This window comes from Apodemus sylvaticus, chromosome 12, assembly GCF_947179515.1.
Source record: "Apodemus sylvaticus chromosome 12, mApoSyl1.1, whole genome shotgun sequence".
Lineage (NCBI taxonomy): Eukaryota > Metazoa > Chordata > Mammalia > Rodentia > Muridae > Apodemus > Apodemus sylvaticus.
In genome coordinates this window covers 79490345-79562022 of record NC_067483.1, presented here as the reverse complement: position 1 = coordinate 79562022, position 71678 = coordinate 79490345, and the positions used below count along the sequence as shown (strand labels likewise).

The window sequence follows — 71678 nt, the reverse complement described above, 5'->3', positions numbered from 1 at the left end:
GCTAGAATTAAAGACATGAACCACCAGGCCCACAACATGCCTCTTTTATTAATTGTTTTTGAATACAAGGTAAGGTTTAGCATACAAGGTAATGGGTTTAATGTAACATTTTCAAACATACTTTATATTTTGTTCCTTTTGTCTTGAGAGTAAACTTGTTGAGACTAGGACTTGCAAATTTTCTTATTCTTTAGGATATAGACTGAACTTCCAGCCTGTGGTGCCTTTCGCTGACGCTGTGGGGCGGAGTAGCTTGTGGGTGCAGTGGGGTCCGCTGTCACCGCCCTTCCTGTTTACAGCAGGCGCCTCCTACTTCCTATGTGTTATGAAAATAGTTTGGAAAACGTTGAGTTTTGGTTTTGTTGTTGTTGTTTGCTTTTTTAGTTGTTTAAGAGAAGTTCAACCAAGCCATTTGCTAGCCCTGTTAAGGCAGAATCATCCAAAGCAGAAAGCAGCCTGCAGCTGTCAGGAAAGGGAACTTGCAGCCGCCTAGCCGCTGCTCCCGGTGCCCTGGAAGTCTTGTCTGACCACAGCTCGCCTTTGTCTGTGAATGTATGAAGATGCATTGGCTGATTTGAACGAGACATCTTTTCTCTTTGCTTCTCTTCCCTTCTTTTCTTTTTTCTTTTCCTCCCCACCTCCCACCTTACTCTCTTTCCTGGTCCCCTTCTCCTCATCTTCTCCCAACCCCCTTTGGACAGAATTCTGGGCCATGTCCCAAACTGGCTGCGCGCTCCCCATCTTCCCAGCTGACTAAGAGCATACACCTCTATGCTCACCTTTCAGTGGGATTTTTAGAAAAAATGGCGCATGCGCGCCACAACCATTGTGCGGCTCCTTCCTCCCTGTCTGGGACAGGAGTGCTTTGTTGTTTGCTGCCCTGTGGGACTGACTGGCTTGCTAGCTCGTGCACTTTTGGGGGTTCTCTTGCCTCCTCCCTCTGTCTTGCTGCAGAAGAACTGGGACTTCATGTCCTGTTATATTTGATATCATCTCTACTGAGTGCAGCGCTTTTGTTGTGTGAGAGGTATATGATGGTATCTCCGTAGTTTTGATTTGCATTTCTAGACTGTTAGAGAAGTTGAACATTTTTCATTTCTTCATTGATTGTCTGGATTTCCCCTTTGTGCTTTTGGGAAAGGCCTGTTCACCTCTGTTTTATCTTTTCTCTCTCAATTCTTTATACGTTTCTGGACATTGGTCCCTCGTTGGTCATCTATGCTGCCAACATTGCCTCCCAGTTTGTAGCTTGGCTTTTCAGTTTATGTTTTTGTTAGGTGAACAGGTTTGGAAAAATTGAACGAACAAACGAATGAATAAATGATTAGTGTTTCTTCTTAAAACATCTTTTAAAGAAATCTCCTCTTAAGCTAAAGTCATGAAGACATTCTGTGGCTCCTTTAAGATCATACAGTGTCTTTCCAGACCCTCCTTCTGTCAGCATTCCTAGAATTCAGGGTTATGTGTGGTGGCGAGAAGCATAGAGGGAGAGCCTATTCTTTTTTTTTTTTTTTTTTTTTTGCCTATTCTTTTAATGTAATTTATTAAACAAAACAAAGCAGAAATACAGTCCCTTCCCTGCCGCTGCCACCTCTGCTCTTTACCAGTTTCCTGTTGATTTTTTCCAGTCTGACTCATCAGGGGTCCCCCCTGCAAAAGTGACAGTAAAGGAATGATTAAGTTGGAGTGTCTGTTCCTGCTCCTTCCCCCTTCATTGCTTCAACGTGGTCATTTTACAGTTCTGGCTTGGTAAAGACACTCCAACACACTCCTCGCTGAGCGATCCTCAACTCCCTTTAGGTAGTTGTGGGTAAATTATCATGATCATGAGGTCTCAAGTTCCCCTTCAAACTGCCACCAAGTCAAGCAAATGAGGGTCACCTGCTTTGTGGTATTGTAAAGATTATAAAGGATGATGTAAGTCACCAAACGGAGACTTGTGACAGCAAACCAATGTGAGTAGTACCTGTATAAGTTGAGCATTGGTCATAGAGGCATGAGAAGCTGGGTCTGGTGTTTTTCAACTGGTGTGTGTGTGTGTGTGTGTGTGTGACTCAGTTTTGTTTAAGTGTTGGACTATACGAACTCCAATGTCTCTCTGACTTCTAACATACAACAGGGCTCTACTGCCATCTTTCTGTGTGCATGTAGGCGTCTGAGCATCCTTTGGTTTCTTTCCCCATTGCTCCGGATTCTCTTGTAGCACCTGTTCAGACTGAGTGCTCAGAACACATTGCATTCCTTTCTGCTTTGGAGAGAGTTGCCTAGATGTACCTACGGAGACAGAGGAAAGGACCCCTCCTGCCTTGTTTGGGTGAATGGAGGGTTGAGAAGCAAGGATGAAGGTCTGAGTGACCTGCTCTGGGAGTCCCTGTAGCGTGAGGCTAAGACCAGGACTTCTGCAAACATGTTCCTTTCACTTGCAAATACAGACAGCAAAACAGCAATTTTGCTTATTGTATGAGCTTGTTGGGAAGGGCAAATGAGGTAGTAGATATCTAAATGGTAAAGTAGCTGTGCTGGAGTAGCTCAGTGGTAGAGTAGCTGTGACTGGAGTAGCTCAGTGGAAGAGTAGCTGTAATGGAGTAGCTCAGTGGTAGAGTAGCTGTGAATGGAATAGCTCAGTGGTAGAGTAGCTGTACTGGAGTAGCTCAGTGGTAGAGTAGCTGTGACTGGAGTAGCTCAGTGGTAGAGTAGCTGTGACTGGAGTAGCTCAGTGGTAGAGTAGCTGTGAATGGAGTAGCTCAGTGGTAGAGTAGCTGTACTGGAGTAGCTCAGTGGTAGAGTAGCTGTTACTGGAGTAGCTCAGTGGTAGAGTAGCTGTACTGGAGAAGCTCAGTGGTAGAGTAGCTGTGACTGGAGTAGCTTAGTGGTAGAGTAGCTGTGGCTGGAGTAGCTCAGTGGTAGAGTAGCTGTGACTGGAGTAGCTCAGTGGTAGAGTAGCTGTGACTGGAGTAGCTCAGTGGTAGAGTGCTTGCCCAGCAGTAGGAGGCCCTGGGTTTAATATCCATCACTGTTACTCCCCACTTCCCAGCCCCCCCCCCAAGAGTATTTAAAAAGTAGAAGCAATTTTATGAGGACTCATTTAGTACCTATTCTGGTCATGCGATACCATACAGCATGTGACATCAGCCTCAGGCAGTTCATGGTTGGTTAACTTCCCTAGAGACAGCCTGTGGTGGCCATTGAAACACTGGAGTAGAAGCAAGAAAGCCTGTTTCCCTTGGTTTCTTCAAACAGGAGCTTTTGTGTTAAAATGAAGCACGGTGAGTTGGTTCGCCTTTGTCAACTTGACACAATCTAGAGTCACCTGGAAATGGAGGGAGCTGAATTCTTCAACTGAGGAATTACCTCCATCAGGCTGGCTTGTGGGGGAATTTTCTTGGTTGATAATTGATTTGGGAGGTCCCAGCCGACTGTGGGCAGTGCTGTCCGTCCCTGGCTCTTGAGTTGATTAAAAAGCAAGCTGAGCCAGCCATTGGAGAGCGAGGCAGCAAGCAGCATCCCTCCATGGCCTCTACATCAGCTCTTGCCTCGAGTTTTCGCCTTGGCTTCCCTTGATGTAACCTATAGCCTGTAAGTCGAATAAGCCCCTCCCTTCCCCAAGTTACCTTTGGTTGCTTGTTTTTGTCATGGCAACTGAGAAACAAACTCGGAAACATGGGAAAGATAAACCAGTTCCTAATGTCCTCTTCTTCCCTTTACTATGTGGATTGTAAGGGTCAAACGAGAAGTGCGTGAAAGGACTTTCAAACCCAATGAAGCGGCTCAAGAATGGCATGTGGCCGCTGCTACCGCCCTCCCTGGCCCCAGTCTGAATGGGTCTGCCCATTTACTGCCAAGATGAAAACACCCCTTGCTAAAACACTGTTAAGAGCGGCAGACTTGGGTCAGTAGGTAAATAAAAGGCTGAGGCGCAGGATTGTGCGAGCGCAGGGATTTAGGGCTGGCCTGAACCGTGGCACTAAGACTGCCTAAATGAAAAGAGTAAGCAGTACACAGACGACTGACGTCAGACCCCCGTGGGATGCGTCACAAACCTCCCGACATTCCTTGAATCTGCTCTCCTTGAAGCCTTTGGTGGCTGATGGGATTGATGAACTTACCCTGGTCTTTCACACAAGCAAGGCAGCACCCAAGAGCCAGCCATGCAAGTTATTAGCCACTCAGTACAAAGGGTGGCATCCATCCAACAGGATTATGTAAGCAATCCCAGTTTTTAGATTCCTCTTTAATTACACAGCAGTGGCTTTGGTTTATTGAGGTCTGGTCTGTTGCTATGTATTGTAATGCTAAAGCTATGTAACCTTGCTTCTTAATTTAAAACTATTGGCTGAATAAAGATGCCTATAGCCTACTGCTGGGTAGAAGAGGGGTGGGTGAGGCTTCGGTTCCCAGGGCTTGGAGTCTAGGGGCAGGGGCCACAAGGAGGAGGAGAGGAGAGAGAAGAGAGAGGAAGATGCCATGGGTAAGGGAGCCATGAGGGGCAGCCAGTCAGAGCAAGAGCGGCCCAGGCAGAACATGGCAAGTGATATCTTGGGGCTAGTGACAGGGAAGCAGAGGAAACAGCGCAGCTCAGCTCTAGTACTATTAAGGCTTATTATAAATATAAAAGTTTTGTGTCTTTTATCTGGGAACTGAATGATCAAAGTGGGGTAGACAAACCCAATTAATATTAAGTATTTACTGCAACGTTGGCTCGCTTCATTGATTTCAGTTGATATAAAAAGTTCTGCCTCAAGTGGCTCTAAACAGTCTCCCGGACATTTCCATAAGACTCCTCTAACTTCTTATTCTGTTGTCCTTTGTTTTCTAGCCAGACATGCTCCTGGCCATACTCCAGCCCCTCCCCCCACCCATCCCCTCACCCGCCCACCGCCTTTTCCCCTCCCCCATATCTTGAAGGCAACACCCAGTTCCTTGGCCTCTCTGCTCCCTCTGCTACTTTAATGCTGTGGCTTTCTCGAACATTCTGTTTTCTTAGCTTGCAAATGTAATCTTCAATCCTAGAAATCGCCATCTGCACCCTGCACTTCCCCAGAACAGAACTACTTTTGAGTTTTACAAACTCTTAAGAATGCTGGAGTTGGGACTTTTTGAACTTTGGGCATAGGGGGGCCCATGAAACCATCAACGTTTCAAAGTGAAGAATAATTAGCTGTGTGGTGTATAGACCTGGACAAGGACGAAATGAGCTGTTAAGTGACATAGTCGTTCGGTCATCATCGGCTGCTGGTTAGCTGCGTTTGGTAATGACTCGTCAGATTCGGTGCAGAAGCAGGAGCCTGGCTGTCTAGGGTCTTGGGGCTAGACCTGGGCCTTTCTCTGATGGCAAGCTGGCCGTGGGGCTGCCTGCTTGCCTTTCCTTTTTTTTTTTTTGAAAATCTGTTAAACTGAAAACGGGTGTGAGGATCTTATGGGGTGATGAAGGGCTCGAAAATTAAACCAAAACGATGGTAATACAACTCTAACTTTTCCAATAAACCATCCAACTCTGGTGAATTACATGGTATGTAAATTATACCTCAACAGGTTTTTTGTTTGTTTTGTTTTGTTTTGTTTTTGAGACAGGGTTTCTCTGTGTAGCCCTGGCTGTCCTGGAACTTACTCTGCAGACCAGGCTGGCCTCGAACTCAGAAGTCTGCCTGCCTCTGCCTCCCAAGTGATGGGATTAAAGGCGTGCGCCACCACTGCCTGGCCCATCAACAGGTGTTTTTAATGATAATTTTAAAGGCATTTATTTTATTTTCTGTGTACAAATGTTTGCCTGCACATATGTCTATGAACATCATGTGTGCCTGGTGCCTGCAGAGACCAGAAGAGGGCATTGAATCCCGCGGAACTGGATTTACAGGTGGTTGTGAGCTGTCATGTGGGTGCTGGAAATCAAACCTGGGTTCCCTGGAAGAGCATTCAGTGCTAACAAATGACAAGCCATCTCTCCAGCCCCAAACCTCTTCTTAACACCATAATAATCGTATTTTTAAGAGTAGTCTGTTTATTTTACAATATGCATGTTTATCTTTAAAGTAATTGAAATTCTCTTAAGAGATTAAATGTTCAAAGCAGAAGTTAAGCTTGTGGAAACTTACCTGGAAAGTGATCTAGGGTGTATTAAAATGATGTAAACTTTTTTAAAAAAGTCAATCAACATGAAATACCACTGATACCTTTGCTCTGTTCATTTAGAAATACTTTTGGTTTTACACTTCAACACATTAAGATCCATGCTTAAGTTTGTAGTTTCATGGGTTTTCACAAAGGAATAGAGACATAAAACCACTCTTACAATCAAGATACAGAACAGCTCTGCCACACTGAAAAGTCCCCATGTGGCCGGGCAGTGGTGGCGCACAACTTTAATCCCAGCACTTGGGAGGCAGAAGCAGGCGGATTTCTGAGTGGTCCTGGTGTGATGGTACACATCTGGAGACCCGGCACTCGGCACTCGGGTGGAGGTAGGAGGACAGTGAGTTTGAGCTCAGCTCAGGCTACACAGTGAGTGAGAACTTGTCTTTAAAAGGATAAAAATCTCTCCATGCCACCGGTTTATAGTTAACCCTTTTTCTCGTCCCTAAACCCTAAGCAATTCTTAGACTATCATTTTGTGTGTTCTAGGATAATGTATCATATGTACATTTTGAAAATATGGTCTTTTGTCTTTTATTATCAGTGTGTGTGTGTGTCTGAGAGAGAGAGAGAGAGAGAGAGAGAGAGAGAGAGAGAGAGAGAGAGAACACTTGTGTGCCGCTTGCATGCACGTGTGGAGGTCAGAACACATCTTTGTAGAGTTGATAATTCACTTTTCTACTGTGAGGTCCAGACCTCAGACTCAGGTTGTCAGACTTGTATGACAGGTGCCGTTACCCACTGAGCCACTTTGCTGGTTACTGCCTCCTGTGTGGCTTGGACGCCTGGTTAGGGGTGGTGAGGGAGTGAACACAGGACAGACGCATACAGAAAAGCTGGGGTCAGGTGGGTCACGCACACGCCGATGGAGTGGCCCCAGCTGTCAACCTGTCACGGGCTTCAGCACTGTTGGTGTGTACAGCTGCACAGAGGGAGGAGCCAGCTAGTCTGGGAGGAGGTTTCTGTAGGCAGCAGTTTCGCGTTATAATATAAACATCTGGCACAAGCACACACTGATCAATGGTTTGTAAATACTCATATTTGCACACACTGTCAGCACTCACACTTGGACCAGAGGAAGTCTCTCCCATATCTCTGAGACTCCCACTTGCGGCAAGGCTTTGCCATTCCCATGAGTCTGAGGCCTCAGTCCTTCACATGACCGTGCTCCTGTCAACCACACACACTCACTCAAGGCTTCCCTGGCTTCACATCTCTGGAAGAGACTGTCTTTCCTTCCCTTTTTTCTTTCTTTCTTCCTCCTCCTCTTGCTGGGTGGTGATGGCGCACGCCTTTAATCCCAGCACTCGGGAGGCAGAGGCAGGTGGATTTTTTCTGAGTTCGAGGCCAGCCTGGTCTACAAAGTGAGTTTTAGGACAGCCAGAGCTACACAGAGAAACCCTGTCTCGAAAAAACAAAACAAAAAAACAAAAAACCAACACTCTAAACAACAACAACAACAACAACAACAACAACAACAAACCCCCTCCTCCTCTTTCTTTTCATTTTCCTCCTCTTCTTCCTCTTCCTCCTCCTCTTTCTCCTGTTCTTCTTCCTCCTTCTTTTGAGACAGGGTCTCTCCGTTTAGTCCTAGTTGTTATAAAGACCAAGTGGCCTCCAACTCATAAAGATTCTCCTGTCTCTGCCTCACAAGTGCTGGGATTAAAGGCACGCACCACCATGCCTGATCTTGAAAAGATTTTTCTTTCTTTCTTTCTTTCTTTCTTTCTTTCTTTCTTTCTTTCTTTCTTTCTTTCTTTCTTTCTTTCTTTCTTTCTTTCTCTCTCTCTCTCTCTCTCTCTCTCTCTCTCTCTCTCTCTCTCTCTCTCTCTCTCTCTCTTCTTTCTTTTTCTCCCACCCAAAAAATTGTATTGGGGGAAACTACAAAACATTTCCAGTACAATGTTTACAGCCACAATTTGTTGTGAACTGATTCCCCCAAATATATTACAACTCAAGTTGACTTTATCTTGTTACATTCAAAAACCTACTTCTGTCAAAGTAGTCCAGAGTACACACGCGGTGCTCCAACTGTACCTACACACAAACTAAACGCCTGCTCAGACATCTGCCATACACGAAATCTGGGTGACATTCCTACCTCTTTACATTGAAAAATAATAAGAGATATGGAATGCTTCACGAATTTGCTTGTCATCCTTGTGCAGGGCCATGCTAATCTTCTTTGTATCGTTTCAATTTTAGTACATGTGCTGCCGAAGCGAGCACTTGAAAAGATTTTTCAATGCAGGATATGAATTTTAATTTTTGAATTATACAAGTGATGGCCATTTGGGGGAACTTTTTGTTTTGGGGTGTTACCCAGTCAGACTGAGAAGGGTATGAAGTGGAAGACTGCATTAGTCTTAACTTCATCAGGTTCGTAGAATCACAGTCGCTCAGAGCCAGCCATCACCCCAGCTATACATAATAAAGAAACTGAGATTCAGAACAGAAGAATGAGCCCCAAATTTACATAATTGGCAATGGAGGGGAATACCCTCATTCTCTTTCCAAAGGGTCAGCTTCGTTATGTTTTTGAGCACTAGTGTTGAGATTTTTATCATCTTTTGTCTCTGCCAGAGTTCTAGCAAACATTCTTCCCTTCTTCTGAGTCCCTCACCAGATCCCTGAATTACTAATGATTTTAACAGTACTTGGCCTATGTGTGTCCTAGAAAAAGATCGTTTTGTATTATTATCTCACTAAGTTATTGTCAATATTTGCATCATAAGACTGTATCTAATTACTGCCCTAGCTACTTTTCGATTGCTGTGATAAGAAGTCGTGGCCACACCTTATAGAAGTTCTTTCAGGCTTACGGCTCCAGAGGCACAGGAATCCATCATGGAGGGGAGGCGTGGCCGCTGTAGCAGGAAGCTGAGCACTCACAACGTAAACTGCAGGAATGAAGCAGAGCCAGCAACTAAAATGGTATGAGTCTTTACATTCTCAAAGTCCTTCTCTAGTGACACACTTCCTCCAACAAGGCTGCATCTCCTAAACATCCCCAAACAGCGCCACCATCTGGAGAGCAAGTATTCAAATACACGAGCCTATGGGGGGACATCTCATTTAAACTTCCCGGGACTACCTGGGGCACTTAGGGAGAAAGTGAGAAGACTGAGAGGTGTCTGAATCACACCCCTGATTACTATTTTCATTCTGAAGTTTCCAGTAGCGTTCCTGTATACAGATATGCTAATGATGAGTTCTTTCTGGTTTTTTTTTTTGTTTGTTTGTATATGGAAAAATGTATTTCTAGGTTGATAGCTGTTGCAGATCGCTGTTGCTTCACAGTCTACTGACCTGCTTCCATTGGGGAGTCAACTGTCACGCTTGTCTTTGTTGCTCTTCCTTTGCACTTCCTATGTTTTCCCCCCTCTGGTCACTAGACATTTTTCTTTTTAGCATTGGCTTATTTTTACTTTTAATTATAATATATATATATATATATATTATAATTAAATATAAATACACACACACACACACACACACACACATATATATATATATATATATATAGGGGGTGGGGTGAGTTGCGGGGTGTCTGCGTGTATTCACATGTGGGTGCAGTGCCTGTGGAGTCCAGAAGAGGGTGCTGGATCTCCTAGAGCTGGGGTTACAAGCTGTTCTGAGCTGCCTAATGTGGGTGCTGGGAAATGAACTAGAGTCCATTGGGAGGGCAGTATGTGCTCCTAACCACTGAGCCACCTCTCCAGCCCCACATATTCGATAATTCTTTATTGGGTATCAGATACTGTGACAATATCAAATTTTAGACTTGAACTTTTTGCAGTCCTTTAAATAATTTTCAGTGCTGTGTGTACAGCTAGTTTACATGGAAATTGTTTACCACTTTGAGATTTGTTTTTAAGCTGTATTGGGTGGGATTAGACTCAGAGATCTTAATTCTTTTGTGTATGTCTGAAGTTATGCCCAGAATCCTTTAATTTTGGCCTTATGAACTTCCTTTAACATTTCATGTAATGTATGTCTTCTAGCCATGAATTGTTTTTTTTTTTTGGGGGGGGGGTTGGGTTTTTTTTTTTTTTTTTTTTTTTTTTTTTGGATTTGCTTTTTTCAAGACAGGGTTTCTCTGTGTAGTCCTGGCTGTCCTGGAACTCACTCTGTAGACCAGGCTGGCCTCAAACTCAGAAATCCGCCTGCCTCTGTCTCCCAGAGTGCTGGGATTACAGGCGTGCGCCACCACCGCCCGGCTGAATTGTTTTGATTTATATGCCAAAATTTTATTGGCTTTCCTGACACGTTCTTTGCACAGAACTTTGGGCACCTTAGATCTCTGTGTTTGGTGCTTTATTATCAAATTTGGAATACTTTAATTAAATATTTTAATATTTAAACTTACAATTTTTTGTTCCTCCCTCTTTTAGGAGGGTCTGTTTTAATTTTTTTTGGGGGGGGGTTGGATTTGGGTTTTTGAGACAGGGTTTCTCTGTATAACCCTGGCTGTCCTGGAACTCACTCTGTAGACCAGGCTGGCCTCGAACTCAGACATCCGTCTGCCTCTGCCTCCCAGAGTGCTGGGATCACAGGCGTGTGCCACCACTGCCCCGCTCTGATTTCATTTATAGTATACTGCTTAATAGTGCTTCATTTCACCGGTGGGCTTTGTTTTTTTTTTTTTTTTTTTTTTCTTTATTTGCAATTTAGAAGGTTTGGATTGAATGCCATTGAGTTAATTGCTCATCTTCTAAACCAGTTAACCCTAGCTAGTGAATCTTGTTTTGGACATTTACAGCTTAGTTTGAACACAATGAGGAGAGATGTAATATACATACACATATACATACATACATACATATATATATATATATATATATATAGAGAGAGAGAGAGAGAGAGAGAGAGAGAGACTGGTAGGCTGATTCCATGATAGGCTTCAAAATGGCAGTTAAGGAGTTCTAAATCTCTGTTTCCAAGAACTGGGAAATTCCAGGCAAGTCCAGGCCTCAGAAGCTGCCCGGTCACCTAGCCTGGTGCAAGGACAATGGGTCGGCAGCTGCTTCCAGACTTCCTCAGCTACTTCCTCGGTGACAGTTCCCAGACCTCTCCAGCAAGTTTCCAGCCCCCAAGCCCCGGTAATGGAATGTCCCCAGCAGTGGAGTAAGGTAAGGGCCACCTATCCCAGAATGCCCTAATGTGCTTTAAAGCAGGCCTTCCAGCACACTTGGTTGTCTCTCCTCTGTCTTGGTAATGGAGACCCCAGCATGCTGGACTTCTGCAGAATAAAACACTCTTTGTGTTTACATACTATTTGAGTCTGCGCTATCCCTCTTCTGTGAATCATGGACCCTTACAATATATCTCCAAAAGTGACTTCTGCTTTTAAAAGCCTTTTTATTGAGGGAGCCAGAACGACACTACTCAAATCCTTTGTTTTGAGAAAGTCTAAGTGATGGATGACTGAACAGCTGTACTCTGACTTGTCCATTGTGTTTGCATTTTTAATGGGCTTTCCTAGCCGGTGATTGAGTGTGGTATGAATATTGATGCAGATCTTTGCCTGCAAGATGCGGACCCCTTTGATGGGTGGCTTTGCCTCAATGACTCCCTGGTGGCCTGGCACAAACTTCCCTAGAATGGCAGGCAGTGTGGGGCCCAGCTAATCCAATCCTTTCCTCTCCCGGCTCCCAGGGGTCAGCTCGACCTCACCTCAGGGTTTCACTGCTTTCTCCAGCCTTTGCTCTTTTTTTTTCTCACAGGCAGCTAGCGCCACAACACTGGCTTTGGCATCTGCTTCCTGGAGGACCTTGTCATTATTTTACTTACAGTCAGAGGAAGGGTTCAGGTTGGTGTTTGAGGACTAGGTGGCCTATTTGTCATCGTCTTAAGGTTGAAGGATTAAAGAGCAGAGGTCCTTTTAAATTAGTTTATTCTTTGACAATTTCACTCATATGTGACGCATTCTGGTCACACGCATTCTGGTCACACGCATCCTGGCTCTCTCTTACTGTGCTTTCTCACCATTTCCCAGCATGTGCCAAATCCCCACCTCATTTCATGTCTTTTTGTTTTGCCTTTTCCCCTAACTCATTAATTAACCCATCAATTAATTGACTAATTAATTAACTCATTAATTAATTAAGTGTATATGTTGGGAGAGGTGTGTGTAGCAAGTGAGTATGTGGAGGTCAGATGACTTTGAGGAGTTAATTCTCCATCTGGTCCAGTGGCTTATTCAGTTCTGGTGGGCAACTGTGATGGCCTGTATATGCTTGGCCCAGGGAGTGGCACTAATAGGAGGTGTGGCCTTGTTGGAGTAGACCCTCACCCTAGCTGCCTGGAAGTCAGTATTCTGCTGGTGAAATTCAGTTGAAGATGTAGAACTCTCAGCTCCTCCTGCACCATGCATACCTGGAAGCTGCCAAGCCTTGATGATAATGGACTGAACCTCTGAACCTGTAAGTCAGCCCCATTAAATGTTCTCCATTATAAGACTTGCCTTGAGCCGGGCGACGGTGGTGGTGCACGCCTTTAGTTCCAGCACTTGGGAGGCAGAGGCAGTCGGATCTCTGAGTTTGAGGCCAGCCTGGTCTACAGAGTGAGTTCCAGGACAGCCAGGGCTAGACAGAGAAACCCTGTCTTGAAAAAACCAAAAACCAAAACCCACCCCCCCCCCCCCAAAAAAAAAAGACTTGCCTTGGTCATGGTGCCTATTTATAGCAGTAAAACCCTAACTAAGACAGCAACCAAGAGCAATGCTTATAACCTAGACAGTTTTGGGGGGCTTCTGGGGCCTTCTGGCTAGCAGCTCTGGGTAATCTATACCCAGTGTCTTAGTCAGGGTTTCTATTCCTGCGCAAACATCATGACCAAGAAGCAAGTTGGGGAGGAAAGGGTTTATTGAGCTTACACTTCCATGCTGCTGTTTATCACTATATGAAGTCAGGACTGGAACTCAAGCAGGTCAGGAAGCTGATGCAGAGGCTGTGGAGGAATGTTTCTTACTGGCTTGCTTCCCCTGGCTTGCTCAATTTTCTCCCTTATAGAACCCAAGATTACTAGCCCAGAGATGGTAACACCCGCAAGGGGCCCTCCTCCCTTGATCACTAATTGAGAAAATTCCTTACAATTGGATTTCATGGAGGCACTTCCCCAACTGAAGCTTCTTTCTCTGTGATAACTCCAGCCTGTGTCAAATTGACACACAAAACCAGCCAGTACACCCAGCATTGAGATTTTACTTTAATAATCCATGGTTTGTGGAATTTGCATTATTTACCAAGCATGCCATCTCTACTCTAAGTCTTTTTTAAAAGTTATGTTTTATGACTAACTTGTAAAGTAGCACATTCCCACGAAACTCCTTCTGACATCCTTAGTCTTGGTTAAGTCTCCTTCTGCACCTGATTTTCTCCCCCATTTCCTCTACTTGCATTCCTGTTTAAACTTTGATGTTGCTACTATCTCCTGAATATACTTTCATAGTAATTCTCCTACCATCTCCTTCTCCCTTCAGGCCAGGGGTCCCTTTTGAACTGAATTTTCAAACCAAAAACAATCTATATTTTGTCAATAGACAAGTCATAAAGGCTTTGTTTGTTTCAGGGAAACCTAAGGATCTCCATGAAAATTCAGAATCCTAATTTTCATGCCATTACCAACTTCTTTCTAAAGTTAGGGAATCCATTTGGCTTCTTCAGGCTTGTCAATGAGGCCAGACTAGTTCTTCTTCAGAAGACAGCCACTCTCAGACAACCCATGGTGAAATAACTTGTGCACTCAATTCCGTGTGGATAGCGACTATATGAACTTTGGGGAGTGGGATGGGACTTGGGGGATAAATGGTTTCTATTGGCTGAGGTTAAGATGTTGGTGATACTCCGTTTGCATGGGGAAGGGCTCCAGGTGTTGCTTTAAGTGACTGACTTACCTATGGTCCTCACAGTTGGATGTAGTGGTTCCATGTCCCAGAGCTGGTACAGAGACAGAGGGGGAGCAGCCTCATTCCTGCCATTCGCAAATCTCTGAAATTCCTGGTGTTTGAGCACCCTCCAGTTCAGCACTTCTTATGTCTGTCTGGTGGCACAGTCCACTTGCCCTATACTAAGTGCACACATAGCCCATACTGTCCTCTAACTTTCTGTGTAGCCTCTTTCTCTACGTACTGGCTGCTGACCCTGACCCCCTAATCCTGTTGTTTCTACTTCCCAAACGGTATGACTATAGGTATGTACAACCACAGAGACATTTTTCTCGTACTGAACTATTGAATTGTCTTCAAGAAAATATTTCAGTTAAAACACTCATGATGAAAGATGTGACCTGAAGACAAAGATTTTAGGAACCATATAGTCAGGGGCAATTTTCTTGAAATTTTTTTTTTATTTTGTACATGGGGGTTTTGTCTGTATATATGTCTGTGCACCATGTGTGTGCAGTGCCTATAGAGACCAGAAGAGGGCATCTGATCCCCTGGAACTGGATTTACACAGTTGTGAGCTGCCATATGGGTGCTGGGAATCAAACTCCAGTCTTCTGGAAGAGCAGCCAGTGCTCTTCTGAGTCATCTCTCCAGTCCTGGGTGGGGGTGGGGCTGAGGTGGGAAATAGAAGTGGTTGGATTTTTCTGCATAAGAAAAGGAAGAAATCTAGTTTTGATTTTAGGAAGAAACAGAAGGCTGAAGACAAAAGTAAAGGAATAAAATCATGAGAGAAGATAAGGTTTAAGGTAAAATAACTAGTTTAAGGTAGGTAGGAAGACACAGGAAAGTAGGTTACTAATGCTTTATAAACTAAAGCAGGGATTTAGAGATGGAGAGACCATGAACTTTGCCCTGGAAGGAGACATTGTAATATCATACTAGCTAGACTGGAAACTACGTAACAAGGACTCAAAGGCCGATTTTGAAAAACAAAACAAAGCTGAAAAACAACAACAACAAAACAACACACTGTATTAGTTACTTTTTTTTTTTTTAATAATTGTGGCAAATATTTCACAGAAAGAAAACTTGAAAGAGGAAAGTTTTTTTTTTCTTTAGATCATTATTTCAGAGGCTTCAGTAGCTCAGAAGGTAGTTGGCCCCACCCTGTAATCCTGAGATAAGAAGGAACTTTGTGTTGGGGAAGATATGGCAGAACAAGAAATGCTTACCTCCTGATGCCCAGCAGTCCCGGCATGCATGTGTGCGTGTGTGGCTGTGTGCGTGTGGTGGCTGCAGAGGAGGAAGCCTTCAAAGACATTTCCCTATTGGGTCTTCCACCTATTCTCCATTTCTCACTACCCTGGCAATACCATCAGGAACTTAATCCCCAGCAGACCCTGTGGCTGAGTGGGAAGCATCTTCCCTGCTGCCTGGATTTCATAGCCCTGGAAGATGCCATTCAGGCTGCTGAAGGAGAACCACCCACAGTCTTATCCAGTTATGAGCCTTTGGAACTATAATGCCAACCTACAGGTGAGATGTGCCTGTTGGTGCGATAGTGCATGACTTATGAAGATAATCAAGTGCTTTCTGTTGAGATCAGAGACTGGCCCTGCAGAAGGGAGTGCCTGAGTAGTGCTGTAAGCCTGGCCAAAAGCCGATGGGTGAAAAGGTCAGCAGCCCTAGAGGCAAACTTATTACTGATGCTTAGCTAAATGGATGTATTATCAAAACGTCTCTTAAATATTTGTGTTTATTCCTATAGATTAGGAGCTTTTGGCAGTTAATGAAGGCAGTTAAGGAAGAAGAAGTGATTTTTCTTCAGTGGTGAAGCTACTGGTCAGTTACCCAGGCTCTAGCAAATAACCCCACGTCCATGCTCATGGAAGCAACACTGATAAACTTGGTGAGTCATTTAAAAACAACAATGAATGAAGACAGGGGAGAGACTTTTTGGAAAAATAAAATGGTTGGTTATCCAAAAGGAATGGGAAGCAGATAAGAGAGGCTAAAATAGATGTGTGTTTCTATGATCAAAATACATTATATATGTGTATGAAATTACACAATAATAAATAAAAATAAGGCACTAAAAGGATTAATCAGTTAATTAGGTTAGAGTCATCGTGACCCAATCACCTCTCAATGACTGGAACCGCCAACGGGGGTCTAAACTTAAAACACATGAGTCTTGTTGGAGGACTTTTCATTTCCAAACCATAAGAGGCATGGTCATGGCTTTTCACTTGGGCACATAGATGGGCAAGTAAAGGCGGGGTGGGGCATTATACGTCTATGCTCCTTTTTATCTGTCTTTTATTCTGGGTCAGAATCCTATTCAACTCTGCAAATAGGCAAGCTAACCATGTAGGCAGTGCCCATGTAGAAGCTGGTAAAACAAGGTTGACTAGCTTCAATTATTTTATTTTTATTTATTTATTTCTTGATCACCCTCAAATTTAGCTATTCTGTCTCCCCTTTCAAGACTAAAGGCATCAAAATAAAAGTTAACAAAATAAAAGTTAACTCCCAGGTTTTACAAAATCTGTTCCAGAACCCTGAAAATGTATCTGAAAGTTTCTGACATTGCTCTAAATCTGCAGTGGTGTTGAATTCTGGGAACAGTGGAGCCTTGAAGGCAGATTAGCCCATGATGAGACAGCTCCCAACAAGCAAGGGCAATTATCCTATTCTAGGAACAGTGGTACAATCATCTCTGGATAGAAACAGAAACGATCCCTTAATTGGTGTGGCTATGACTTTGCTGGACCCTCCTAACAGAGCCAGAATTGAGATAAGAATCCACTAAGACCTCAGTTTGACCAGGGCCACCTAATTATGCATCCCCATGGTCCCCATATCTCAGTTACTCCTATATCAAACTTAACACTCATCATGGAACTCTCAAAGCTAGGGCTGGAATGCAATGACTTCTTTTGTTTTCTAATTATATTGACAAAATCCCCATATGCTATTACTTTCCCTTTTTAATTTCCAGAGTAACTGGCAGGCCTAATTTGTTGGGACTCACCAAAATCAGGCCCTTTATAACCTAGGACTTTGGTAACAGCTGGGTTGCATCTTACATCCAACTGTGACCTGAGATGCAACAAATATGAAGTGGGAAGATATTTCTCCTACAGAATATATTTTAGGTTCTTCAGAGACTCCCCAGCTGGGGACTTTTAGCCCTGATATCATTGGTGATGTCTATTATCTGGCTGGCTGTGATGTAACTGCCACTCTCTGGATTGAGCTGTCACTTGACAGCATGGACTTCCATGAGTGGTGAGCTTTCAAACCGATTGCACCCTTGGATGCTTATGGTAATCTGTAAAAAGCACTATTGAGTGTCTCCTCTAGTGCATGTGGATGGTCTTTCATTCTCTGCTCTGTGCTCTCAAGCACATCCGTGACAGCTCTCCTAGTGGCCAGAGCTTCTCTCCTACTGCCTCTGCTCTGGAGATGTGTGCCTGCCTCCCTGAATGGTCCACTCAGTTTTTCCACTGACGCCTGTTGGCTGACTTGAGATGAGGGGAGATCCTTTTCCCCATAGAGAAAAGAATAGAACACAACATTCCAAAATATCTTGCCAAAGACCTTTCCCTTCCCTGCTTCTCTTTGACTTCAATTCTTGACGTAGGTGATGTCTTGACAGTCATGACACCAGTTTTGGTTGTATCCTTTGTAAACCCTCAAATAAATGCCCAAGCTTTGTAATACAGGGAAAACTTACAGTTTAAATTCTGGATTTTTTTGAGAAACAACCAAAACTAAATGGGAAAGAATCCCATCTAAAATTTCTTTTGCGCATGGACTATTTCACTTAATTATTGAGGTATGGTGGTGCCATTTTGCACACAGGGAAATTGAGACTTATAGACTATAGTATAAGCGATTTAAGCTTATCCCTGACTACCTTACAGATAAGTGAGACTCAGACTATGGTTATTTGGCTTTGACAATTATTGGTGGTAACCCCTAATCTACTCTTCTAACTGCTGGCCTGGCTGCCTCCCCAGTGGTGTACCCCAATACTTGCTGTTTCTCCTGGCCATGTGCTCACGGTCCATCTCCCCTCATGGTGGCTTCCTCCTTTTCCCCCTGGTCTCTCCTCCTTCAACCAAGTTACCCCAAACCCACCTACCTCTAATCCCTCTAGTAATTGGCTATAGCCAATTTTATTTAACCAATAGTTTTAAATCCAGGAACAAGGTTTGTACAACAGAAGCTTGTAAAGATGAGAAGTCACTCATAGGCCTGGATCTTCAGGTATAGAATTTAGCATTATGATCTATAGCAATAGATCAAACCTCAACACGTGGCTGGTTTGATATCACACGGATAATAACTGGCAGGAACAGAGCCTGAATCCCAGTCCCTCTGATTTCAAAGTTGGAGCTCTTTTTCTCTTGATACCCACAAATTGATTCCTATGGAGTTCTGGATCTGGAGTTTGGGTTCATGTCCTGCATTGGCATAAACAGTCAGACTGATTCAGTATTATGTTCTTACCTAGTCATCTCTGTGTCTAAGCTTTCCTTTTGGTAAGCTGTGGAACGTTAGACTAATACTTAAAAAAAATCTGTTCCCCAGAGAACTGCATTGCTGATGAGGTTTGTGAATGGGTGGTAGGTAGGAAAAAAAAAATCAGAAGAAGAACTAACATTTATTAAGCATCTTCCATTATGTGTTGGGCAAACTCTGTGACAGGTTATTTTCATATAATACGTAATCTATTCAGAGTCAATCATTTACGCAGCTTAATTAGGATGACACTAGTCACTAAGTGTCCTAACAGTAGAGCTATGCTGATCAAGATTGCAGGGACAGGCCAAGTGCCTTACCCAAGGCTGGTCAGTGCGGAAGGCCAGCATTTACTCTTAGAACCATCACACAACTGAGTCTACCCTCTTCTGGTTACTTGATCATGTTAGAAAAGGTAGTCACGTAAAGGCAGAGGCTGATATCACTTGGACAATGAGAAACAAGGCTAAGAAGTCTCATCTCTGTGGTGACCCTCCCTCCCTCCCTCTTTCCCCTTTCTCCCCTCCCTCCTCCCCTCTCCCTTCTTTCCTTCTTTTTTATTTTACAGGTCTAAGTGTTTTGCCTAAATGTCTATCTGCAGACCATGTGTATGCCTGGTGCCCTTGAAAGTCTGAAGAGGACATTGGATCCTCTGGAACTGGAATTAGAGAGCTTATAAACCAACATGTGGATGCTGAGAACTGAACGAGGGTCCCCTTGGAAGAGCAGCCAGTGCTCTTAACCCCTGAGCTGGTGCTCCATTTTCCCACGGTTACCCTTTCAAAAGACCTCTGGTTTTTCTCTTTGAAAAAAAAAAACTTTATTTCTTATGCTTTTAGTAAACCAACTTGGAGTTCAATTAGAAGCTTCAAAATCTTTTGCTCAAAGCGTTAATTCCTGCCAGAGGTGTTGACACACACTTTTAATCTCAGCATTTTGGAGGCAGAGACAGAGGTAATTCTAGGACGTCCAGGGCTTATAAAGAGACCCTGTCTCAGAACAAACGGAAAAACCCTTTACTTCCTGTTTTTGAGATAGCGTCCCTTGTCTTAGCGCCTTCAAATCCACAAAACAACACTCAAGTAAGAAAGAGGGGAAAGGAAAGAAGGAGATGGAGAGAAGGAAGCGGAGAAAGGAGTGGGGAGGGAGTTGGAACACGGAGGAGAGAGCATGCGCACACGAGCAGGGCTGGGTCTAGCGCTTATATCTACCTGTTTAATCTAGACAGGCTCCCGAGGACTGGAAAGTTTGCAAATTCACAAGTCATTTCTGGCTTCCTAACAGTTTTCAACATCAAAGGTTTTAGGAGGCCTGGGCAGACTCACTCAACACTTGAGCTGTGAAAATCATGAGGGGAGGGGCGGCGAGGGTGAGAGGTGGGCATGACCACTGCTTCAGGAACAACCAAGGACACACAGGAAGGAAACATGAGAAGGAAATGAGTCACAGAGGAGGGAAGGGGATGGCTTTCTCACTTTCCTTAACCCCCTCCCGCACAGAGAAGTTGTTTCCATTAGCTTTTCTTTTAGAGTTTTCCCTCAATAAGTTGAGGCCTCCCAAGTCCCTCTGTGAGGGGCATCATCACCTTTTCCAAGAACACCACCCACTTCCTGACTTGCATTTCATTTTGACTCCTCGAGAGCCATCTTCACTCTGAATGTTATGTTTGGTACGTATTGTTATTGATCAAAAACAGTGGGTGAGACGATGATTTGTTCACAGGTCATTTAGAAACTGATCATGCTTGCTAAACTCTGAGAATGAAAGGCTCTTGGTCTTAGGAAAGTCTCAGTGGGCTGCTTTTATTCAGACGTAGGCCCCAAATCCTATTTTGAAACGGGAACAATTGTTTAATAAAGCATTGAAATGGGTGTGAATAATGGAGTAAGGCGTTTGTTTCAGTTTTCCAAGGTGGAGTAGTATCGTGCTAGTTTAAAAGAAAAAAAAAAAGATAAAGACTTTGGTTCATAGTAGTGGTCAATTTTTGTGGAAGCATTTGTACCAAGTTAGTGAGAAAAGATGTCCACCGGATATAATATTTCATTGTAAGGCAAGTAGATATAAATAACTTCAAGACCAACAGTAGGCTTCAGGAAGAATGTTTTTAAGGGACTGGGAAGGTGATAGTAAGACTATCCCTATGCAGGAATGACCAAGAATGATATAGTGACTCAAAGCAAGTCCTTTTAATGTTTTCTATTATCTTAAAAATATATTAATTTTTTATATGTGTATGAAGGTCATACATTGATGTTGAGGGCCTTCCTTTCTCATTTACCTCTTTTTTGTTTTTTTTGAAATGGAGTTTCTCCTGAGTCTGGGGCTCATTACTGGTCAGCAAGCTCCAGGTATCTGTCTGTCACTCCTTTGTCCGCAGCACCAGAGTCACAGATGCGCGTGTGTTCTATCATGCATGGCGAGAACACCCAGAGGCGGTGAGAGGGCAACAGGGGTGGGAAAGTCTGTAGGCACAGAAACATGGAGGACACAAGGTGAACATAAGCCCCGCCTCTTCCCAGGCTGCAGAGCTTCAGAAGTGCAGATCCTCAATGGAGTACTCAAGGCCCAGAGATATTTTATTTAGATGTGACCTGAGATGGATGACCTCAAAAGGCAAAGGACATGGAAGTATTTGGTTTATATATTTAAGAAATATTCATATCATAGTGGCGTAAGCAGTCAGGTATGACACAAGAAAGATTGGGGGCATTGTTGTCATTGGGTACTGGGGGGTTGGTTCTCTCCTTCCGCCACGTGGGTTCTAGGGATTGAACTCAGGCTGTCCAGGTTGATGGAAGGTGGCTTTACCTTTTGAACCCCCTTACCTGTCCTGTCATTATTAGATAAATGAAAACTTATGCTAATTTGGAAATGTTTATGTACACACATGCCACTTTTCCATTCTGATTCCTTTATGGACTCTAGGGGTGTGTGTGTGTGTATGGAAAGTGTAACCCAAAAGCTATTGCTGTGATCATAAAAAGAGAAAGGGGCGTAAGAATACGTTCTATCGGCGTGTGGGGGAAGGGGGTGCCTCAGCGGGCCCATCCCGTGGAATCCCTCCCCCCTGAGGGACCACACATAGGACGGTATTGTATAGAATAGTTTATTTAGAGCATGGGGAGGGGAGTTAAGAGAGTAGTAGAAGCAGAGAAAGGCAGAGAGAGGGAGAGAGTAGAGAAGTAGAGGCTGGCCATGACCACGTGGGGCAGGGGAAGGGAAGGGGGAGGGGAAGAGCCCAATAGGGCAAGAGAGAACAGGGAACAAGAGGGTAAGAGAGACAGAGGGGCAAGCAGCCCCTTTAATAGTGGGCCAGCTCTGCCTGGCTGTTGCCAGGTAACTGTGGGATTAGACAGAATCCTAACAGCTATGCCAATATAATTATTTCATAGACATCTTCAGACTTCGAGAAATGTTAAAAAGAGCTTAGCTACTGAAAAGGCTACCACTACGTTTATCCAGAAGCTGTGTAGGAGAGGTTCTTGGATTGTCTCTCGGCTCTCTGTTCACAGAGAATCAGTGGTAACTGTGTTCTTAGAATAGGCAAAAATGAAATGGCTGGTTAGAAGGCACTGTGGATATGAGAGGTTCATATAAAATAAATAATTAGTATTCTCTTGATAGGGCAGAATCTTATAGAGAAACCCGATAAAGTAGAGTAATTAATAGCCTCGGTAATGAACATGATTCACCAGTACATGGTGAAATGGCCGGGCCATTGAAGGTTTTCATGAACTTCTTACTATAGAAAGAAGTTGCTTGAAGAGGTTCTGAGTAACAATGGATGAATCAGTCACGTGGTTCCTTAAAGGCACCGTATAAAAGCACTTTCCTATTTGAGTTCGAAAACACCCCTGTAAACGCTAATTTCTCATGTTCGTATATATTATTTGATGTAAACTAAATATGTCTCTGTGTTACATCTCTAGCTATAGTTTCCGAGATATAGTTCTTATCTCGGTCTCAATTTATTTATAACCAAAACACCTCTTCACTCTCTCTCTCTCTTTTTATACCTTTTCTCTGGTCTACTTCCTGTTCATAATTCTGAGCCGCCGTTGTTTTAATCACAGCTCTCAAGCAAGATGCCTTGTATTAATCTTCAAAAGCTTTTCTCTTCTCATGCAGTCTTTAAAGTCACACCAAGAGTTCGTTGGCTGCTCTGCCCTTTGTGTTTTCTTCTCTTGTTCCCTTCCCAAACCTGGCTGACTGCCTAACTTTGCTTTTTGGGTTTTGAGTCCTATAGACATCTAACTTAAACATGATCTATCTATCTATATCTATATCTATATCTATATCTATATCTATATCTATATCTATAATCTATATCTATATCTATATCTATATATCTATATATAACTGATATATATCTATATCTATATATATAACTGATATATCTATATATATAACTGATATATATATATATATATATATATATCAGTACGTAGCCTCAGTTGGCTTGGAAACCATGGAACCCAGCTTCATGATTCACATGACTTTAAATTCACAATTCTCTTGCCTCAGTCTAGGTGAGGCAATCACAGGCATACATGAACACAGCTAGCTATTTTGTGCCTGTGATAGCCCACTCAACTCAAAATATCATCTGTACTGTAGAATGTGAGCAAAATTCCTTTTATTAGGGCTGAGTATATACCAACTTTCTAATTTCAAAGACCACATGTTCATTAATGGATGTAAATTTGTAAACTGTTGCCTTTTGTTTTATTTTTATTTACATTTTTATTACTTTTTTTTGTGCGCGCACATGTGTGTGTGTCTGTGTGTGTGTGTGTGTAGGTCAGAGGACAAGCTGAAGGAGTCTCTCCTACAATCTACGTTCTGGGAATTGAGCCCAGGTTATTAGACTGGTAGCAAGCGCCTTAATCAATGTGCCATCTTTCTGTATTATGGAGTTTGAAACCCCCAGGGAAAGACCACACACTCAATTTGAATCATAATTAGTGAAATTTGTTAAGGCTGCCAGCAGGACAAGAATCTCTGAGCCAAACTTGAGATTACTGCATGAAGGGAGGCGAAGGAAAGAGTTTTAAGAGACCTTGAGTGTCTGCACAAGCCTTCCCAGAGCTGCTCTACTCTGCCAAGATTAGGTAGTCAGAGTGACTTTCCGAATAGTCTTTGAATATCTGCATAAGCAGGTTACAGAAGAAAACACCCAGTTAGTCATATCATAATAAAGCAGACGGTCATGGCTGTACATTTCTGGGTGGGGCTCACCAAGTTAGGACTATTGGGAACTTATTGTCCAGGGACTGGAGTCAGGGACAAATGGCTAGTGGGGACCAAGATAGATGCCTGGCATTAGATGGGGCTTCTTTAGGCCTCACAGCTGCTCTCTGTCTCTCTGTCTGCCTCTCTCTCTCTGTCTCTCTCTGTCTTACATAGAGCCTTTCTATATACCCTAGGCTGCCTTTGAACTCGAGGTCCTCTTGCCTCAGCTTTCTAAGTGCTGGGATTATAGATGTGTCAAATGTAACTATTTCACATCTTAAATATTTTAAAAATATTTTCTATTCCAGCGCAATATAAATACATGAAATAAAAACGGTTGATAACCTCTTATGTTAAGTGCTGGGGGCTTTAGTTCTCCTTTTATTGGTGTGCTTTTATGCATGAACTCTTTATTTGCATGCTTTGGGTTTTGCTTTGTTTGGTTTTCTTGTGAGAATCTCCGGGGGGTCTCAGTCAGGAGACTCTCTTTTCTAAGCTCGTGGAGCATTTGTGAGTGAGTGATAAGGGGTGGATATGGCACACCAACGCCAACTTTAGTGTCGGTCCCTTGACCTGAGAAGGGCTCCAGGGTTGAGTGCTGTGAATTTGAACCCTAAACCAAACGGAAGATAGAGACATCTGGTTTTTGAATTCTCAGGTTCTCAGGCAAGAGTTTGCTTCATCTATCCAGAGTGCAGACAAACAGAGAAGCCTCAGAACCATCTCCTAATTCAGGTGGCTGGCTTTCCCTTTAATCTACCAAATCATGCAGGGATGATGCTAACTTTATTGGTGGTTTTCTGTTTCATCTCTGGAGTTTGAAAGGTTTCAACACTTCATTTCCTTTTTGTAAATGTACATTAAGTCTCAAAACCTGGGTGTGGGCTCCTGACCCAGACTGGCCAAGCGATCGTAATTGAGGTTAGATCTTTACACTGTGAGAGAAAACCTCCAAGTCAGCCGAAGGGTCATGAGCTTCAAGGAACACGCAGGAATAGAGCTGCTGGAGGTGCCTTGACATAGCTGGAGAGATTTGGAGACCGGAGTCAGGCGGAGACAAACAGAACCTGGGAGATGATGTGAGACAGATTCTTATTATAGCATTTGAATTGTAGATCCTGCTGGCTGGAAGCCACTTCTATCTTAGATTTTTCTAGCCATATAAGCTAATAAATCCTCCACCCATCTCCCCCTTTCATTACACTGTTGTACTGGCTGGTTTTGTGTGTCAACTTGACAGAAGCTGGAGTTACCACAGAGAAAGGAGCCTCCCTTGAGGAAATGCCTCCATGAGATCCAGCTGTAAGGCATTTTCTCAATTAGTGATCAAGGGTGGGAGGGCCATTGTGGGTGGTGCCTTCCCTGGGCTGGTAGTCTTGGGTTCTACAAGGAAGGAGGCTGAGAAAGCTAGGGGGAAGCAAGCCAGTAACCAGCATCTCTTCATTGCTTTTGAGTCAGCTCCTGCTTCCAGGTTCCTGCCCTGTGTGAGTTTCTGCCTTGACTTCCTTTGGTGATGAACAGCAGTGTGGAAGTGTAAGCTGAATAAACCCTTTCCTCCCCAACTTGCTTCTTGGTCATGATGTTTTGTGTAGGAATAGAAACCCTGACTAAGGCAACTGTTGTATTAGTTACCTTCTTGTTACTGTGACCAAATACTAGAAGCAACCTAAGGGAAGAAAGGTTTATTTTGGCTTACAGTTTAGTGAAATTCAGTCCATCACGGCAGGGAAGGTACAGTCACAGGTACTTGAGATGACGGGTCACAGTGCCTCAGCAGTCAGGAGCGGGGACAGAAAGTGAACAAGAAACAGGCTGTGACTATGTAATCTCAAGGCCTGCCCCCAGGACTACTTCCTCCAGTGAGGCTCTGCCTTTTAAAGTTCCACAAGTTTCCTAAAAAATATAAGCTGGAGATGAGAATGTTCAGAGACACGAGCCCATCATGGACATTTCACATCTAAACCGGAACATTTCTTAATACAACTTTTTTCCCCTAACACTATTATATCTAGCCTATCTAGTTTGGAATTCTCTTTCAGTAACGAAATGTGTTGGTGGCATCACCAGGAAATAATTTAAAAAGTCTTACAAAAATGTTTATTTAACCCGATCAATAAGAAGCCTCAAGTAGGCAGGTGAAGAGCTGATGCGGCAGCCCCAGCGTGCGTTGTCGTCATCGTCAATCTCGTCGTCCTCATCGTCGTCATCGTCATCGGCGGTGGCATAGGAACCCACGTGCCTTTACATCCGTGGTTTGCCATCATGATTGTGATGACTTTGTCCTTTGTATTGTTGACTCAAGCTGGTCACGTGGCTGCTCCTTAGGGGGCATCTCCATTGCACCCTAGGCAGAAGGAAGAAGGAAGCAGCACAGCAGAGACTGCTTTTTTTCCCATTTGTGGGGAGTGGACAAAGTCCTGAGTGAGCATGGATAGTTGACATGGTCACAGCCATGTCAATGTCCCTAATGCCTTGGACCCTTGGGACTGGCAAGGCCTTCCCCTGGTTGAGAGAGCTTGTAGAGAGTGTCTGTCACAGAGTACGCCCCTGCAGAGACATCCTGATGGAGATGAGATAACCCACTTTCTCATCCAGTTGTATATAATAAACCTACCTCCTTGTTCAGTGCTATATCATAAGTTATCTGAGTTTCCCAGGGTGTTGCTGACCTATCAATGCATGATCCCACGCTTACCTGATCCCACGTTTTCTGTGTCTGTGTCTGTGTCCGTGTCCGTGTCCGTGTCTGTGTCTGTGTCCGTGTCTGTGTCTGTCTGTGTCCTTTCTTCATTCATGTCCTCCATCACACCAGTCAGGTCAAGCCCAAAGCTGTGCAGGTTGCTGCAGGTGGCACCTGAACAAGGACCCTGAATACTGGGAATGCACATTGGTGCAGTGAGGGAATGCTCCAGGGAGAAGCTGGAGCTTCTCCAGGTAAGCATTGAGGGCTTTTCTAAGCAATGAGTGCAAAACACAGGACAAGCAGAACCTAGAGACAGGTAGTTGTGTGTTACTATTTTGAAGGAGATTCCGAGGAACTATAGAACAGCACTGGTTGCCAAAGGACAGGGGAATAGCAGGTAAGGTGCTATGGAAAGATACCATGACAGAAAATGTTTTGGCCCATCCCTTATGCAAATGTGGGGGTGAAGGAATGCGAGTGTATTATTCCCTGAAGGTGTAGGACTGCCACTTTGGATTCTTTCAAAATAGATGAAGATCTATTTATTCAGTAAAGATCCTGATTTCAGGTATGAAAGGCTCTGGCTGAGATCAGAGTCTACAGAGAGACTGAAACGGTGGCCCTTGAAGCTGATCAAAGGGCCTCAAAGGATGATATCTCTTGTACAAACTACAGGGAAGATGGCACCACCAATATGGGGTCAGGTAATAAGGCTTCTGCAAATGGTGAAGGCCTGGGTTTGGGAAAGAACTTGGAAGCTGTATTTTAAATGTGTCTGATAATTGTATCAATGCAGGTATGTCTAGTCAGGGGAGACGTTACTGGGTCTATATTTTTCATTGAGTGGCTTGGTCACATCCTTCTAGACCTGTTTATACAAATGACTCCCTCCATTTTAGGGGCCATTTCTTTAACTTCCTGATGCTTTGGTGAGCTCCATTCAACTATCTGGGGCTAGCAAGCTCACAGGAAATTAATGACGAGGACAGAACTGCCATCCAAAGGGGAATAAAAACCTTGCCACTGACTGAGATTTGCCAAAGGGTAGAAGAATTGTACCACACTTCGTGGCCCAGGTCTTACAAACAGCCCAGAGGAGTCTTGTTGCAGGGGGAGGACCTTACCACTTTTTTAAGTTTTTCTATTTTTTTTTTCCTTTTTATCAGGATGAGCCAACTAACCCAGGCCTAAGGCCACATCTCTTCTCAGTTGAGATTATTTAGATCTTTGCAGGACTAGACGTCAAGATGCATCGGGAACACTGACAAAATAAAAACCAGGAGACGTGGGAAATGGATGAAATCCTGAGCGAAAGTGGATTGTTGACATAGGCTCGGCTGTGTCAAGAACCCCAGTGCCTCAGACCTGTGGAAATGGAAAGGCTTTCTCCTTGTCTGGGTGTGTATGTTGAAAGAGCCTGCAGAGAGTATCCACCACAGCTTCCTCCTTCCAGATAATTACAGCCCTCGACAGCTCATCCTTCTATAGAGACAGGCTAACCCACCCCCTCATCAGCTGTATAATAAACCCACCTCTTTGTTTCAGCCATACATAATGAGTGTGTTGAGTTCCAGGTTGCTGCTGGTGCGTCTCCGGCAGTGTGCGTGGCCCATGCAATCCCAGCTTTCCCATATGTGTCTGTCTATTCTTTCTCATGCCCTGAGCATGCCAGTCCGGTCGAATCCAAAGCTATGCAGATAGCGGCGGGTTTCAAGCCTATGGTATGATCTTATTGGCCAAGAGCACATCCTGTGGCTTCCTCCAGCTGCAGAGGAGCTGCGGGTGGAATATTTTGATTCGTACAGTCTCCTTGTCAGAGGTTGGCAAACAAGAAAAGAGGGAGAAATGTAAAAACCCAAGTAAGCAACTTGGATTATATCTCTTCCCTTCACTTTCAAGCCATCAGGTACTAGGACTCTACATATTACAGGTCTTTACGTATTTTAATGAAGAGTGTTAGCTAAAGGTCATGACTTGGGGATAATGGAGTTTCTACAAATTAGTGGTAATTAATATCATTTAGGCACATAGAACTATTCTTGGTTTTATGGTTTCCCTCTCTTACTGTAAATCTTTTAAAATCATTTTAAATTTTGTTTATTACTTATTTGTGTGTCTGTGTGATGCCCATATCATACATATATGTTCATAACATAGATGTGGAGGTCAGAGGACAATTTTCAGGAATAAGTTCTTTCCTACCAGTGCATCCTAGGGATGGAACTCAGGTTATTGGGCTTGGCAGCAAGTGTCTTTGCTAAGAGTCATCTGGACAGTCCTATTGCAAGTATTTAAATTCAATTATTTTCTGTAAGTCTGTTCCTTATAGCCTCTCCACTCTCAGCTGACTGCCTTCTGCTTAGAAAATTGAAGCCATAATATATGAAATCCCTCGACTTCCCACCTTACTCTCTCTCTTTGTTTTCCTTGAGTTTAAAGAGCAAGACCCACAGTTGTGGTCTTTACCTCATCCGCATCCGTTATGCCACACACTGCCTTATGTTGATTTTACTCTTTGAATCCTGACATTTGGCCATCATTTGGTAGCTAGTATACCATAAGTATCAGCTGGACATTGATTGAAACCTCTTTGCAGGACTTAACCACATTAACTATTCCTTCTAAATATTTTTTTCCTACACCTTCAACTCTTAGTTTATACTTACTCAAATGTGTATTTATAAATGTGTGTTTGTTTACTTATTTGTATGTATGCATGTATGTGTGTGTATGTATGTGTGTGTGTATATGTATGTACGTATGTACGTATGTACATGCATGTATGCAAGCCATAGCATGCTTGTAGAGGTCAGAGGACAACTTGCAGAATTTGGTTCTCTTTTTCCACTGAGAGGTCCTAGAGATCAAACATAGGTGTTTAGGCTTGGCAGCAAACACCTTTACCTGCTGAGCTATCTTGTCCATCTTTAAATTTGTATCTTAAGATTTATTTTTATTTGTTATATGTGTGGGTGAGAGAGAGAAGAGGGGAGGGAGGGAAAAGACAGACAGACCGACAGACAGACAGACAGACAGACAGACAGACACACACACACACACACACACACACACACACACACACAGAGAGAGAGAGAGAGAGAGAGAGAGAGAGAGAGAGAGAGAGAGAGAGAGATTGTATACCAGTATACCATATGTACCGGTGCCTGTAGAGGCCAGAAGAAGGTGCTGATCCTCTGGAGCTGAAGTTGCAGGTAGAGTTGAACTGCCCAAATGTGCTGGAATTGTACTTGGGTCCACCAAACTGTTTATCAAAACCCTCAAGTTTGTATTGTGAATACAAAATACAGATATCACAAAAGACAGAAATCCCCCCTCAACCAGCTCCCTTCTTCCTGTGTGTTTGTACCCCCCCCATTGCTAAAGAAAAAAAACTTTCCCTTTTCAAGTTTTCTTTCTGTGAAATATTTGCCACAATTATTTAAAAAAAAGTAACTAATACAGTGTGTTGTTTTGTTGTTGTTGTTGTTTTTCTCCTAGAGAAAGACAGGTGTGTGTTCTCTGCTGAGCTCAGCTTCTGAGAAACCAGCCTCCAGTTTCAGTTTCTACTTCCATCTCTTCCTTCCATTTCTCAAGTCCTTGCTTTCCAGCTTCAGTGAGAGTAGATGATCCTGTAGACTTCTCCTTTCTCCCCAGACTCATGTATTACTTAAGTTTTTCTGGAGAATTTACTGACACATTTCTTATTTCTTGCAACTTTCCCCCTTCCTTGAATTCTGTGAGGCTAGGTTCTTCCGGTTCCCCTAACTTTTATCAATTCTCGTTTCTCCTTCTGTTGGGATCCCTGCCACTAATGCTCCTACCCAGGGCTCTTGTGTGATCATCTTTCCCCACACTGCACACTGTTTGTAGTCTCAGCAGTACCCTGGCTCCAGTGTCCACTCAAATGAAACCGGCTCCCAAATGTGTAAGTCTCCAACCATATGATTTTTGTTTGTCCCTAAAAGAGGTGAGGGGAAAAGCAGATCACGTGTATATCTGGAAGACCATTTAGGGAGTAGAACTGGAGACCACAGAGGTAAGAGTGTACTTATCCCAGCACTTGGGAGGCAGAGGCAGGAGGATTTCTGAGTTTGAGGCCAGCCTGGTCTACAGAGTGAGTTCCAGGACAGCCAGGGCTACACAGAGAAACCCTGTCTTACCCCACACTCCCCCCTACCCCCAAAGAGTGTACTTATCGTAGTCAAAGAATGAGGGAAGTTGGGAGAAAGGGAAGGGAGGGAGGGGGGGAGAGAGAGAGAGAGAGAGAGAGAGAGAGAGAGAGAGAGAGAGAGAGAGAGAGAGAGAGCATGAGAAAGCGATAGAGCAGGAAGAGTAAAACACCTGGATTATACAGGGAGGAGCCTCTGGGGAAGGGCAGCTCAGCCCTGGGGTGGAAAATTCAAGGTTAGGGGCAGTGTATGCCAGGTAGGGACTGAAGGATGCTGGGAGAATCTGGAGGCCAGCTCTGCTTTGGTTCATACAATATGCACCTCAGTCCCTTGACCCGGGGTATAAAATCAAACACAGTTTACTGAGCTAGGGGGACACTGTGGCAAAAACAAATCATGGGAAGATTAGGAGGATCTGCTTAGATTAGTCAGTACATTAAAGAAAATGTAAAGGTCTTGAGGCAGCTGGATAAAGAAGAGTGTAAGAGAAAAATGATAACATGAGGGGCGTAAGGAGAGTATAAGTGATTAGATTAAATAAAAAAAAATAATAAAAGAACTGTAGACTTCCAAGGAGGTTAAAGGACTGTTGGGAGTTGGGGTGTGTGATAATGTGAAAATGATTGAGAAGGTGTTGATTAGAGACAGTGGGATGCTCAAAATAAAGATGACAGAGGAGTGAATGTGTGAAAGGCTAAAGGAATGCGCTGGAGGGAGGGTTTTGGACACTCTTACAGTTGATGGCGTGGGTCAAGCATCTCTGGTCTCCAAGCTATGTAAAAATTGATTTCCTGATTAGTTAAGAAAGAGCTGATCAGCCAATTAGCTGGGCAGAAGGGAATAAGGCAGGACTTGAATCCCAGAGAGAAACCACTGTAGGAGGATTCGCCATGAGGTCGTGATGGGCAAGCGAGCCAAGGCGAGGCTCAGATGGCCAATTTTGTTGGTATTAGCAGCTTAGTAGGGTTAGAATAGTTCAGAACCTGCCCAGCCTGAAAATAAAAATACCAGGTTTCTGTGTCCCTATTCAGGTTCTAAAATGGGCTGGAGCAGGCATGGAAACACCTTGTTACCTGGGAACAACAGGGAGAAGAAGCCCACCCTCAAAAAGATTACTTTTACAGAATGGAGGACAGGGTGATTGAGCAGTGGCTAATGAGAAAGGTGTGGTAAAGAATACTGAGGGTCGGCTGGGGCTAAACACCCGAACCAGGAAGAATAGGGTGGGGCCATCTAAAACCACCCACTTTACAGCCATGCATGATTTCCTTCTGACTAAAATTTTATCTGATGTTTTCTTCAGAATTCATCACTACTTCCCCTTTTCTCTTACTCTTTCTTTTTTATTATTTCTTCTTTTATTCTTTGCTTTCACCCTTCCTCCTTGTTAATTTCTTATTGAAAATGCTGTAAAAGTAAGATCTTGCTGTGTATCCCACGCTGGCCTTGAACTTATATTTCTGCCTCAGTGAGTGCTGGGATTGTAGGTTGTATGGGTGTGTGACTAATCCTGGATAGTACCTTCAACTTCAGTTATTTCTTCTTCTTCTTCTTTTTTTTTTTTGATTTTGGGTTTTTTTGGAGACAGGGTTTCTCTGTGTAGCCCTGGCTGTCCTGGAACTCACTCTGTAGACCAGGCTGGCCTCGAACTCAGAAATCTGTCTGCCTCTGCCTCCCAGAGTGCTGGGATTACAGGCGTGTGCCACCACCGCCTGGCCAGTTATTTCTATTTTCTTGAAATGTTACAGTCCTGGGATCTGTTTATTTTCCTACCTTGTGGATCAATTCTTTGTTTTGTGTTTTGTGTTTTTTTTCCCCCATCTTGGGAACTTTTCTACTCAGTGGGGTTAGTCACTGTTCCCTACATATTCTCTCTTCTCATTGTGTGCACTTCCTGGGTGATATTTTTACCAATCTCATGACTTCAGTCACGCCAAATGCATATGACCTCCAAATCTTTATCTCTAGCATCAGCTGAGCTCCACTGTTCCAATACTGTATTTCTTTTTTCTTTTTCCTTAAAAGATTTATTTATTTATTATGTGTAAGTACACTGTAGCTGTCTTCAGACACAGCAGATGAGAGCATCAGATCTCATTACAGATGGTTGTGAGCCACCATGTGGCTGCTGGAATTTGATCTTGGGACCTTTGGGAGAACAGTCAGTGCTCTTAACCCCTGAGCCATCTTTCCAGTGCAGTGTTTCTGAGTGCTTAATGAGTATCTGTAAGATGTCCACCCGGCATCTGAGTTACTGGGTCTGAGTTATGATCTCCAATGTCCTTCTTTTCATTTTAAAATTTCAGTTAAACACAAAGATGTTTTGACTTATCATAGTCTATTCCTCTTCCTCATCTCCCATATATACTCAGCCAGTAATTTATACGAATTCTATCTTTTCCCGTTTGTGGGTGAATGTGTTTGTATGTGTGAATTTAGGCATGTGCTTGCCATGTTGAGAGTGTGTGTGTGTGTGTGTGTGTGTGTGTGTAACAGGAGACAACCTTAGCTGTTGGTCCCTGTCTTCCACCTTGTTTTAGACAGGGTGGAGAGATGGCCCAGTGATTAAGGATGCTTTCTGCTCTTCCATAAGATCCAAGTTTGGTCCCTACATCAGGCAACTGACAACAGCTGTGGTGACTTGAATATACTTGGCCCAGGGAACAGCACTATTAGTAGGTGTGGCCTTGTTGGAGTAGGTATGGCTTTGTTGGAGGAAGTCGAGATGGGCTTGGAGACCCTTCTCCTACCTTTCTGGAAACAGTCTGCTCTTGGCTTCCTTTGGATGAAGATGTATTACTCTCACCTCTTCCTGTGCCATGCCTGCCTGGATGCTGCCATATTTTCTGCCTTGATGATAATGGACTAAACCTCTGAACCTGTAAGTCATCCCTAATTAAATGTTGTCCTTTATAAGAGTTGCCTTGGTTACCATGTCTGTTCATAGCAGTAAAACCCAAACTACAACAACGATCTATCACTCCAGCTGCAGGAAAACCTTGCACCCTTTTCTGGCCTGTGTAGGTACTCCCATACATATTTGTACACACACACACACACACACACACACACACACACACACACACACACACACACTGAAATAAAAAAAAATCTAGATAAGGTCTTGCTAGCTGTTTCATTCATCAGGCTAGATGGCCCACAAACTTCTCTTAATTTTTGTGCTTTTCTTTCTCATTCCTGGAGGATGCTGGGGTGGCAGGTGTGAATTCCTAATCCTGGCTTTGCCTTGGGTTCTGGGGATTTAAAGTCAGGTCTTTATGTTTTTGTAGTAAGTGCTTTACCAACTAAGTAATTTCCCCAGCCTGGCGGATTCCTCTTGAGAAACATGCATTCTATTTCTGAAATGCCAACACTCATCCAATCTAACCCTTTCCTCCAAAAAAAGTGGCGAGGTCTTTATGTAACTTCACAGAAAGCTAGGAAATACAGTTTATTCTACCTTAATAATTCGTGCATCACAATGAAATTGGGTATGGTGGCACACTCAACATCAACAGGAAGATGTTGAGTTGAAGCTAGCTTGAGCTTTATAACATGACCCTGTCTCATAAGATGTAAAAAAAGATAAAGATAGGTACATACAATATTAGATAGACATTGAGCATCAACACACTATAATCTATGATTCAGATATGTGGCTCCCTAAAAGAGGGCATTGGTTTAAAAATCACTCTGTGAATCCAGATGAGATAAAAGGTTTTAGTTATAGTTTATCATTGTAAATAAAGAATGGAAACAATTAGGAAGTCATCACCTCAGAGAAGCAACTCCATCCCCATAGCCTCCTTCACAGTATTAATCGTGCCTTTATTAGTTTATAGATATTGAAATATGTGTGTTAAATCATATGTTCTGCGTTCTTAGACTGCAGCAGTGACAAATGCAGGTTTTTCTTGAACATAGAGGAAAGTGGGTGTGTCAGTTGCTTATATTGTTACCAAGACAAAATCTGACAAGAAGGGATTTAAGGAAAGAACAGTTTATCCTGGTTTAGAACAGTTTGAGGGAGGACATTCCACCCTGGCGGGAAGGCGTGGTAACAAGAATAGGAGGCTGGCTTCACACTGCAGTCACGAAACGGCAGCAAATGCTTGTGTTTGGTTTGCCTTCTCCTCCTCATCAGTCAGAGACCCCAGCCCTCAGAGCAATTCCACACGTATTTTGAGGTAGTCTCCAAAACTCAATGGCCCCCATGTAGATAAACTCCTCACAGTCATGCCCAGAGATTTGTTTCCATGGTGATTTTAGGTTTCATCAAGTTGACAACCAAGATTAATCATCACAGTGAGAGAAAACAGGTAAGACACTGAGTAGAATGAACAGTGTGACTGGGGCTATAGCTCAGTGGTACAGCCCTAGCCCAGCATGATGGAAGTCTGATCTGCATCCTCGAAACTGTGTGAACTGCAGAATAAAATTCACATCCTTAGAGAGAAAAAGAAACAAAATGTATTTTCCAGTAGTCAGTGCTGTGAATAAATGGGGCTAGGGGAGGGGTAAGGAATCTTTTAAGTTAATATACCATGACCTTTTTTTGAGGATGAAATTTTTTAGTGTGTGAACAATAAAAGAAAGCTAGCCATAAAACAAGAGCAGCAAGCATGAATGATCTGAGGTAATACAACCTGGGTATGTGCAAAAGTTAATTAGCATCATTGAATTATTCAATGGTCATACAATGGTCAAACAGATAATCATAGGGGTGATTATCTGTTTATTATATTATTATTATTATTATTATTACCTATTTAGAGGTATTGCATACCAGTTGTCTTAGTTAGGGTTTCTATTGCTATGAAGAGACATCATGACTAAGGCAACTCTTAAAAAGATAAACATTTAATTGGGGCTGGCTTACAGTTTTCAGAGGTTTAGTTCATTATCATCATAGCAGGAAGCATGGCAGCATGCAGGCAGACATGGTGCTGGAGAAGGAGCTGAGAGGTCTACATCTTGATTCAAAGGCAACCAGGCATCCAGGAGGAAGCTCTTTTCTACAAGGAGTAGAACCTGAGCATAGGAGTCACACAGTGACAGATTTCCTCCAAAAAGGTCACACCTAATAGTAGCACACCTTATGGGCCAAGCATATTCAAACCACCATATTCCATTCCCTGGTCCTCAGGCTTGTTCCAACACATGAGTCTAAGGGGGTCACAGCATAATGCAAAATACAGTTAGTCCAACTTCAAAATACCCCATAGTCTACAATAGTCTCATCAATGTTTAAAATTCCAAAGTTCAAAGTCTGTCCTGAAATTCATGCAATCTCTTAACTGTAATCCCTTATAAAATCAAAATAAAAAAAAATCAGATCCCATACTTCCAACATATCATGGCACAGGATGTACATTCCCATTCCAAAACATCACAGAGAGGAAATACTGGACCAAAGCAAGAGCAAAAACCAGTTGGTCAAACTCCATGTTTCCATGTCTGATGTCAAGGTACTCTTCAGATCTCCAACTCCTTTCATCCTTGTTGACTGCTGTTGACAGATCTGGCACTTAGCAGAAACAAACTTCATGTTCTTGGGCTGGTTCCATTCCCTGTTAGCCACTTTCCTTAGTAGCTATCCCATGGCTCTGATATCTCTAACATTGTGGGGTATCGAAGGCAACTTCAACCTCACAGCTTCCTGTTCCAATGTCTGGGATCCACACATGATCTTCTGAGCTCCTCCAAAGGGCTTGGGTCACTTTTCCAGCTCTGCCCTCTGTAGCATTCTAGGTTCTGGTTGACTCCACGCCACTGCTGCTGCTGTTCTTTGTGATCATTCCACGGTACTGGCATTTCTAATTCTCTGGAGTCTTCTACAACAACTAGGCTTCACCAATAGCTTCTCATAGGCTCTCCTCATGGTGCCAAGGCTCAGCTTCTTTGCACGACCTCTCCAGTCCTGGGCTGTCAACTGCAACTGAGGCTGCACCTTCACTAATGGCCTTCCCTGGCTTCTCACAGTGCTGAGCCTCAGCTGCTCTTCATGACGCCTTCACACCTTCAAAACCAGTACCATCTGGGTGATTCTTACACATCACCAGTCCTGTAATCTAGGCTGGTTTTGAATTTCTGATTTTCTCGACTTTATCTCCCAAGTGTTGAGGTTACAGGTATATGTTATTATACCCAGGTCATTTATATTTTATAAAGATTAATAAAAAAAGATCATACTCTTACACGTAGTAGTTGAGGGACAATTCAGGGAGAGTAAGGAAAAGTCCAGGGAAAGGGAATACTTGAATATGACCAAAACCTGATATATTTATACTGATAAGATAGTGTGGCGAGTGTGGGGGGTACCCTTGAAGGCCATGCCAAGGTGTGCTGCTAAGAAAGTATGCCACACAACATATCTAGTGTAAGAGGTTTATGGAGACAAACAGGCAGAGGGAGAAAGAACAAGACAGGGAATGAGATAGAATGAATGAGACAAGGAGGAAACAGGAGAACAAGACAGACCCGGACTGAGGGAGAGATCTGGGGGGAGGGTGCTTTCACGCACCATGCCTGTCGCACTTGTTAAACTTTGCTGTGGGTGATGATGTAAGCTGCACTACATTCCTGAAGGCAGGCTGGTGGAAATGCTAGATTGCTGACATATTCATGGAACGGTCACAGGAAATCCACTGATATGCCCAAGTCCTTTCTCTAGGCCCTGTCAAAATGCACTATAGGCAGGATCCTTTCTTGTGTTCTCTCTCTCATGAAAATCTCTCTCTCAAGAAGTTAGGTGTTCCAATTATTTTCTTTGAGTTCTCCCTGTGGATCGAATTGTTGTAAGATCCTGAGATGGGTTTTGACACAGACATTCGTCTTTGACTGTTTTATTAAGACTTTTTTATGGGCCAGGTGTGGCAGCTCATGCCTTTAGTCCTAGCACACAGGAGGCAGAGACAGGCATATCTCTGTGAGTTTGAGGCTAACCTGGTCTACATAGTGAGTTCCAGAAGCTACATAGTGAGACCCTGTCTGGAAAAACAAGAGAGACTCATTCATATTTGTGCATAGAAATGAACGCTGGAGAGAGATACACAGAATTTAGGGCGATAATGAGCTATCCAAGAAGGAGCCTGTCAGCGGAACATAGTTAAACAAGTCAGGAATTGTAAAGGAAGACCAGCTGGGGAAAGGTAAGGAGAAGGCAGCAGACCATAAAAAATAGATGTGAATAAATGAAACCTAGGAGGTAAAGTTAATACTGTGGGGTTTTGCCATTTAAGAGCTGCAGAGATACAGGCATGCCAAGGAAAAACCCCTGTGTAGTTGAATCAATTTCAACTTATCCCTGTCAGGCTTACAAATGAGAGACTCCGACTGTGACTATGTTTTTTTATTTTTATTTTTTTTATTTTTATTTTTTGGCTTTGATAATCACTGGGTGGGTAACCCCTAATCTATTTTTCTAACTGCTGGACTGACTACTTCCTCAGCAGTGTACCCCAGATACTTGCTGTTTCTCTTGGTCATGTGCTCATGGTCCACCTCCTCTCACGGTGGCCTCCTCCTCTCTCCTGTGTCCTCCTTCTCCCTCTCCCTCTGTAACACACAACCAGGCTAACTCAAAACTCACCTAGCTCTAATCCCTCCAGTAATTGTCTGTACCATTTTTATTTAAGGAACAAAGTTTGTACAACAAAAGCTGGTAACTGAAAATTCACTCATAGGCAACTAGACCTTCCCATACAGAATTTATTATTATGGTACATAGCAACAGACGAAGCCTCAACACTCATGTATCTGAGGAGTGCAACTTCAGAGGGGTCTGCAGGCTGGGAGTAAGGGATAAGAAAGCATTGGCCATTGTCACTCATTCCAGTGATCTGTTAGTTAGAACATGATAACTGCAATGTGTTCTCCTCCCTTTCCACAGAAAGCATCTTTGGCTGGTCTCAGGGAAGAAGAAGGGCAGGGGTCACACTTGCTTTATATATATTAGAGAAATCACCTTTCAGCCCATTCGTCTTTTTACCTTGAAACCCAAGATGAAAGGCCTATCCAGTGGCCCTGAGGCAGGACTTCCTGTGCTCTGTCTGTATTCATCTGTAGCAACTTGCTCTAGCACAGACTTCTTCCCCCTTTCTCCTTAAAAGCCACTCCTGTAAAAACACCTGTTGCTGTCTTTGTCCCATTCAGAGGCATTTCCCCGCCTCCCCCCAGTCAATCTGCTTGTTCCTCAGGGGTAACAAATCTCCTTTGTGCTGAGAATTTGGTGTTTGAGTTTGTCTGTGCCAACTTCCAGGCCCCTTCAATCCCCAACCAAAAGAAATCACAGAACTACACCACGTGACGCAATTTTATCCCACTTCTCTTTGGTTCATTGTCCCTTTCAGTGATACTTTTACTACTCCAGACTTTCTACCTTATGTATTCCTAGTCACACCACCCTGCTCTAAAGGCTCTTAGCCCTGTGGCATCTCACCATACCACCTAGAAAGCATTTGAAAAATGCGAATGGCAGCGTTCAATCTCCAGAGACACTGATTTCATTAATCTAAGCCAGAGCTGGGGTGACAGCATTGTTTAATTTCCTCATGTCACTGCAGGGCTTTTCCTAGGGGGAAAAGAAAAGGCGCATTCACTTTTGCATACAGAGTAGACGAGGGTAATTTAAGAGTAAATTAATCTTCTCTCTGAGGTGGCGTTTGTCCTTTACTGCCTTAAAAGAAGATGGATGGTGTATTTGTGGGTTTGGGAATCTGAACTACAATGTGCATAGTCACCCTCTTTCTCACTAACAATTGCATAGCATCTGCCTACTTCTCTCACAACCAGGGGACAAGGAGAGAAGAGAAAGCAATGAGGAATAAGGAAGAAAGGCTAGGGAGCAGGATGTGAGTATTGTGGGGACAGGAGGTGGCAAGTCATGTACACTGGGGGCATAGCTAGTGTGTGTGTGTGTGTGTGTGTGTGTGTGTGTGTAATTCACTGTATTTAATTAAGGTTATTTGCATGAGCAGAGGTTGAGAAGTTCTGAGGAGTAGGACTTCCCCTCCCCCCTGTGACCTTAACTGCCAATAGCTGTTCAAAAAGGGCTAAAAATATTATTTTTCATAGGATCTTTGAGACCAATGAAATTTTCTTTGTTGTTTGCAATATGCATGCTTTGTGTTTTGAGAGTAGGGCACCTGGGTCTTAAAGCATTTACCTTTAGGGCAGTGGGTTAGTTACAGTTGGTTAAGGTGTTTACCTTCAGGGCAGTGGGTTAGTTACAGTTGGTTAAGGTGTTTACCTTCAGGACAGTGGGTTAGTTACAGTTGGTTAAGGTGTTTACCTTCAGGACAGTGGGTTAGTTACAGTTGGTTAAGGTGTTTACCTTCAGGGCAGTGGGTTGGTTACAGTTGATGAAAGCCACTGTTTCCTACAAGAAAAGAAAATGATGAATTATATTCCAAGTTCTGTGTGATCTTCAGGCCTGGAAAGGAGACCTAATCAAGCATCATTGACTGATCTGAAGATGAGCAGAAAAGAGTTGGAGATAAAAAAAATCAAGAGTTTTGATTAAGAAATACTTTGATGCACATTACTAGATCTGTAAGTGGAGATGTCAAGAAGACAGCTGATATAATCTGGGTGGCCAGGGATGAAGATGTGACCCATTAGCATATAAGGCGGTGTTAAGATGGTGGGAGTGGTCACATTAGAAAACTACAGGAAGATGGAGGTGAAGGGGAACTCCTGAGTCTGAGACCCAGCCCAAACTGTCTTTGTGAGTCCTGCAACTGAAGAGGCAGAAGCGGCATCTCAGTGAGGAGACAGAAACATCTGGAAAGAGGAATGCCAGGGAAGTGCAGCATTGTGGAGACTGTGGTATTGATAAGTGGGCAAAGGCTTGTAAGAAGGCAAGAAATGTCGGAATCAGGAAGTCTTGTTTTATTACGTGGTCCACTGGAAAACATAAAGTTCGGTTTTTCTCACACAGTTTCCTTGCCTTTTTTGTAACTGTAAAGATATCCCTAATTTTTGTTCCAGTTGCCATTCTTGCTGGTGCAGTCTAGACTTTGGGGGTAGGGTTTAGTAGATTTTCTTTTCTAGATGGACAGATGGTTCTTTCCGAGATGTAGGGCTAAGTCTGTTGCTGGTTTGGGCATTCCAACAGTGGAGTAGTTGTCTGCCTTTCCTGACTTTATAGATTTCTCCCTTTGGGAGAGTTGCTGGATGTTTTATTTACTTATTATTTTTTTAATCACTTGACAAATGAAAACCAGTTCAGGGGCTGGTGGGAAGGCTAGCAGGTTAAAGCACTTGCCAGCCAAACCTGGCGACATGTGTTCAATCCCTGGGATCCACATGGTGGAAGAAGAGATGCAACTTTCTAGAGTTGTCCTCTGTTCTGGACAGTTTTATGTAGACATGATACAAGGTGAAGTCTTCTGAGAGAAAGGAGCCTCAGTTAAGAAAATGTCTCTGTGAGATAGGGTTATAGGTCCGCCCGTAAGTCATTTTCTCATAGAGATTGATGGGGGCGTGTCTTATTAATTTGGTAAATCCCTGCCCCCAGCTTTGTCTGGGTCAGCCTGAGTGTGTTTTATCTTTAAGCCACAAACCCCAAAATTATGCACGCCAATTAGCATGCGTTTTGTTCAAGCATGGGGCTTGGGGAGGAACCAGCAGCTCTGCTAAAAAACCAATTCTTCCCACCTCCTAATCTCATGTCATGGTGTGTGTTCTCCCTTGGAGAACCTCCAGTTAATGTTTAATAGTGAGTGCGAGCCTGCAGGCTGGACACCATCTCTTATGAGTGCAAGTTGCTTGTCACCCGACAAAAGGCTCTGGATTTTTGAATGAAAGACACATGCACGCAGCCTTATTTTTAATATGCCTTAAGCAACTCAATGGCTGGGCCACTCCCAAACTTCCATGTTGCTAACACCTCCCCTCTGATACTCATAAATTATTACTTACTAAAATCTATATGCCTTCTTTGTTACCCCAGACCCAGTGGGGGAGAAGCTCTCCTCTGACTCTCACATGGCTGGATGCTCTCTCTCCTGCAGCTCTCAAGCCTGATCCTCCTGCTTCCTCAGCATGGCTATTCTAAATCCATCGTCTTTCCTGGGTTTCCTTGTCCAGGAAACCTAAAGTCCCGCCTCTGTCTCCCTGCCCAGCTATTGGACACTGGCAATTTTATTTACCAATTAGAACCAATTGGGGGCAGGTGTCTTACATGCAGATGTTCAGGTTCCTGTGTAATTTGGGAACCCAGTTAACATACTATAAGCAAGAAACCAAATACACAACAGGGTAGATAGGGCTCAGCCTATTGTGGGCAGTGCCATCCCCGGGCTGGTGGTCCTGCATTCTGTTAGGAAGCAGCTGAGCAAGCCATGAAGAACAAGCCAGGAAGCTGCACCCCTCCATGGTCCTACCTCTACAATAGTTCCTGCATCAAGGTTCCTGCCCGATTGAGTTCCTGTCCTGTCATCCTTCGGTGATGAACAGAGATATGAAAGTGTGAGCCAAGAAACTTGCTTTTTGGTCATGGTGTTTTGTCACAGAAATAGAAACTCTAAGAGATCCTCTGACTTCACATGCCCCATAAGTACACATGCACACACATAAATGCCAAAAATAAAGGAGGGTACCTTCATATCTGTCCAATGAGTCTCCTTCCAAGCTTTAGGGCACCTCGTAAGGACTTACACGTATCCTTCCTTTTCCCTTCTTTGAAGCCTCCATGACTATTTCTGAAGTCTCCCTTTCTTCCTGATGAACCCTTCTCTATTTATCCTATTTTGTTAGCTGACGATGTCATTTGTAGCCAGAATTGAACATTAATTTATAATGTTAGCACAGGACAGGTGGAGGCAGGAGGAACGTGGAGTCCTTACAGTGTACTTAAGGCTGTTCTGGCCTCAGGAGACTCTGTCTCAAATGATCTAAAAACCGAAATAAAAAAAGATCTAACTTTGATGAATTTGTTTTCTCCTTCTGTTGTTCATAGCCACTGATTTTCTATTGAGATGCCACCATCCTTGCATCTTGGCATCTTGGGTTCTGTTTTTTGATATGGGCAGCCTCTGATATATATATATATATACATGCATTTCAAAGCATTGCTTGATTTTCAACTATTAGTATAGATAAAATTGAAAACAAAAAGGTGAAAATGTGATTAGTAGGATTATATATTCTGAGTTCAGAAAGTTAGTTAGGTGATATTGTTAACCAAAAACAAAACAAGTTGAAACAAATGAAAGTAAAAGCAAAAATAAATTAAAGCTAAGAAAAAGTTATGAAAAGATTTTATATTGGTAAAAAATAGTGCTATTTTAATATAGGATTGTTAATGGTAGTTATCTTGGCTATTGTAGAGATGTTTTATTTTGGAGTGTATGAACTATTCTAAATAAGCACATTTTTTGGGGGGGGGGGAATAAAACAAACTAAAAGAAATAGCAACACTCCTTCTCTTCCCTCCAAAAATGTTTCTTAAAGGCAGAGGAGCATTCGTTTTCACACGAATTAGTTTTAGGGGTAAACTAATCGAATTTGAAACTTGAGTAAAGGCAAGAAATGGCATGAATGCAGTCAAGTAGTTTGCTTTCTCTCTTTTCATTTATTTTATCTTACTTTTTTACAAAAAGATTTTTTTATTTCATGTATATGAGTACACTGTTGCTGTCTTCAGACACTCTAGAAGAGGGCATCCAGTCCCATTACAGATAGTTGTGAGCCACCATGTGGTTGCTGGGAACTGAACTTAGGACCTCTGGAGGGGCAGTCAGTGCTTTTAACCACTAAACCATCTCTCCAGCCCTTTATCTTACTTTTTGTGACAGTCTTCTTGTGTAGCTAAGACTATTACAGAACTTCCTATGTAGCCCAGGCTAGCTTTGAACTTAGGACTCAGCTGTTGAAGGCATTTATGAAGATTCTGTGATTCGGGAGAATAAATTTTAATAATGATAACACCAGCAATAAGATCAATTTTTTTGAGACAAGGTTTTTTGTAGCCTAGGTTGGCCTTGAACTTTCCGTATAACTGAGGACAACATTGACTCTTCCTGACTCCATCTCCCAAGTCTTAGGATTCTAGGAGTGCCCTGCCACATAGCACCAAGCAAAACTAGTAGTTGTACATGCATTTATTTAGTTTTCTTAATGTGTTAGACACTAGGCCTAGGAGTTCAGGTTCATAGTTATCCCTTGGTGTTCCTAGAAGATGGTTCTAAGCTATCCCTAGATGCCAATTCCTCATATAAAATGGGGGGGGGGTGAGTAGTATAGAACCTATGTCTATCTCAAGGGAATAATAAGAAAAAGTACATATATACTTAGTATAGATACAATTCTTTGTGAAGTAATTCAGTTTGCAGTTGATAGGATATACAGAAGTAAACCCCCAGTTGCAGAGCCAATCATATTGTTTCATTTAATTCCCACACCAATCCATTATGTATACATTTATTTATTAAAAGTATTAAACACTTACAATGTTCTATGTATTAAATGATTACAGCAATAACATACTTATTGTCTCTGATTTCACAGACTTAACCTCTAATGAGGGAAACAGATATTAAAAATAAATATTCAATGACATGTGATAAGCAGCATGGAAAGTTTAAGAGACTAATAAGGAAGCCCACTTTAGGTAGACTGCAATGGAAAGGTCTTTTATAGAAGCTGATGTATTTAAGCTGAGGCCTAAAGTATAGGAAGAACCCAACAGGCAGAAGAAGGGCCTTGGGGTATATGTCAGTGATTGTAATATGGAGAACTTTCTTTTTTGATAGAGGAGCTAAAAGGTCACAGAGGTCAAACAGAGAATGGGAAGAGTGAAGTTAGCAGAGTCTGGGGATGTGTCAGACCATCCAGTGCCAGACACTTCACATTTAACCAAAATACCATGTTGTCTCTGCAGCCAATCACATCCCTCTGCCTTCTAGAAGGAGAAATGATTACTTGCTGAATCATAATCTGTCCGTCAAAACTCTGATTGTTTAGTTATCAGAGAGCAAGCAGCCCGTGGGTGTGTTATCCAACGCAGGATTTGTTCTGGATTTGATTGGAATGCAGTCTTGGGGTTATGTACTACAGCTCTTGCTACCCCTGAAACATCTGACATTTTTATGAAGGATCCAGTCTGAAGTGACAACCCTGGGTATCCGGATCCCATTGCCAGTTGGAAACCACACCTCTGTTCTCGTCCAAGGGATCAGTAGATGTGTTCTGCTTGGATTTCTTTAAAGTCTTTCACCAACTTGATGTCCTTAAGAGTATTCGGCCTAGGAGACATGGGCTTATTTTATGAGGAGAGAAATGAAGTAGATTAATAGAGATCATAGCCATACCCTTCCCTCCATGGCTGTAGCGAGGACAGGAGAGTCCTGATGGTTAGATGGCTACTGATGGCATGAGGCAGGGTTAAAAAATAAGTAGGTTAATTATAACAGGTGATCTCAACATAAGATAAGTTAAAATGTTCTCTATTTATTTATTTAGCTATTTTATTTATGTATCTATTTAGTGTGAGTGAGTGTGTGTGTGTATGCATGTGTGTGTGTGTGTGTTTGTGTGCTTCTGCCACAGGGGACAACTTGTGGGAGCTTGTTATCTCCTACACTGTGGGTCCTGGGGATTGAACTCAGGTCATCAGGTTTATTGAAAACTGCCTGTTACCCACTGAGTCATCTCACCTGCCCCAAGATAACTTTTTATATTTTGGTAATGTTCTAAGACTTTCTTTCTTTCTTTCTTTCTTTTTTTAAAGTGGTATTTAGATATCTGTCAGATGGACCTTTTATTTTCATTTGTAAGATAATATGTTTGGGAGAGGAATAAAAATACAAGAAGATAGTGGCTGGCAAGATGGCTCAGTGAATGAGAGTGCTTGCTGAGCAAGCAGGAGGATGTGAGTTCAAATCCCCAGACCTCCTGTAGAAAGCTTTCATATGCTTTTAATGCCGACACTCCAGGGGTCCAAAGCAGGAGGATTTTTTGGGCTTTCTGGCCACAGGCTTAGCTTCAGGTTCAGCAAGAGGCACTGTTTTGTGGGAGTAAGATGGAATGGTAGGACAGGGCACTGGATGGGATTATTCCCATTCCTACACACATGAGCACAAACCACACACTACATTACACACATATATGCAGATATACAAAATAAAAGAAGATAAAGCAGTCACGGATTTACCTCTCTGCAGTGATTGACTATGGAGTAAATTGTCATGGAGTCATTTTTTATAGGTTTTGGGATTTTCATTTCCTGTAAACAACAAATGAACGAACAAAAGAGTCATATGCAATTGGCTCACACAGAGACACAGAGGTCCGTGCGTGCATATATCTTGGGGAAAGGTAGTGTGACAAAAAAGAAAGAAAGAAAGAGAGAGAGAGAGAGAGAGAGAGAGAGAGAGAGAGAGAGAGAGAGAGAGAGAGAGAGAGAGAGAGAAAGGAAAAAGGAAAGAACCAGCATGCCAAGAGGAGTTGGGGACCCAATCTCTACAAGTTCAAACCTGTGATGTTTTAGCAACATTCTCCAAGAAACAGAAAAGCAACCGAAATAAAATATCAACGTCCCAGCAACGCAAAGCAATGTCCCAGACGAGCCCAACAGAAAGGCAGAGTCGGTGGAGGGATGCGAACATTTTTGTCTTGCTCCTTTGCCTTTAAGGACTTACACGCCAGATGGTTATGGACTGCACTGGATCTTTTGTCTTAGACTTTGCTAGCTATAACTGGAGCCACCTACTCTGCCTGCTCCATTTATCCCCGTTATTCTAATGGCCTAGTTACCAGGTTGTAGCTGGGAACCAGAAGTATAGGAACTCCCAGTTTTAAGAATGGCTCTCCTGAACCACCAACCAGAGAGCATGTATCTAGGACCTGGGCGCCATACACATGTGTAACAGATGTGCAGCTTGGTCTTCATGTGGACCCCTAACAGCAGGAGCAGGGATAATCTCTGACTCTGTTGCCTGCCTTTGGTTCCCTTTCCCTTAACTGGGCTGCCATGTCCAGCCTCAATAGGAAAAGATGCGCCTAGTCCTACCACAGCTTGATATGCCAAGGTGGGTTGATACCCATGGGAGGCCTCTCCTCTGACAGAAAGGGGATGGGGGCGTGAAAGTGAGAGGGTGGGACTGGGAAGAGAGGAGGGAGGGGAAGCTGTGATTGGGATGTAAAAGAAATCAAATAAATGCAAACAAATTAATGAACAAAAGGAAAGAAAAAACAAACAAAACGAATGGTTCTCTGGATACACAAAGAAATCCCCAGGTCCTAGGTGAATCTGTACATACGTTTTGATACTTAAAATTAATGAAGGAATATTTAGAGAATAATTTAGACGCTAGAAGCTGATGAATGGACTGGCGATCCCAGTTTTGGGTTGTTGGCGAACAATCTCCCAGCAGGAGTTGGGAACGGTAAATGGGCAAAAAATGTGAATGCTTCCACTGTCTTCTCCTTTAGGAGCTTACCCAACAAATCCTGTGTCTGCTGGGCCAGAGGTGTTTGCTTGGGGGAATCCAAGACTTCTGGCTGGGTTGTTGCTTCACTTCCAATATTTCAAGAATACCACGTTCTTTAGGCTTTTTTTTTTTTCCAGAAGACTTGAGAACTGGCTCCCCAGTCTATCTACTTATTTAGAAAAGTGCCCCCATTCAAGGGTAGTGGGGACCCTGGTGCTTGACCAAGGCCATCCTCCTATGTGGGAGTTCTCTTCTGTAGTTCGTTCCCTTTGCTGTGGAGGGGTTATGGTCCTTGGTCCTTTTCTCTCTTGAGACACTACTCTAAGCTCTCACAGAACCCCACTTCCTGCATGACACCTCCCCCCAGATTATACTTTCCTCTGGTCTAGTCAAGTGTGGTGAAGGAAAAGGAGAGGCTCAAATTTGTATTTTCAGGCAGGTTACGGCTACCCTGAAGACCGACTGACGTGGTAAACAGACAGAGAGCGCTGAGAAGCGAGTGAGGGAAAGCATTACCTTAGAGGCCATCAGGGCAGACACTGGGTGGTCAGCCCTGCAGTTGCCTTCTCCAACAATGAAGGCTGACGATCATGGCGACATACACAATAGCAACAGCAACAACGGAGAACAGAGCTGAGAGGGCTCACCTGCACTGGACGAGTGACTTGTGCGTACACAGTGTTCCCTGGAGAGCCTGGAGTGTCTGTGCTATGAGAGGAATCTATGGCTAACACACAGACCAAAGGGACAGCTGTCAGTGGAAGGACTCGGGGCAACTCTGCACAGGACCTTGGGTCTTGCTGGTCTCTAGAGCACCTCCTCCAAAGCAGTTTTTTCAAGCTTGACCCTCCTCTAAGGACGCTCTCTCCACTTTCCAATCTTTGGAGTTCAGTGCTAAACAAGAACTATTGTATGGTCTGCCTACCCTCTTTTTGCGTGAGAGTGTGGGTGGCATTCTTATGATTCAGTTTCAGTGACTCCCCCATGTCAACACCTTTGAAGGACTAAATACCACAGTCTGTGAGATCTCTGGAGACAGTTTTCACAGCCCTGTCTGACAGATTTGACAATTTTAGAGATGAGGGATTTCGGGCTCAAGGGTGCTTAGCAGACTTGTACAAAGTCACTTAGGAAGCAGAGGGATAGGAGCTGGAATGCAGGTCTTCTGACCTCTGAACCTGTGCCCTCGATTCAACAATGGTATCTTTAACTATGATCCATGGGACGAGACTCAGACAATGAGCTTGCATCCATCTCTTTCTCAGCATCTATCCACTGTCTCAACCTTAGCTGATTCTCAGTGGGATAGTCACAGAGCCCAGTTTTGACTGTTCCATGCTCAAGTCCTAGTCTGTCACCTGCTGGGTGACAGTGCATGGGTCCTTTTGCTGGGACTTGTGTTCTCCATCAGAAAGGAAGTTAACACTTTTGACCTTGCTATAGAAAGTGTCATGCCCCTTACATGGAGGAATGCTATAGGTCTCGTGGTTATAGGGCAGCCTTTCTGACACCACAGGATCCAGCTTTGATTTCTCTCCTCTCTCACTGTTTATTACTCTGGCCAGTCGCTCTTCTCTTTCTTTGGTTTTTTCGTTTTTTTTTTTGTTTTTGTTTTTTTTTTTGTTTTTGTTTTTGTTTTTTTTTGGATTTGGTTTTTTCGAGACAGGGTTTCTCTGTATAGCCCTGGCTGTCCTGGAACTCACTCTGTAGACCAGGCTGGCCTCGAACTCAGAAATCCACCTGCCTCTGCCTCCCAGAGTGCTGGGATTACAGGCATGTGCCACCACCGCCCAGCCCCTCTTCTCTTTCATTTACCTCTCCCTGTCTGCTTTATGTTTTGTTTAAGAGGCTGAATGCTCACCTGCATGTTGGCTGGTCAAAGGAAGAGAACCTGGGAAATGAAAGCAGGAAGATAGAACACATGAGTTCAGTGTGAGAACATTTTCTCCATCTTTCTCCGCCAGTCATCTTGCAACAGGTCTCAAATCAAGCACGGGTGAGCAAGTGGATCCAGAGGCTAGGTCCTGCTTTTCTCAGTAGGATACCTCCCTTGAAATATTAACAGAAGCCTGGCCACATGCTGGGGGCCATTCCAGTGGACCAATTCAGCCAGAGTGTCCATCCTCCCTTGACCCTTGGCAACCAGAGGCCCCAGACTCTAAATAGCTACAGTCTTACAGAAGATAGAAGAAAGCAGAAGGTAAACATACCTCTTCTTCTCCTCCAAACATATATGCCCACACATACAAAGATGAGTATAAGCACAGCCATGCTTATTGAAATTGTAATTGCAAGCCATACTGTATTCCAGCGTGTATTAGTTAAAACACCTGAAAAGAAGAATTAAAAAAAAAAAGTTGAACTTCTTAGGGTACAGAGAATGAGGGCTCTTTCCAGTTTGTTTCAGAGCACCTCTTCAGTCTCTTCTGGGCTGTCTATAGAGGCGAGATATGGTCATTTCTATGCTCAGTCTGGGAGGGTCTGTCAGACTTTCTGAGAGGCAGGACAGGTAGGGCCTGGCTGAGGTAGGAGAAAGCCATCCTGACTTCTGAGGTCTTGCTCTTGCAAGAGGACTTGGGGAGGGAGAGAAGAGAAGAAGAAGAAGGAGGAGGAAGAGGAGGAGGAGGAGGAGGAAGAAGAAGAAGAAGAAGAGGAAGAGGAAGAAAAGAAGAAGAAGAGGAGGAGGAAGAGGAGAAGAGGAGGAGGAAGGGGTAGAAGAGGAAGAGGAAGAGGAAGAGGAAGAGGAAGAGGAAGAGGAAGAGGAAGAGGAAGGTTAACAGAGGCAGAGAGTTTTAGAGCCTGCCTGGTCCAGTCCACAGCAGTTTGGCTACTCTGGTAAACCTCTGTCCAGGCAGTCGTGTAGGCCATGAAGCCTCACCATAACACTACCTAGCTGTTGAGGCTTCCAGGAAGACCTAAGGCAGGTGTTACCTTTGCAGAGATTCTGGGTAGAGACGGAGACTGACAAATTGCTAACAGCATTCTCAGCTCTGCAGATGTAAGTCTGGTCACTGGAATTCCTTGGGTCCCAAGAGATAGTGACATTTGGTTCCCCTAAAGAGATGTTGTTTTCTGCGGCTTGCCACTCAACTGAGACAGTCTGGTTTGGATTCTTCACAAGGCAGGCCAGGTGCATCTGGCAGGTCCCATTCTCTAGCAGGAGAGTATGGTTGGCAATTTCTAAGCTATGTAGCCGGTCTACATAAAGAGAAAAGACCTTAGTTAAGGACTCGTGGCTTCGCTGATCAACCTGTGGAAAACACCCCTTACCAGCCTGTCTTTTCATTTGATGGGTTTATGTGCGTATATAGTAGTACGTGTGCAAGAGGGTATGGGTTCATGCTCACACGCATGTGGAGGTCAGAGGTTGGTGCTGGGTGTCTGCCTCTGTCACTCCTTACCTTATTCTTTGGGACAGGCTCTCTCACGGAACTTCCCTGTTGGTTAAAAATAGCTGGTCCACAAGCTCCAGGGGCTTTTCTGTCTCTTCTTCCCTACTGCTAGGATCACAGATGCTTGTCACCATTCCCAGATTTTTATATGGATTTTGAGAACTGACGTTCAGCCTTCTTGAGGGATGCTCTTTGAGTGTGAAAGAGTTTTGTTTCCTGTTCTGAGTGGCTCTTCCTCCAGATATCTGCATGGTTTATTCTCTTAACACCAATAGAGCTTGCCTCAAGTGCTATGTTTTCAATAGAGGCTTTACTCTGATCGCTTCCAGTGACAGAGCACGTGCACAGCTTGCTCAGGGGCCTAGTTTTGGTCTGTAGCACCATGTTTCCTGCCCTGTCCCTTGTCACCCTGATGCTCCATGCCTTTTCCTTAGCACTCACAGCACATTGTAAGTGTATTTATTTATTTGTTTGTTTGTTTTTTGAGACAGGGTCTCTATGCAAAACCCCAGCTCTCCTGGGACTCACTATGTAGATTAATCTGGCTTTGAACTCACAGAGATCCACCTGCCTTTGCCTCTAGGGTGCTAGGCTTAAAGGTGTGCACCATCATGACCAGCTAACATTTAGTTAACTATTTCTCTCTCTCTCTCTCTGGTATGGTGTGATATGGCCTGTGTGTGTGTGTGTGTGTGTGTGTGTGTGTGTGTGTGTACAAATGCCATGGCATGCATGTGGAGGTCAGAGGGCAACTTTTGGGAGTCAGTTCTCTCTTTCCACCTGGGCCCTGGAAACCAAATTCAGCTCCTCAGGCTTGGTTCCAAGCACCTTTACCTACTGCTGTACATATTAATAGTGTCATTTAGTTGATAGTGTCATCTCACTGCCCTTGGGTAGTCAATGTAATGCTTGGGTCTCCTGTAAAATATTCCATTGCTAAACATCTCTAGTAGCTAGATTTTTTTCATGGTTTAGATTAATACAGTATCTCATTATTGTTTCTATAATTTTATGTAAAAAGCACTTTCATTCTTTAATATTATGGAGGTAGAACTATTAATTTGAGACAGTCTGTCAATGTAGTCAAGGCCAGTCTCAAACTCTTCATCCTCCTGCTTCAGCTTCCCGAATACTGGGCTTATAATAGATGTGTATCATTCCTCCAGTTAGAAAGGCAGTTTTTTTAAAATTAATGATCAACATAAGACATCTGGAGAAAATACCGTTAAAAATGAAGTAACCTTGATAGAAGAGGTTTTCTATTAAGTTTTCTATTAGTTTTTCTGTTAATTGGCTCACCTGTGCAGAACACTCTCTAAGGCAGCACCTCTGGTGAGTCATCTGCGTCTCTGTGTGAAGTGAGATAGGTCAGTTATGTGGTGGTGACACCACTTACCATCTCTGAGACTGTGAGTAAGGCTATGCTCTGGGGATAGGACTGTGCACACACTCACCTCGCAGAGACAGGCATGTGATAGATACCTAGCTGTGCGTGTTAATAATGCCCTTAAGCATTTTGCTTCCACTAACTGTACATTTTTGGTTGAAAGGGAAAGTGAAGTGATTGGTGTAGAGAGCCACAAGACTTAGTTTTTTTTTTTTTAACTCAGTTCTGTTGCTATTTAGCTGTGCAATGTTATCGAAACGCTTTATTTCTGGACTTCATTATGATGCCAAACACCATCATCTTTATCACTAGACTATAGTGCACTCTTGTAGGCATACACAATTGAAATATGTGATTTGGACTTTTTTTTTAAGTTTGTACATGATTAAATGCCATATTTGGACTCACCAAAGACCCTCAGAGCATATTTGAAGAGCATATTTGGTTCGGAGCCCTTTGTGGTTATTTGTGCAGTGTATGATCCTGTGTCTGCCATGATAAGATTGCTGAGTTTCAAGGAGTAGGACTGGGTGATGTGCAGCCTCTTCTCCCTCTTTCGATCAGTGTTAATGATTTGTGGTTTTTCAGAGTCATTTAGGCGGATGATGAGGATTGCAGTGACATGTGATGCTTCTTCATAACTCCAGACGATGACACTGGCCATCTTCCCTGCAGGAAGCTCTAGAGGGAAAACTGCAGACTCCCCTAGAACACCATTCACGACCTGGGGGTCTGAGCTGCTTTGTGAAACTTCACTCCCTGTAAACACAAAAGGAGAGGACTCAAGAGCTGTCTCTGACAATCCCTTTCTTTTCCTAAATCCTTTCTCTTAACTCTGCCAGTCTGTTTAAGCTCTTTGGAAGAAGGCCAGAGATGATAAAGAAAGAAGAAGGGGAAGGGGTATTCAGAAATGTTGCAGTGGACAAGTACACTCCCAGTGGCTCTGCCTCTGCCTCAAACATAGTATCTAGCAGACTTGGCTAACAGGCAATTGATCCAGTTAGATGATCCTAACTTATGGTCTCCTTCTACCCTTGGCTGGTCAAACTTCTGTGACCTCAGCCTTTGAAATCTTTTGGCAACAATCTGTAAGGGATAATGGACTATATTGACCCCTTGGCACAAACTCCAACAATTGCAAGGCTTTGCTGACGGGTAGTACTGCCCCAGCCAGTCATTTACAATGTACTTACTGTCTGTCTGTATACCATGCTTGTGTAATGCAGAGAGGCAGTAATAGGGATTTACTGCATATGCAGTGCTTTGCATGCATTATTTCATTTGATGGTGATAACAGGTTGCGAGACAGATCAAAACAATATCTGCTTATGGATAAACAGACTGAAATATAGAAAGATTAACCAACTTTCCTTGGTTGTACATCTTGAAACTAGCAGAGCCAGGATTCAAACTCAGGCTCTAAAAAAATGTGTATAGGTGTTTTGCTTGCATGTATGTCTGCGCACCTCATGCTTGGTGCCTATATAGGCTAGAAAAGGGAGTTGGAGCCCCTGGGACTGGAGTTACAGTAAGACAGATGTGAGTTGCTGTGTTGGTGCTGGAATCAAACCTAAGTCCTGTGAGAGAGCAGCCCATGCTCTTAGCTGATGAACCATCTCTCTCTAGGCCCATTCTAACAACTCTTAAAGAGGATGCTCCTTTAATGTTAATGACAAGTTCTTAGCACGTGCTACTCTGCTTTCTAGGGCGCTGTTTACTTGTTTAACTGACCATGCTGTGGTTATTCTTGTATGGCCAGCACTTCGTACTCAGCAGTGTCTCACACATGGTGTGATCTCTGTTTGACTATCAGTGAACGTATCACCATGACTGTGACTTCAACATTCTTGGGGTCCTTTATTTTCCAAGGAAGAGCTGCGGTTGTGCGTGTGGTTGTGCGGTGGCCCAGAGCTGGTGTCTCAGGCCTCCTGACACTTACTCAGCACTTCCATGAGTCTGCACTTCTGCTCTCTTTCCTGAATTGCCACAGGGTTACCAGGCACGCCAGTGTTGCCATCAGACATCCCCTTTCCTTTCCCATCAGCCTTTTGACACATGACTATTTGTCATTTTGAACTTTCTTTCTTCTCAGAGTCACGTGAGTAAAATATAACAAGCAAAATCTTGAGTCCAAAAGGTACCCCTAAGTAGTATTCCATTTATTTAAAATTAAAATCAAGCAAGACAGATCTGTCCTGTCAGAAATCAGGAGGATGGCTACCTTGGGGGAGGAAAGAGGGACGGTAAGTAAGAGGCACTCCGAGGGGAACTAGGGTATTGAGAAGAGTGTTCTTTGTCTTTATGTTTCTGTGTGTATACTCAGGCATTAGCTCAATTCAGTGAGCTAATGATTCAGAATTTGTACAGTTTTTCTTTGCATTTAATAAAACTAACCATTAGCAATAATAGCAAAATCAAACCTTAAAAATCATTATATTGACCTATAAAGGGCAACAATGATTTGACCAACTTCCTCTTCGAGCTCAACCCCCAAGACTGCCTTCCTATTCAATTTGCTCCAACTTGGGCATTGCCTGAGCTGTCTCTACACTTGTACATCCCTGGAAAAACTTCTCCCAGGCAAAATTAGCCAACTCCTTTGCCTGCATGATGCCTTCAATACAAATGTTTTTTTCAGCAATGTCTTCTGAGACCCCTCTTTCCTCATTACTAACCCCCCAACCCATTCCTGTGACCCACTCTCCATCAGATTTATTTTTCTCTATGGAAATCACCATACTTTATGAATTTGTGGGGGTTTGTTGTTGTTTTGTTCTGTTTTTTTTTTGTTTTGTCTTTTCTATGAGAAGTGTAAGCATCGCCTAGGAAAGGATTTTTATCTCTTTTATCACCACCATGAGCATCCCTGAACAGTGCCTGGCATAGTGAGCCTCAGGTGAGCTCATGGTGAGTGAGCAGACACATCCCTAGTCCTCCTCTCAGAAGGTCTCTATCCAGGATGATAAAGTTCACCTTCTCTGAATGAAGATACTGGGCTTATTTTCTCAGTGGTTATAGGACTCACCAGGGACTCTTGCAACAGGGAGGCTAGCATATTCCTTTCAGTTCTCTTAATTTTATAGATCAAAATTATCAGTGTGTGTGGGGCTGTGGTTTTGAGACAAGGTCTTACATGTAGCCCAGGCTAGCCTCACATTGGCAATCTTCTGCCTTAGATTCTTCATGGATTACTAGGCTTGGATTATTAGTTTATTCAAACAGCTTAAATGTATCCTACTATTCACTTACTTCTGTGCTAATTGAATGGGTAAAATTTAGAAATCATGGCACCCAGGTCATATTCTTAGTTTTCCTTCATATGTCTGCTTCTGGTGTGGATCTGGGGAATACATATGTTGTATGTATGAACAACATAGTTCCGATTTGTTGATGCACTATCTGATGGAGAAGCCTGACAGGTGAATGAGTAGCTATGGTGTGGTGGGTAGGGCATTGGCTTGGGATTGGGTCTGCCTCTGCATTTTCCTATTGTACCATCTATGTTGTGTGCTCTTCTTCTTTATTATAATTCTGCCATTATCTCCTCCTTTTCTTGATAAATGGGAGCAGGCAGGATGCTTGTCTCCCATGCATTCTTATGGCTCAGTGCAGTTTCAAGTCAATAAATAATGAGTTGATAGAGGTATATGTATGTGCTCTGTGGGGACACCAAGAGTGAATGATGGCCCAGGGACAGTTATCCATGAGCAAGCCTCAAGATGTAATGCTATAGGAAGATTTTGAATAGCAACAGGGACTTTCCCATTGCTCAGTGATTTGTAAATTTCCTAGATGATTCTGCTTTTTTTTGCATTGCTGTCACTTCTGTCTGAAAGGCTCCTCCCCTTCATTTTCACATAGTAAACTGTTACTTATCTTTGAAGGGCTGCTGAAATGTCAATTTGCCTCTGCTTATATTTGTGGAAAATTTCACCAGTGCAGGGGAAGGAGAAGGGAGCTTGTGTTAGGACAGAGAGGGGCACAGACATAATGAATATAAGGGAGTAGCAGTTCCCTGCAGGTCTAAAACAAAATATTTTGAACCAGCATGCTTATGGTGCATGAAGATCAGAACTTACTGCACATGCTCAGAAGACCACCAGGTGACATGGCTTGGCCCAGAGGAAACACAGAATGTTTTTCATGGATTGGACACTGATGCTTTTTATCACACTGGGCCAACACCTTTAGCTTGGATACTGATGTTCTTGGGCATCCAATTGCTCTGTTGGCGGTAAATGTGGAAGAGTAGACCCAGCATAGAAGAGTAGGAATTGGAAAGATGCTGTCTGGTGGCTCTGGCAGTGGCAGGCTACTTGGTGTTGAGAGTGGGTATGAAGAAAGCATACACTTGGGACTCTATGGGCCACTTGGACTATGGAGAAAGTGCTGATATTCTCTGGTGATATCAAATCAGGGAATATTATACTTATCCTTTTTATGTTCCACTCAATGGATGACATGTTTCTGAGAACATGAGTTCTGTTTAGCTTTTTATTTCCGTAGAAGCTGTTTCAGGGTACTCAATGAAAGCTACACAGACTGAGATCAGAATGTAGAAAGTCTTAATGGGTCACTTGAGCAGTGGGGGTTGACTTTGTAAGGTATTGGTAAATGTAGAGTACTCTGGAGAAGTAGAGCGGTATATGGGAACAGTGTTTTAGGAAGGATAAGGCAGAGCTATCTCCATACGATGGCTCTGAAAAAGAATGAAAGGTCAGAAGAAACCAAAACCATGGTGTTTCTAACTAAAAGGGCTGGCTTGTGTATGTGCACAAACCAGCCAAAGGGGACACAGTTTTACCTCCCAGTCAATCAGTTCAGAAAGGAAGTAGGAGCTGATTTATCAAGCGATTTGACAGAGAAAAGAAGAGAAACCTAGGGGCATGTGGGATGGAGGAGAGGTGGCCATGAGGATGGTAAGGAGCCTTAGTAAATTTACGGAAAAGGCTTACAGTACATGGAGAAGGGCTTTAAAGATACGGCGGGAAAGGAATGTTTAAAACAGAGAGCTGTTTCTGAGCAGGCAGCCAGAGAAGGGCTTGGGAGCACAGGTGAGGTCAGTGTTGAATGGAGGTCCGTCTTTACTGCTAGAGAGTTATAGGTGAAGAGAGAGATTTAGACACCTCTTACACCTTGATCTCAAAGTTAAAGAACAATTGATCTGACAGGTCCTGAAAGAAGATGTTCTTGGCTCATTCTCACAACTATCAAAAACCACAGATTTCTGAAGGTCTTAGGAACTGAGACACTGCTCAGTAGCAAAATTAAAGTTAGGAAATAGCAATGAATATAGATTTATGATTTCAGGTTCCTAAGAACATCAGAAATTTGTAGTTTTCAATGGTCATGACCCACAGGTTCACAACTTCTCCTATATTGAATGTTTGTGGAAAAATCCTCAACAAAACTCCAACAAACAGAACCAAACAACATACTGTAAGGTTATACATCATGATTAACTGAAACTTATTTCAGAAGTGTCAGAGTCGTTAAACACACACACACAAAAACCAATTGATATTAACATGATAATACATGGATATTAACTAAATGAAGAAAAAAGTCACGTTATCTCATTTGATATAGAAAAAGCATTTGAGAAGACCCAATCCTCTTTGAAACTCTGAGAATGAAAAGGGAACATCTTTAACCCGACAAAAGGCATTTATGAAACTCTACAGCTAACATTCTATTTAATATGTGTGCTGGATAGTTTTATGTCAACTTGACATAAGCTGAAGTCATCTGAGAAGAGAAAACCTCAATTGAGAAAATGCCTCTCTACATAGGGGTATAGACAGGCTTGTAGGGCATTTCCTTAATTAGTGATTGAGGGGGGAAGGGCTAGCCTATTGTAGGTGGTGCCATCACTGGGCTGGTGGTCCTGGGTTCTATAAAAAAGCTGGCTGAGCAAGCCAGTAGGCAGCACCCCTCCATGTCCTCTGTATCAGCTCCTGCCTCTAGGCTCCAGTTGTGTTTGAGTTCCTGTCCTGACTTCTTTTGATGATGAACAGTGATATGGAAGTGTAAGCCTAATAAACTTTTCTCCCTAACATGCTTTTTTCTCATGGTGTTTCCTCACAGCAACAGAAACCCTAATTAAGACAATTTGCAAGACTGAACGGCTTTTAGTTAAAACTAGGAGAAGATGATATCCAGTCCACCACTTCTCCTCAGTGTTGTTCTAGAAGTTTCAGCTAGAGCAACTAGGCAAGACAAAGAAACAAAAGCCATATCAATTGTAATAAATTAAAAAAAACAATAACCCCCCAATTCCTGCTCATAGATGCTATAGTCATATAAACAGAACTTCCTAAAGAATCCACCAAAATAGACAGAACTAGTAAATGAATTCAGCAAAGTTGCAGGTCACAAAGTTATACACACAAAAACTAGTTTGGCTGGGTGTGGTGCCTCATGTCTTTAACCCCAGCACTTGGGGGGCAAAGGCAAGTGAAGCTCTGTGAGTTCAAAACTAGCCTGGTCTACATCGTTCCAGGATAGCCAGGGCTATATAGAGAAACTCTGTCTCAACAAGCAAACAAAAAAACAAACCCCAACAAAAACTAGCTTGTGTTTGTCTATACTAGAAATGAAGAGCAATCTACAAAAGAAGTGAAAGAAATAAATTCCACTTACACAGTATTCAAAAGAATAACATACCTAGAGGTACACAGATTAGTACCAACCTTAGTCAGAGACGCTTCTTCTGTTGTGGGCAGGAGTTAATGACTCATAGTCAAAGGGTGAGAATAAATGATGCTTGAGTGCCCATCCCTAAATAGGCCATCTATTTCAACCCCAGAGGCTCGGGAAACATCAGGGAAGCTGATGTGCAAGGAATATAAGAGATAGAGAATGGGGAGGGCCTCTATGAAAAGCTTTTTTACAGATGATATCACAGCTTCACTCATGAATTCACCACAGCTATGGACACTTGCAGAAGGTCAAGCCAACAAAATCAGTCAACATTCCAGCAGGCAGCTGGGTTGTAGAAATAACACCACCCCACAAAAACAGCTCAGTGCCAGTCATGGATACCCCATATGAGTTATTGCTCAAGGAGGCCCTCGAGGAGCCTCAAACATACAGACTTTTACAGTTGCTCTTGGTAACCCATCATAACAACATGGTTAGACCCTATTGCTGAAGGTACCACTCAGTTTGGATACTGGACATAGAGAAATCAACTTCTAACTTACCAGGACACTCTCTTCCTGCTGGCTAACTTACATAGTGCCAGAAGGCACCATGCAAGGAGAGAAAAGATCAATGACCCCTCCCAGTGCTGGACCCTAGATGCACACTGACATTTTGGTAAGATATGTTTTCTGGTTCAATAGTGGCATGAAAGTTATGGGGTTAACCAACTACTTTCTAATGATATGTAAGGCCTTCTCCACAGGAAGGATTTTTGTACTGTAAACATGGTCCAAAGCTTTTTATGGTTTAAATTATAGGCTCTGGGCAAGGAAGAGGGAACCTACTATTGATGTTTTGCTAAATGCTCATGCTGTCAAACTGTGTTTTAAACATTTTTGTTTAGAGATTTGTGCTGCTCTCAACTTTGGTATTTTTTTTTTTTTTTTTGCAGTAGGTAGCTAATGTAGAGACTCATAACTGGCCAAAGTACTGGGTTTAAATAACTGGATACAGTGGGTAACTTATATCAGCTTCTTACCATCCAAGGTCCAGGGAACATCAAAGAAGATGGAGAGAAAAGAATGCAAGAGCCAGATGACCAGGGGGAGAGCTGTGACATACTGACTTGTAGGCACAAAAGGGGCATTGTATGCATCAATTCACAGTTACCATGGTTTTCTGCATAAGGGAAGCTAGTCAAATTTCCCCCATATCAGAGGGTCTGATGGCAGCTGATGGCTGCTGTGGGAGAGGAGTTACTCACTCATTTGCAAAGAACAGCATTAATTGGACTCAGAGGGTCATTAATGGCAACCTAAATAGAAGAAGGAGGAGGGCAGGAGGAGTAGGAAGAGGAGGAAGAGAGGAGGAAAAGGAGAATGGAGAGGAGGAGGGCCAGAGGAGAAGGAGGGCAGGAGGAGGAGGAGGAGGAGGGGGAGGAGGACTAGGAGGGGGAGGAAGAGGAGGAGGAGGAGGAGGAGGAGGAGGAGGAGGAGGAGGAGAAGGAGAAGAAGAAGAAGAAGAAGAAGAAGAAGAAGAAGAAGAAGAAGAAGAAGAAGAAGAAGAAGAAGAAGAAGAAGAAGAAGAAGAAGAAGAGAATAACATGAAGCTGAGAGAGAGGTACCAGGGGTGGGAGTTCTATGGGGAATTGGAGAGAGAAAATAGTGATTGGATGTGATCAATGTTCATTGTATAAGATGTATGGAACTTTCAGAGAAAATAAAAGTTTCTGTATAACAGATGAATCAATCATCCAAATATCAAGGCAGCTTTCATAACAGAAGAAAATCCTTACCAGCTGTATATCCTAACAGGATTAATATCTAGAATATTCAAAGAACCAAAATAAAACCCTCAAACAAAAAAAAAAAATAACCAAACAAACCTAAACATCAAAACCCAAACAACCTAATTTAAAAAATGAGCTGTTGAAGCAATCATAGATGACTTTCAAAAGAAGAACTACAGAATATTAATCAATATTTTTTTTAAAAAAGTGTTCAATATCCTCCCTCCCCTATGAGGGCAATGAAAATCAAGGCTATTTTGAGATTCCATCTCAGATTAATCAGAATGGCCAACATGAAGAATACAAATGACTGCAAATTCTGGTTTAGATGGGGAGTGAGGAAGCTGTGTCCACAGCGGGAAGGAATGTAAGCTGGCATACTGTGGAGTGGAGGCTCCACAGAAAACTAAAACTAGAACTGTCACCCGATCCAGCAGTCCCATTCCCGAGCATGTACCCAAAGGATTCCACATCCACCACAGAAAGCCTATCCAACCATACTCACTGATGCTCCGTTCACAATAGCTATGAAATGGACTCACGCTAGAGGACCATAAATATAGGATGAATAATACAAATGTCATACATATACATGATGGGAGTTTTATTCAGATATTAAAGGAAAATAAAATTATAAAAATTTTAGGAAAATGCGTGGAACTAAAACTTTCTGATTGAAATCACCAAAACCTAGGAAGGCAAATGCCACATGCGCCCACTTATAGGTAAGATCCTAGCTTTAAATTTTAATTTTTTTAAAAAAATTTTAAGCTGGAAAAAAGCTGATGCTAAATAATTGTTCAAGTCCATTTACCAAACCAAAAATTTCAGTTATAAAACAACAAGGCGTCGGGCGTGGTGGCGCACACCCGTAATCCCAGCACTTGGGAGGCAGAGGCAGGCAGATTTCTGAGTTCGAGGCCAGCCTGGTCTACAGAGTGAGTTCCAGGACAGCCAGGACTACACAGAGAAACCCTGTCTTCAAAAACCAAAAACCAAAAACCAAAAAACCAAACCAAACCAAAACAAAAAAAACCAATAAGGCCTAGGCAGCTAAATATTTACAAATGTGAAACATCAAAGAATTAGATGCTATCCTTCTACTAAAATGAGAAAAAATATAAATAAATAAAAATAAAAAAGGAAAAAAAAGATGCTGGGACAAATGGATATGTAGATACAAAAGAATGAAGCTAAGTTCCTACCTCTCATACCAGCTAAACTATACCTGGGTGTGATGGCTCACACCTTTAGTCCCAGCATTAGGAAGGAGGCAGAGACAGGACAATCTCTATAAGTTCCAGGTCAGCCTGGTCTATATAGCAAGTTCCAGGACTACAAGTCAAAACTACAAGCCTTAGTCTCAATAAAACAAAACAAAACAACCTCAAACTAAGTCAAGTCTATGTAAGAGTTAAATCTATAAAACTTGGAGAAGAAAGCATAAATGATGGTCTGGGGATATAACTCAGTGGCAGTGCACTTGCTTAGCATGCAGAATGCTCTGACTTGAACTCTTGCAAGCAAACAACCATAGGGGTCAATACTAACGCCCTTGAGCTTGAGAATAGATTCTTAGATATGCTACAAAAACAAAAGCAATGAAAGAAAAAACAACAGGTACATTCTGTTACATCAAAATATAAAATAATGTATATCAAAGGATGTTAGGTTATGGTATCTTAGCAGCAGAACCTTAACATTCTGTTGGATGAGACAAAACAGATCAGCCATTGTATGCTTTCATTTAGTTGATCCATAGACACAGAAAGCAGATTTGGGTTGGCTAGGAGATGGGAAACAGGAAGAAGTGGGAAAATGGGAGCTAAATACAGCTTTCTCCCCTCTCTCTGTTGACCTTGATCCCCAGGACTCAAAGCTAGGACTCTACCACTGAGTTATATCCCCAGGACTCAAAGCTAGGGCTCTACCACAGAGTTACATCCCCAGGACTCAAAGCTAGGACTCTACCATGAGTTACACCCCCAGGACTCAAAGCTAGGACTCTACCACTGAGTTACATCCCCAGCACTCAAAGCTAGGACTCTACCACAGAGTTACATCCCCAGCACTCAAAGCTAGGGCTCTACCACAGAGTTACATCCCCAGGACTCAAAGCTAGGACTCTACCACTGAGTTACACCCCCAGGACTCAAAGCTAGGACTCTACCACTGAGTTACATCCCCAGGACTCAAAGCTAGGACTCTACCACTGAGTTACACCCCCAGGACTCAAAGCTAGGACTCTACCACTGAGTTACACCCCCAGGACTCAAAGCTAGGACTCTACCACTGAGTTACACCCCCAGGACTCAAAGCTAGGACTCTACCACTGAGTTACATCCCCAGGACTCAAAGCTAGGACTCTACCACAGAGTTACATCCCCAGGCTAAGACTTTCTTTTTGAGTGATGGATATTTTAGAACAATAGATGTGAACAGTTGCAGATGCTATGTGAATTTTGTCTTAAAAACAAATAAACAAATAAACAAAGGTCTTAGTGTGTGTAAAGGAAACTACTAATCTAGACTTGGAGTTGGAGACCCAAACTTAGAGGCATGAGGCTTGGAAGGCTAGAGATCACAGTGAGGACAGAACAGAGTCTGAGTGATGGAAAGTCACGTGTCTTCGAGCATAACAACAAGATGCAAAACAGCACTCGGTCTTTGATGAGATAAAATGACTGTCTGAACATGCAGTTGGTTGTTACAAAGAAGGTAACGGTTCTCAGGGGGAAGGGAAGTCATTAGACCACAATCTGTTAGCAGTAGAACAGCTCAAACTTTTAACTCAAAAGATTTCAGGACCATGGCTACATAGGTCTTTCAGTGACAGAATGATAGCGTGCTTGAGGCTCTAGTGGGATCCTTAGCTGCAAAATAAAAGAAGGAACAAAAGAGCACGAGAAGACCAAGAGGGAGATTTCAGAGACAGCTCACAGGCTTTTCCTTGTCTATACATATAGCCCCTGTTCTCCCCTGGGCCTCAGAGCACCTGTATCTGTCTCCTTCAGACTCACCCAGAGAATTAGTTCCCATTTTTCTCTGGCACCAGTTTCAATGTGACTACATTTCGGAACCTTGCTACTCAAGGTATGGTCCACAGACAGACAGGTAAGAGCAACATCACCCTGGGCTTCATTAGAAATGCAGAGTCAGAGCTTCCTCTCTCAGAGTTGTATTCTAATAAAACCCTCAAGCTTTGTCTACATTAATGTTTGACAAATTCTTATGAAGAAAGAAGACATGGAGGAACAGCTGAGAGTCACCAGGGTGCTTGACTACATTTATAGCCGTTGTTTGGCTAGGTAGGGTTTTCCCATTTTGGTTTGCTGTGTAGCCCAGTTTGCCTCAGCATTCTAAACTAGGATTAAAAACATGCACCATCATACCTGGATGTCAGGCTAGTTACAGAAAAACATCTTTGTTAGGATGTATTAATTATATATAGTAATTGGCTTCATAATTTTCATACACATGTATATTTTGATCTTATTTATCTTTGTTATTTTCTCTTGACCCCTTCCCATGCCTTTTGATCTTCTTCTGAGTTAATCCAGCTTTATGCTTTCTACCTTTTGGTTTTTTTTTTTCCCCCTGATAAACCAATGGTTTTCTTAGGGTTGCTTATAGGAACATAGGTAAGGGGCTATATACGGAGGTAAGGATACCTGACAAGTGGCCATGTTACATAGGAAAATGTTTCTCTCTTCCCAATCAACCATTAATCATTTCTAAGTCCTGAGAGAGGGGTGGGCCTGATTGGTCTTGACATGAAGGATTGGTCATCTTTCACGGCAGGATGTTGCTAGGCCTAATCTTGTGCAGGTAATCAACGAGTCCCTGCTGTGCATGAAGAGTATAACTTCCCTGTCACAAGGTGGGCTAGTTTTGTCTCCAAGGAAATAAAAGGAATGAAGGGGGCTAGGGTGATGCATTGTTGGCAAAGTGCTCTTAGGGCCATCTGAGTTCAGATCCCAGCATCAAGTAAAAAGCCAAGTGAACTGATTGATTTCTCTAATCTAAGCGCTGGAGAGGAAGGAGGTTCCCTGGGGCTGATGGTCAGTCAGCCCAGCCAAGCAAACAAGCTTCAAGTTCACTGAGAGTCCCATCTCAAAAAAAAAAAAAAAATTAAGGCAGAGAAACAGCCGTGAAATGAAATGCCCCACACATTTGTACACACACAGAACAAGTAAGCCCCGGACATGCACACAAATGTTTTTCCCCATGGTTTATCTTTGAGCGGAGACTCTTGAATGGAATCAGGATGTGTCTCACCTACCTGAAAACTCGTAGTGAGTGAGACACCTTCTCCTTCTCTGAGAGCATCTCTTTGTCTTACATACTTGCCCCGGTGGTCTTGTCTTTCCTCAATCCCTCCAAACTCTTCCCTCCTATGTTTCCATCTCCCTCCCTCTTCTTTATTAGAATCCTTCCCCATTTACCTTCTCAGATCATTTCGCCTATTCCAGAAAGTTCTTTTTCCCCACCCAGTCCAGAGAGGTTCTCCTATTTTTGGTGTCCCCTGATTACTTCTACCCTGGAACCAGACTCTCCACTTTCCACTCTGGTAACCATGGTTCCGCTCCACTGAGGGGTTTTTGACCACCTGCATGTATCTCCTGCATCTGTCTCCGGCAGATGCGGTCAACTGAGTTCTTTTCTTCATACCCCTCCCCCACAGCTGCGTGGCAGTAAACTGTTAACTTAGCTTCTGTCTTCCTCTTCTAATCTACATCTTCAGATGGGGGGACTGTGCCCAATATGTCACAGTCTTGTTATAAGAAGAATCCTCAGAGATGTGGAGGAGAAAGACACTTAGAAATTATCCAGTTTTATAGAGGTAACAAAGTGAGGTTAAAAACTCAAGTCGCTGGCTGGAATCAGGCTGAGAAGTGGCAACATGGATGGATGGGAGCAAATGAATTCTCATCTTTTTCTACATCTTCTATGCATTTCCCAAAATCCTGCCCTCATTCCTCGTCCTCCTGGTTTGACATAGTCTCTAATCTCAGCCTTAGCCTCGTGCCTCAGTTTCCACCTACTTCCAGGAAATCTCCTGTTGGCCATTGCATTGTCGACATACAACAAATAGTTCTAAAAAGGAACCGAGTTCCTCCTGTGCCTGCTGCTCCACACTAACTCTATCCTATCTTTGACTGTCCAGCCTACGATGTGACATTATATCTCCCTTCTCTCTCTTTGCTTATTTTTTCAAAATTATTTGTCCTACACCAGTGCACATTTTACTTGTTTATAGTTTATCTTCCCTGCCAAGACATTAATTCCACAAGAACTGAAATTGTGTTAACTTAGTTCCTGATGTCACTGCACTGTCACTGCAGTGGCAGGCGTGCAGTAGTCATTTAATGAATGGTTATCAAGTGACTTAATCCGTCCTGCTTTCTTTTTATTTCTGTCGTCAGTTTGTCTAGTTAGTTCTGTATCTGGTAGTAGGACTTGGTTTTTGTGTGTGCATGCACACGTGTGTGTTACTGACAGCTTTAGTCAAGTGATTTGTTTTTATTTTTATTGTTTTTTTCAGTCTCCTGATGACTAATTGAATATTCAAAAGTTATTTAAATTATCTTAGTCTAAGTTCCCTGTAGCGATTAATAGGATAAACTCACAGACACGTTATGAGGCATCTAAACATAATGCATGTTTAATAATTAGTCCATTTTCTGGAATAAAATAAATGCTAGCCATTGTTTTATTTTCAATGAATTCCTCGGGGCTAGGCCTGTCTTAGCCGCCTTTGCTTGATCTCCTCTCCTAGAACACTACGCTTCAATCCAGATGGATACCCTCTGAGCTCTCAAACACAAGTAACAGTTAGCAGGGAGAAGAAGCAGGCTCAGTCAATCCCTTCCTAATTGCAGTGTGAAAGCATTGTTGGGTTTTCAATGAAGTGAAGAGTGAAGCTCAGAAAAGATGATGAATCCCCCCAAGTCACACAGTAACACGGGAGTTAAATTATAGAAGATTTTTCCCCCTTAAACTTATTTTTGTACCACACCATGCTGGTCACAGCCAGTCCTGACTTACAAAGACTCATTTTCCGTACTCCAGAAAACACTGCCTTCCTCTCGGCCCCAGCTGACGGGTTTGCCATAAATCAATCCCACGGCAGTCTGAGGGAAGCAGTTTGCTAGGACCACGGTGATCTTACTACGTTTCTGAACAGAGAACCAGGCAGTCAGCCTGATCGAGGTGAGCAAGGCATCCCAAAGAAGGAACACACTCAGCGATTGCTTCAGTTTCCACAGACATTTTTTACCTGAGCCGAGGCAGAAGACAAGAGGAAACAGCCAGACCATCCTCTGACGGGCGGAGTCGGGTGCTGGAGCCCTTGAGACAGCCATTCTCTCTTGAGCTTGTCGCCGAGACTTCCCGTTCCCCTAGTGATGAAAGCTCTTCCTTTGCGTTAGCAAACCTTTGGTTATCGGTGATTAACTTCACACTCTGCTTACAAGAATATCTTGCATAAGCGAAGACTCTTAGCAGTAGGGAACATAGAGCCCGAACGGGCCATCTCCTGTAACCAGGCAAGACTTCCGGTGGAGGGACTGGGACACTAACCCAGCCACAAAACCTTCTATCTATGATTTGTCTCGCCAGCAAGATGTGCTGGGTTAAAGGTGGTACAGAAATTGTGGGAGTGGCCAATCAATGACTGGTTTATCTTAAGACCTATGCCACCCCCGACACTGTGTGGAGAGCCGCGAAGCAGAGGCTGGATAGCTCAGAGACACAACGGCAAAACAAACAAACAAACAAACAACCCAGAACAAAACAAATCTGGTATACTTGTAGACAGTTGTCATTAGAGAGGCTTCACCCAGCAGCCAATGGAAACAGATGTAGAGACCCATAGCCAAACATCCGGCGGAGCTTGGGGAATCTTTAAGCAGAAGAGGTGGAGGAAGAGGGAGGAGCCAGAGGGGGTCAAGGACACCTCAAGAAAACCTACAGAATTAACTGACCTGGGCTCATAGGGCACTCACAGAGACTGAAGTGGCAACCAGGACCCTGCACGGTTCGGCCCTAGGCGTATAATGTATATCCTATATATTATGATTGTGTAGCTTGATCTTCTAGCAGGACTCCCAACAGTGGGAGAGGGAGCACGTCTCTGATTCCTGCCTTTTGGATCTCTTCCTCCTACTGGGTTGCCTAGTCCTTATGAGGGGAGGTGCCTAGTTTTGTCGCAACTGAATATGCCTTGTTTGGTTGCTATCCCTGAGAGGCTTGCCCTTTTCTGAAGGGAAAAGGAAGAGAAGTGGATGGAATGGGGGGTCTGGCGAGCAGGTGAGGGGGGAAGGTGGGGGTGGGGAGGGGGTGGGGGATGGGGAGGGGGGTGGGGAGGGAGGTAAAGGAGATGGTGGAGGGGAAAGACTGGGATGGAGGAGGGAGGGAAATTGCTGTCAGGGATGTAATGTATGAGAGAAGAATAAATTAAAAAATAAAGGAAATACTTCGAATAATTTTAACTTAAGAAGTTGTAGAGAGACTTAAATCGTGACCTATCTGTGCACTTGAGAGAATGTTCACCTTGTTTGTGTCATCTTCTGTAATGCCTCTCAGATCTTACTGGTTTATAAAGTTGCTCAATTTTGTTTTTCTCACTTCCTGTGGTTCTGACCTCAGAAGATTCAGATGCTGGAGGCTTGGTCTCTAGTGTGTTGATGCAGATGTGGTGGTGCCCTTGAGAAGGTGCTAGTGGGAAACTATTGGGCCATTGATGGTGCTCTGCGAGTGGGCTGTCGGGTATGCAAATGCCTTTGACCCACCCCTACGCCTACAGATAACCCCTCATCCATGCACCTGTCAGTAACCCCAGTGAACTAAGCCAGACTTGTGTGTGTGTGTGTGGGGACTGTTTCTTTGTTGTTCTATGTCCTATCTGAGGTGATTAGAGATCCTGGTTCAAATCTCCCCAGGGGAAAAAAGTCACAATAGGTGCTCAAACTGGGAGAAGCAAAACAAAACTGCGTCTGAGAGGAGGGGCTGCATGACGCCCTGCTATGCACGAGACACGGGCAATAGTGAAAGATCCAACAGAAGGTGGAGCATCCCTTCGGCAATCCTTATATGATCACTCTTCTCCGGTGACATGGGACCTTCGCCTCCTTGCTGTAGTGCCAGTTGTGTGTCTGAAATGAGTAAGACATGCAACTGAAGCCAGACATCTCTGAGGGGAAGCCCAGGGTGGCTGTCTTCCTCTATTTTATGAATGTGACCTGTGATGTAAGTACTGGAATGCCCCCAAGGAGGCGGATGGACTAGAGAATATGCTATAATTTCTGAAAGTGGTACTGTGGCGTGCGATTATAAGCAGGTCATGGAAATAGTTTCTTGGTCTCTGCTGGATGCTAGACAAGGTGTAACTGAGGCTGAGATTTCTACCCAGAAGGAATTGCGAGCAGGAGGGAGGAATTATAATAGAATAGATACACGGATGCTATCCTCCATATTACCTTCTGATTTGGTAGGAAACACAGGGAAAAGGAAGATGGTGGCTTCCCCTCCCCGTCCTCCCCCTCCTCCCCTTCTTCCTCCTTTCATTTAGTTGTTGAGAAAGAGTTCATTTGTCCTCTGCTAAGAAGCCCTCCCTAGAACCCAAAAATTTTAGCCCCTGAGAAAAATCAGACAGGGAGGAGTGAAGAGACAGGGTGGAAATGATGGAAGATAGCCCTCAGGCCTGACAGTTAATACATAAGATGGAAAAAAGTGATTCGGTACAGAGAGAAAAGCCTTAGTAATTTCTCAGCACAGGAAACTATGCTAGTCAGGGGATATTTTGCCCCTAAACTGCCTCAATTGGGAGAGACTTTTAAATAAGCAATAGAAGAACTTCTCAAAACCTGGCTTGGGAGGCCATGGGACCTGAAGGGAGGCAGATGGGATCAGTTTGAAGGGGAGATTGAGGGATATCACTGATTTTTCTTGCTCTCAGACACAGGCCGCATAGCTTGAGGCAATGTAAGGGAAACCATTCCCAATGAACTGGCTTCTAAGAAAGATTAGCGATGCCTTACTACCACTGGCTGCAATCAATGATCAATGGTTTCTATGAATGATTAGCAATTCCTTAGTCATTATCTCCATGACTAGAAGCGACTCCAGGAACTAGAAGACAATAAAGAAATGGCAGACATTGTTAAGAGAACTATGTGTACAAGGCATTTGATGCCCAGGTTAGCAGGCCAGATGGGACTCTGTTCACAGAAGAGATAAAACATTGACTCAGCAGGCATTCTGGGACTGGGACTGGTACAGGGCAAGTGGTTTTGCTGAGTCTGACATTGCATCATGATCTTCAGAAAATTTGATACGCCATAATGGACCTGACTACAAATTGTGTCTATATGGTGCTACGGAATTTAGGAAGAGATTGGAAAAAGGAAAACCTGGGCTGGTGAGATGGTCCAGTGGGTAACGATGCAAGCTGATGACCTGAGTTCCATTCCTGGTTCCCACATGGTAGAAGAACAAAAATGACTGCTGGCTTACACGTGCACACAATGTCACAACATCCACCCACCTCCAAAGAAAGAAAGATAGAAACAAATAAACAAATAAATAAATAGTAATTTAAAAGAGAGAGAGAGAGAGAGAGGAAAGCAGATAATGAGGCCTGTTGTCCCAAAGCAAATTTGGACAAATTCTATGCTTAAAGCCTGAGTGACAGTTCATAGAATGGATAAAAGGAGGAGTGATTGACAGGTCAGTAAAAGTGGAAAAGTTTGTGCTAGGACTGGGCAATTATTCCCCAGTGTCCTGTGTCCATTTTTCTCCTGCAGGAAAGGATACTGGGACTAGAGGTTGTTCAGGACAGAGTTCTTTTAGAAATCAGGAGTGATTGTGGAGGTGGTGGCCAAGGAAGCAGTCTGAAACCTGTCTAGACTCAAGTCCCAGGTGTGATGATTGGCAGCTTTGGCCTGCCTTCCCTTGTCCAGGGCAGAGCATCACAGACCCGCCCCATGGAGCTATCAGGGCTGGGGAGATGTGGATGAGGATACCGAATGACATATGGATTATCATGATCATTGATTGTAAAGATTCCAGTAAGGTGGTACCCCCATCCATGTAGCTAAATTGCATTTGGAAAACTACAGTTGTCAAAAGTGTTGGGGGTACTTTCCATGCTGTACCACTAACTTTAAAAATATCCCTTTAGATTGAATTCCAAGACCAATTAGCATTTGCTTAGAAGAGACAGTAATGGACCTTCAGAGGCCCTGCCCTCTCCCTGTAAAAGGTTTTATTATATAATGGTAAACTTTGTGTGCCTTACAGATTTGGAAAAGCTGTTCTGGAAGAACAGCAAAAATAGAAGTTGAAAAGTTTGAAGGAATGCGTCCTGAGTGGGTGGGAAAAGGCGCCTTGGGGACACAAGGCTGTTAAACAAATACAAATGTCAGGTGCAGACTGCCTCTCGAGCAATTTGTGGCCAGCGAGACCCATGCAGACCTCATACAGTCTAAGATAGTGCCATTGCTACACGTCAGAACTAGATGCCGAGTTTCTACAGCTGAAAACACAGTGTGCAAGAAATCAAATTCTATTAAGCCAAAAGCTCATTTCTTGTTGGCTAGCTTTTGTAGTGCTTGAAGGAATTATGTAGGATTGTGGAGGAGAATTGGAACCAATGATCCCACTTGGCAATGGACCTTGTGTGGTACACTAGTGACATGGCGGCCAGAATGTGCCATTGGTTCAGTAGTGCATGGCTGCTGCGGGCATAACCATCTGCTCTCCGCTTGGGTTTGAGGCCCGCCTCACAGGATAGAACTCATATTCGATACTGTAAGTCAGGGTGAAAGTCTACGTCTGGGAGATTATAGGAGTGAGGGAGGTTACCGTTTTTGTTTTTCCTTCTAAATATGTGTATACCCACACATTACTGCAGATTTTCTTTTTTTCCTATAGATAGTGATTACTGCAGAAGTTGAAAACCAGTCAAAATACTGAGAATAAGTGACTTTTGCAGTGGAACAGTGCCACAGTTCTTAGCCATGAATAGAAGCGAATATTCAGAAATCATTATCACCCCCTCAAGAAACACTGTAGAGGAGAGGATAGAAAGAATGTAGCAGCTTGGGGAAGGGGTGGAGTTGTTGGATAGCTGTATCTGATAAACTGAAACATTTCTGGAGAAAGGAGGGAGGCTCACAAGACTAAGGAAACTCATCAAGATCACATAACTAACAAGGGTTAGAAAGCTCATAAAAACTTGTAAGACACAGGAAACTCATCACCACGTTTATAGAAGCAGCAAACAACTGAGGTAGGAGAGGAGAGTTTCCAGCGGAGCTTCCTGCAACTTGTTCAGGGGACTTCAAGGACACAGCTTTCCTGAGTTATCAACCACATTTGGGTGGGCTTTCCAGTG

The 71678-nt window shown here is 43.3% G+C and overlaps 1 protein-coding gene and 1 non-coding gene across 7 annotated transcripts; both read right to left on the bottom strand.

Annotated features, from left to right (window-relative positions):
- Positions 1-8252: 8252 nt before the first annotated feature.
- Positions 8253-8358, bottom strand: LOC127698017 (U6 spliceosomal RNA). The gene has a single exon (XR_007980660.1). It is a non-coding gene; the product is annotated as a U6 spliceosomal RNA (small nuclear RNA).
- Positions 8359-35473: 27115 nt separating this feature from the next.
- Positions 35474-67558, bottom strand: Slamf6 (SLAM family member 6). Of its 6 annotated transcripts, none has more exons than XM_052201142.1 (9): positions 66561-67558; positions 52255-52605; positions 49999-50265; positions 49278-49397; positions 48929-48958; positions 47715-47794; positions 45789-45860; positions 39966-40010; positions 35474-39203 (listed from the first exon to the last, which is right to left on the bottom strand). In XM_052201142.1, the coding sequence occupies exons 1-9, from the start codon at positions 66643-66645 to the stop codon at positions 39144-39146; spliced, it is 1110 nt and encodes a 369-aa protein (XP_052057102.1). In that variant the 5' UTR covers positions 66646-67558; the 3' UTR covers positions 35474-39143. The 6 variants fall into 6 exon arrangements, with proteins under 6 accessions (XP_052057102.1, XP_052057104.1, XP_052057105.1 ...); XM_052201144.1 differs by having other exon boundaries at positions 39924-40010; positions 66561-67557; XM_052201145.1 differs by lacking the exon at positions 45789-45860.
- Between the last annotated feature and the right edge of the window lie 4120 nt (positions 67559-71678).

What these genes read in the sequence shown, in the direction of transcription:
- Slamf6 (XM_052201142.1), bottom strand. Translation starts at nt 66,645, where the DNA reads ATGGCTGTCTCAAGGGCTCCAGCACCCGACTCCGCCCGTCAGAGGATG. An exon ending in TACCCAGAATCTCTGCAAAG is followed by an intron (nt 49,398 to 49,998) that starts GTAACACCTGCC and finishes TCTTCTTTTCAG; the next exon opens with GTGTTTTAACTAATACACGC. An exon ending in ACCAACCCACTGCCCTGAAG is followed by an intron (nt 39,204 to 39,965) that starts GTAAACACCTTA and finishes TTTTCCCCCTAG; the next exon opens with GAAAAGCCCTGCAGTGACAT.